General features: G+C 45.4%; 7 protein-coding genes across 17 annotated transcripts in view; 3 read left to right on the top strand and 4 right to left on the bottom strand.

Annotated features, from left to right (window-relative positions):
- Window positions 1-949: 949 nt before the first annotated feature.
- LOC147223438 (ras-related protein Rab-38) lies at window positions 950-7,013 on the bottom strand. The gene is made up of 4 exons (XM_086165695.1): window positions 6,669-7,013; window positions 3,195-3,325; window positions 1,714-1,863; window positions 950-1,325 (listed from the first exon to the last, which is right to left on the bottom strand). The coding sequence occupies exons 1-4, from the start codon at window positions 6,874-6,876 to the stop codon at window positions 1,101-1,103; spliced, it is 714 nt and encodes a 237-aa protein (XP_086021821.1). The 5' UTR covers window positions 6,877-7,013; the 3' UTR covers window positions 950-1,100.
- Window positions 7,014-9,526: 2,513 nt separating this feature from the next.
- On the top strand, window positions 9,527-18,531 carry rab39bb (RAB39B, member RAS oncogene family b). Its single transcript, XM_086165861.1, has 4 exons — window positions 9,527-9,919; window positions 12,895-13,155; window positions 17,322-17,502; window positions 17,573-18,531. Exons 2-4 carry the CDS (start codon window positions 12,941-12,943, stop codon window positions 17,816-17,818), a joined length of 642 nt encoding a protein of 213 aa, XP_086021987.1. The 5' UTR covers window positions 9,527-9,919; window positions 12,895-12,940; the 3' UTR covers window positions 17,819-18,531.
- An 854-nt stretch (window positions 18,532-19,385) lies between these two features.
- vbp1 (von Hippel-Lindau binding protein 1) lies at window positions 19,386-22,575 on the bottom strand. Its single transcript, XM_086165862.1, has 6 exons — window positions 22,447-22,575; window positions 20,776-20,900; window positions 20,613-20,679; window positions 20,439-20,537; window positions 20,229-20,367; window positions 19,386-19,956 (listed from the first exon to the last, which is right to left on the bottom strand). Exons 1-6 carry the CDS (start codon window positions 22,528-22,530, stop codon window positions 19,880-19,882), a joined length of 591 nt encoding a protein of 196 aa, XP_086021988.1. The 5' UTR covers window positions 22,531-22,575; the 3' UTR covers window positions 19,386-19,879.
- A 2,025-nt stretch (window positions 22,576-24,600) lies between these two features.
- On the bottom strand, window positions 24,601-28,717 carry LOC147223435 (E3 ubiquitin-protein ligase TRIM39-like). Of its 3 annotated transcripts, XM_086165694.1 has the most exons (8): window positions 28,657-28,717; window positions 27,304-27,952; window positions 27,143-27,238; window positions 26,837-27,070; window positions 26,618-26,765; window positions 26,515-26,541; window positions 26,263-26,438; window positions 24,601-25,052 (listed from the first exon to the last, which is right to left on the bottom strand). In XM_086165694.1, the coding sequence occupies exons 2-8, from the start codon at window positions 27,874-27,876 to the stop codon at window positions 24,681-24,683; spliced, it is 1,626 nt and encodes a 541-aa protein (XP_086021820.1). In that variant the 5' UTR covers window positions 27,877-27,952; window positions 28,657-28,717; the 3' UTR covers window positions 24,601-24,680. The 3 variants fall into 3 exon arrangements, with proteins under 3 accessions (XP_086021820.1, XP_086021818.1, XP_086021819.1); XM_086165692.1 differs by having other exon boundaries at window positions 26,837-27,238; XM_086165693.1 differs by having other exon boundaries at window positions 26,837-27,238; window positions 28,663-28,697.
- Window positions 28,718-28,749: 32 nt separating this feature from the next.
- Window positions 28,750-37,011, top strand: LOC147223434 (E3 ubiquitin-protein ligase TRIM21-like). Its single transcript, XM_086165690.1, has 11 exons — window positions 28,750-28,788; window positions 30,913-30,945; window positions 32,421-32,692; window positions 32,762-33,122; window positions 33,199-33,294; window positions 33,404-33,637; window positions 34,796-34,943; window positions 35,091-35,117; window positions 36,091-36,155; window positions 36,235-36,357; window positions 36,431-37,011. Exons 3-11 carry the CDS (start codon window positions 32,460-32,462, stop codon window positions 36,812-36,814), a joined length of 1,671 nt encoding a protein of 556 aa, XP_086021816.1. The 5' UTR covers window positions 28,750-28,788; window positions 30,913-30,945; window positions 32,421-32,459; the 3' UTR covers window positions 36,815-37,011.
- Window positions 37,012-38,912: 1,901 nt separating this feature from the next.
- LOC147223433 (cerebellin-1) lies at window positions 38,913-42,981 on the top strand. Of its 2 annotated transcripts, none has more exons than XM_086165943.1 (4): window positions 38,913-39,045; window positions 39,952-40,565; window positions 41,282-41,401; window positions 41,558-42,981. In XM_086165943.1, exons 2-4 carry the CDS (start codon window positions 40,272-40,274, stop codon window positions 41,753-41,755), a joined length of 612 nt encoding a protein of 203 aa, XP_086022069.1. In that variant the 5' UTR covers window positions 38,913-39,045; window positions 39,952-40,271; the 3' UTR covers window positions 41,756-42,981. The 2 variants fall into 2 exon arrangements, with proteins under 2 accessions (XP_086022069.1, XP_086022070.1); XM_086165944.1 differs by having other exon boundaries at window positions 38,944-39,045; window positions 39,971-40,565; window positions 41,558-42,518.
- A 6,083-nt stretch (window positions 42,982-49,064) lies between these two features.
- Window positions 49,065-55,668, bottom strand: part of ripk3 (receptor-interacting serine-threonine kinase 3) — a 17,719-nt gene continuing 11,115 nt past the window's right edge. For 7 of the 8 annotated variants that reach the window (XM_086165686.1, XM_086165684.1, XM_086165685.1 and 4 more), the window contains 8 exons: window positions 55,641-55,668; window positions 54,472-54,633; window positions 54,271-54,353; window positions 54,097-54,160; window positions 53,801-53,841; window positions 50,989-51,040; window positions 50,744-50,910; window positions 49,065-49,582 (listed from right to left, as the gene is read on the bottom strand). The exon at window positions 55,641-55,668 is cut by the window's right edge and continues 22 nt beyond it. In XM_086165686.1, the coding sequence (XP_086021812.1) occupies window positions 49,355-49,582; window positions 50,744-50,910; window positions 50,989-51,040; window positions 53,801-53,841; window positions 54,097-54,160; window positions 54,271-54,353; window positions 54,472-54,633; window positions 55,641-55,668 (825 nt within the window). In that variant the 3' untranslated portion in view covers window positions 49,065-49,354. The remainder of the gene's footprint in view (window positions 49,583-50,743; window positions 50,911-50,988; window positions 51,041-53,800; window positions 53,842-54,096; window positions 54,161-54,270; window positions 54,354-54,471; window positions 54,634-55,640) is intronic. The other variant, XM_086165689.1, reaches the window with a different exon arrangement.

The following is a 55,668-nucleotide window of genomic DNA, read 5'->3' as shown; positions in this document are numbered from 1 at the left end:
GCAATTTGCAGGAGGTTCGTCGAGGATTATTATATCTGTAAATACCATCAAAATGATCACGTCTCTATTAAACAGAAATTTACTTTTTGTCTTGGAACGAACGGCAGGAAGTCAGAGATAATTATGGGAAACACAACAGAGGAACCTGGACATTTCCAAGACAACAGGCCTCCAATAAACATGTAAAAGATGGAGGGGATGCAACGCACGTAGCCTCCTGTTAGCCAGAGGGCGCTGGTCGTCATGGCAACCAGGTCATTTATTTCTTTAAATATTAAGGCCGTCTTGTAACATCTGAAAAAAAAAAGTGTTTATATTCTTGTCGCTCTTTGTGCACACGCAAGTAAAAGCACACCGAGGGAAAACAGCATTTTTGTTGTTTTTTTTCTCATAAATACAAGAAGTACATAGACATTCAGTATTTTCCTTAAAATCAAACTTCAACCCAACATCTTTTTTTTCGGGATTCCCAATGTTTTGTTGCACCCAGAAATGTAATTTCTCTTCAGTTGTGAACTGATTTAAAAAAAAAAAAAAAATTGCAACATATATTTTGTTTATACATAACAAAAAGTCAAAAAAAAAAACAATAAACAATAAAACATTTGCCGAATCAATTCTTTACTGTAGGGAAAAGTATTTCTTGCCGACCCCTGGCGTAAGATGCAAAACAATATAGTACTAGGTGGAGTATTAAGGTAGATCGTGGTACTTTTAGATACTTTCGTTGTATTTCAAACGCCACGGCGACGGATATCTTTATCTTTTTTTCCCTCGAGTAAAGTCATGTGACCCCATCCCGCACCCCTCTGGGTGAGAATGGTTTGATCCGGGACGCCCGACGGCTTCAATCAGCACATTTTTACTCAACAAACATTAAGCTACTACAACTTTATTATGATATTATTATCATATTAAATACCCTCTTGCATGAAATTAGCGTATAAACAAAAAAAAATTTTTTTTGTTGTTTTTTTTTTTTTTTTTTAGTTTTTTTTCAAACGGATTCACATTTTCAAACACATCCCTTGCCGTGACGCCACCGGATGGATTATTCATCTCAGCGACCTCCTCCTCGTCCTCCTCAGTCTCTCGGCTCCTCAGTCGTCGGCGGCTCTGGGCTTCAGACCTGGACACCCCGAGCAGCCGTCCATCCGCAGCCTCTTCTCCCTCACGTTGTAGTCGAAGCGGGGAAGCACCAGGACGCCGCCGTCGGCTTCGCTACGGGCGCCGCCGTCGCCGCCGCCAACCGCCTCGGTCTCCTCCTCCAGGGAAATGATGCTCCTCACCAAGCAGGAGATGGCGGCGTCAATGTTGGTGTTGTCCTGGAGGGGGAAGACGGCGAGAAGTCTATGCCGATGCACTTAGAAGACGAAGAAAACTGAGACGGCCTATGATCGGACCGGAAGAGACGGTCAGAGTAGCGTCTGACTCTGTGGCTTTTTAGCTAAAGATCGGCAGATGATGAATTTCTGGTGTTTTCCTCTTATTTTCTTATTTCCTCTTATTTTTTGGACAACTCACAGTCTTTTCTAAGCTTGGGGGGGTCTCTGTTCACAATTTCATCTTATTCCATGGTTATTACACATTTATTACATGTTATTACACATTACAAATTCGTCACGGTCTCTTGAATTGTTCCTTCGTGAAATTCTGCCGGTGAAATACGAGACGGTAGCGGTCAGAGCGGAGAACGCCTGGAACTCCGCCTACCTTGGCCGAAGTCTCGAACCAGCTGACGAAGCCGTAGTCCCTGGAGAAGGTTTCCAACTTGGGCAGCTTTGGGCACAAACCGTGGCGCCGCTGGTCACACTTGTTAGCCAGTAGGACGGCGGGGACGGGCCTGCCGTTGCTCAGGGCGACCTGGACGCGACGAGAAGCAGCGGGATGAGGAGGCGCAAGGCGTATCGCTCACCTTCTGCCTTCTTCTAAACCAGGGGTGTCAAACATACGGCCCGCGGGCCGGAACCGGCCCGCCAGGGAGTTCAACCAGACCCGCAGGATAATTTGAAAGTGAAAAAATGCATAAAAGACAAGGATTTAATTTTTTTGATTAAATGCAATTTGAGAATTTTCCGCACTAGTTTGGTCAGCGTAGACGACAGTCCGCATCACTGAGACGGACCAATCAGCAGACGTTATCAACGCACCACCTGCTGCTTGTTATGACGTTGTTTCTACCCTGTTCTCCACCTCCTGCTACACCCTCATTAGCCAAAATGTCGTTATCAAAACAGAGAAAAGTAGTTAAAGAGTGTCGAATTTTCAAAGAAAATTTGACGACGTCTTATTTATTTACGGAGACGCACGGGAAACCTTTGTGCTTGGCGTGTTTGCAACAATTTTCGGTATTGAAGGAATATAATATACGGCGCCGCAACGAGACTCATCACCGCGAAAAATATGACAGCTTGCAAAGAAACTGAGAAGAGATAAGATCGACGAATTGCTGGCGGGTCTGAGGAAACAGCGTCCACTTTCACCTATAGCCGAGAAATCAGCGAAGCAGCGGTAAAAGCCAGCTAGCTAATTGCTAGCGAAAATGTGCAATTTAAAGTTAGTCACCAGCTTCACTACAAACTAGTATGATGGAATTCAATTTTCATGCAACTCCGTACATTTTCAGTATGTGTAGTATGTGTATGCATGTTTTATGGATGAAGTTTACACATTTACAGGACAGGTAAATACTCCAATCCTTACACATTTAATAGCACTCTTTTTAGTTTGTAAGATGTAGGCAGGGATTCAATTTAGATTTCATATGCACATGTGTAAATAGTTTAAAAATCCCTTTCTTTATAAGTCTCATTTAATCTTAAAGTGCATTACTATATTTTTCAATACCAATTACTTGTTTAAGTTTTGTGCCTTTGCAAGATCAGTGGGATCGCATGATCACATGATTGCAATGCAAACATGTGAATGATAAAAGTAAATTACACTTTTGTCTAAGGAAATATGAGGTGTTTCATGAAATGTTTTGTAAAAGGATTGTTCATTAAATTCCAAAATTTTCCTTATGTCCTTATACTTCTTTACACCAAAACAGAGGAAAGACATGATATTTTGGTTATTTATTGCTGAGTATGCTATTATTTTAATGGTCCGGCCCACTTGACATCTACCTAGGCTGTATGTGGCCCGCGATGAGAAATGAGTTTGACACCCCTTTAGAATCTAAAGGGACTCACCTTGGAGTCCAGGTCTCCCTTCCACTTGAGGACAGCCTGAAAGGTGGAGAGTCTAGTCATGTCGAAGACGACCAGAGCTCCGACAGCCTCCCTGTAGTACACCCGGGTCATGTTGCCATATCGCTCCTGACCTTCAGGGAGGGAAGGGAGGGACAGAAATTCCCGACTCAGTGAAGCATACCGTACATTTTGCCAAATGGGACATTCATTCGCCGCATCGCAATCCATCCCTCCAGCGCTTCAAGAGGAATCCCGAGGTGACCCCAGGCCACCTGAGAAGGATGGTTACTCCAGCATGTCCTTGGTCTTCCCCTGGGGACCTCCTCCCAGATGGGAAGCCTCTGAGAGCCGTCCTGACCAGATGTCACCTCGTCTTTCTGGCCGAGCTTCTGACCCTACCACTTGTAGTACAACATTTCGTTCGAGGAGTCTTCTCCTTAGCTTCTTCACCATGACAGACAAATCGGAGTGTGCCTGTAGACCCCCGACCCCACGGTACCCTCACTCGTGAACAAGAACCTAAGGTACTCGGACTTCGCATTGGGTAGGATCTCATCTCCGACCCAGAGAGGACTCATCTCTGACCCTTCACCTCTGACCAGCTGAGGACCACGGCCTGAGAACCTCCTTCCAATGAAGCCACCAGAACCGTATCATCTGCAAAGAGAAAGCCGAGCCGGTAATCTGACGTCCGACGTCCTGCCGTCGCAGGAAAACATGTAGGCAGCTAGCTTGTTTCACAAATCTGAACACTTCCCGATCGCGCTAGCTAGCATTCGTTAGTGTTAGCACCAGCTCTGCAACAACACGCAGCCAAAAAAAGTAATCGGTTATTTTTGCGGCCATGTGAAGAAATCACATGAGATGTTTCTACGCCTTCCATATCTTAACACCGTGAAATGGATTCTTCACGATTTCTACATTTTTAACATTTCGACCAAATTAAGGAAATGGGGCGGTTCATCTTGATCCAACCGGATCGTTCCAGAACGAGGCTCCTAAACAAGGGGGGCGGGTTCTGCTCTGCGGGGTACAAGAACTCCTAAAGCGAAGTACTCAATGTGCATGTGATTACCAATAAAAGGGCTCCGGACTTTCTAGCGCGGTCGCTAGAGGCCGTATCCGGACGCTCAAACCAAAAAACGATCATCACATTTTGGGTTCCTCTCAGGTGAAGTGACCGCTGGACCGTCAGCTGAGCCACATGCCTGTGACGCAACCTGGAAATCTCCTTAATCAGATGTTCTGATCCACACGGAAGGACAGGGAGGGGAAGGAGGGGGGTCACTGGGAGTTAATTACACCTGATGGGCAGTTTATAACAGTGTAATAACACACTCCTTGCTTTATTCATCCAGAAAACCCAGACCTTTTCCGGAATGTTTGCTAATAAACCGGAATTAAAGAGGCTGCACGAGACGCCGGCTAGGAAATGCACCAGAATTGCAAATATTTGAGCACGGAACACATAACAGTGTATGTGTGTGTGTGTGCACGACAGAGCGCATGTGCTTGTGTGTAAATGAATATATAAATAAGTCCCTATCTGGGTAGCTAACGTCCTCCACATGATCCCAATATAGCGGTGAATCAGCAAGTAACAATCAGCCATCTGACCCAACACACACATGCACTCGTGGCCAGTGCACAACGTACTCATTTCAAAAAACCAAGCATACAAGTCTGTCTCAAGAGAGACTCAAGCCGGCACAACCCTGGCCAGCGGCCCGGCGCCGGCAGCGGCCAGCCGTTGTTCCTCCAGACTCCAGAAGGCCGTGTTCTGGATCCCAGAATCCAGGAAAAGCTTCAGCGGCGCGAGAAAGTACCTTGAGGAGGTCGGTTCTTCTTACCCAGAACGGCCTTGTGGGTTCTTTTTACCCAGAATGGCTTCTCGGATGCATTGTCACCGTGACGAGGCACTTCCCCATCAACCGCATGACACCGGCCTACTTCTCCTTTGAGACCCAAAATGTCTGGCTCTGGACCCGGGGCGAGCCACTGAAGGCGACTGGGGACGGATGCAAAACTCCCGCCGCTGCTAAAGCATACATGTCTCCAAATAACAGTCCAATTTTCTTTTCACGGCGCCAAATCACAACCCAGTCATCTGTCACGTCCCACATAGAGCCAACACTCTTTAAGATGATCTACAAGAAACCAAACGTTCCCTCCTTGTTAGCAAGAACTTAGCGTCCACAGCGAGGTAGAAAGCAAGAGTAGGAGGGGTTGGAGGGTCGGGTTCAAATGATATCATCATAATAAGAGCAATAGTGCAAACAATTACATGCTAATAGCTAAAGTTGTAGCTTTAATATTCGTAAAAGGAATAATGAAGGTGACGGACGGCTGTCTGGCTAAATACTTATGCTAGCGACGTGCTAAATGTGAGAACCCAGGGCCCGGCACTATTACCATTGCTAGCATGCTAGCACATTCTGCTAACGGGAGTTGTCGGGCAAATGTCTCGTAAAATTAATGTGATATTTTCACGGTAAAATCTCATTAGGACTGGATGCCATGCAAGTTAGCGTTATAAAATTAGCATGGGGGAGTAAAGTTGGAGGTCTATTATTTAACCCTAGTACAACTTAACCAGAGTTGGCAAAAAGTAAATATAATAACCGAGATTAAAAAATCCTATTCAGCGTTGATTGGAGACAAATGGGTTAAAAACCAGATATGCGGCCAGGCTAATGCTATTTTTTATTGTGAGTGCACGTGTGTGTGTGTGTGTGTGTGTGTGTGTGTGTGTGTGTGTGTGTGTGTGTGTGTGTGTGTGTGTGAGGACACGAACGCCAGGAGGCGACCGCTCCGGTGTGAGGTCATCACCGCCCACTGGTACGACACATCCCGGCAGCTGCAGACAATCGTGGCCGCCGTCGCACAAACACCCCAACGGGTTAACGCCACTGCATGCCTGCGCGTGTGTGTGTGTGTGCGTGTGAGTGTGTGTGTGTGTGCACGAACTTCGTGGATTAAAACAAATGCACCCAGTTACATGGACGGCCTTGCAGGGCAGGGTAGAACCAGCCTTGTGTGTGAATAGAAAGACGGAGTGGGGAAACCACATGTTACCTCTTAGTAGCTTAGGGAGAAGACAAAAAGGGACGGTTTCCATGGCAACACCGAGTTGGGAGAAAATAAATAAAGAGGAGACTTTGTGTTGTGAGTGGATTATAAACTGATTATAAACTCCTCCCTCTGATATTAATCAATATCCTCATCTGCACTTTGATTAATATCAAGTCTGGTCAGATACACAAGTGTGTGTGTGTGCGTATATGAGTGTGTGTGTGTGTGTGTGTGTGCAACCAGATCCTCAAGTTCAAAGTGAACATGTGAGAAAGCACTTTTTAAAAAAGTTGTAGATCAAGAAATACACGAAAGGGATTATGCAAACTGGGAGCACACACACACACACACGCACACACACGCACACACACGCACGCTCGCAGGGGGGGGACGTGTACGCACCGGCTATGTCCCACAGCTGCAGTCTCACCACCGTCTTGTGGTCCCAGTTGAGGATCTTCAGGGCAAAGTCCACCCCGATGGTGGCGCGGTAGTGCTGCGAGAAGACCTGGTGGACGTAGCGCTTGATGATGGAGGTCTTCCCGACGCCCAGGTCTCCGATGACCAGCACCTTCAGCAGCCGCTCCTGCTGCTGCTGCTGCTGCTGCATGGCGCTCCTGGACCTCCTCCTCCACCCTGGACCTCCTCCTCCACCCTGGACCTCCTCCTCTACCCCCGCGGAGAGACGCCGAGGCGACGTCTCCAATTACCGGCTGCGCACTTTTGCAGACGACGTTGTCGTTTACCTTGAAGTGTTCCGGAAAAAAAAACAAAACAAACAGATAAACAAACAAAGTATCGCGATGCTAAAAAGACACGCTGCTTTTCTTTCTATCTTTCTATTTTTCTTTTTTTCTTTCTATCTTTCTATCTTTTTTCTTTCTTTCTTTCTGTGATCGGAAAGTTTGGAGACACGTCGCGGGAGAAGCGGCGTCTGCGCAGTAAGAGTCCGGACAGCCCGCGGTGTGTGTGTGTGCGTGTGTGTGTGTGTGTCTGCTCTTCTGCTATTTGGTCAGCTGCAATATCCGCACACACACACACACACATAAACACACACTGTCAGAGATGTGTGCCAAAGTCGCGCGGTTCACCACGCCCCCAGTAGTGTGTGTGTGTGTGTGTGTGTGTGTGTGTGTGTGTGTGTGTGTGTGTGTGTGTGAAAAGGCGGCGTCACCACTCGTGACGTGGCGACAGCTTAACCGGCTTGTTAACTGTAAATTATAACAGTACTAAATACACACACACACACACACACATACACACACACACCACATATTGCATACATGTATATATATGTGTGTGTGTGTGCGTGTATACATACACACTTATACATATATATATATACGTGTAAAGAATGACGCTGTTCAAGAAATTATTATCAAATTGTAATAAAAAATGTTAATAAACTCGTTCCTTTCTCTGTGGAGAGACACATCTTCATGTTTCCAAATGTTTGGGATCTGCATGCTCTAAGGTTTCTGGGTGGTAAAAACTAAAATATACAGGAATATATTATAAATAGGAAAACATATTTAAGAATGAGGCACTGAGTCAGGTTGTATCTGGTTTTAACTTGGAAAGTTCATGAACTGGTTGTTTGGTGATATTTTTTTTGTTGTTATTTGTAGTAGTAGTTGTTGTTGGGGTATAATTACGAGAAAAATTTTTTTAAGGTACATAAAAAGAATTCAGGTTTCAACATTTTTAGCAATTTTTTAAATTAATTTGATATTTCTAGCTGCAGCCCGCAAAACGTCATGAGCGTAGTTGCTAATATTGTCCAGCAGATGGCGACAAATCTCCGGAAATATCACTTGTGCGTGCGTGTGTGTGTGTGTGTGTGTGTGTGTGTGTGTGTGTGTGTGTGTGTGTGTGTCTACATGATCTTCTATTTTATCCGTGGATTTTCTTTCCATTCTGGTTGTTATTCCTGTCACGGGTGGGGGGTCAGGGGTCAGGGGTCAGGGGTCAGGGGTCAGGTCTTGCTGTCAATCAATCTCATAAATTCTTCTTCAACATGACACACACTGTAAAAATCATATCAGATTTGAGTAATTTCACCTCTGTATGGCTCCTTACAGCACAACTCTGAGGTAGCACTGGGTGAAAGGGCCCAAGGAACCAAACCACAACGATTCTATTTTATATAGATATTATATAAATAATATATATATGTGTGTGTGTGTGTGTGTGTGTTTATATATATATATATATCTATATATAAATTCTAGCAGTATATATATATATATATATATATATATTGTTCCTTCCGCATTCTCCATACATGCAATAATTCCATTGTGTTCTGTGCAATAAGAATAAGAATAAGAATAAGAATAAGAATAAGAATAAGAATAAGAATAAGAATAAGAATACGAATAAGAGCAACTTTATGTATCGCAAAGGAAATTGTTGTGCCAGATTTACAAGTAAAACATAACAATATTAAATAATAGAAATGTATACTACATGTAACCATATATACTTGTATATGTGACATATATCATTACATACCTTAAAGTTCTTCATTTCTTTTGATCTTTACCGTTTCATTTGACTTTTATTCTTATTTTTTTTAGTTTTTATTATTCTTAATTCGCTATTCTTTATTTTCTTACATAATTCTGTTTCAATTCTTTTTGACTTAATGAGCAAGAGCTGCTTTTAATAAAAAGCCATCTATCCATTGGGGATCAATAAAGAATTCTGATGCTGAAGTGATTGGATTGAAGCCCAAGGTTAAATGTGACTTTTGTGGATTTGTGTTGCTTGCGATCCTCACGTCGGCAAGATGAGTGCAGAATAAATGAATGAATGGATGGATTGGTGTTTTAATGTGAGATTCGTGAAGCAAACGAGGCGAAAACGCTTAAAACGGGTCGATAAACGACGCGTAAACAACGTCTCAACAAAAAACTACATTTCCCAGCGTGGCGCTCGCTTCCGGGTCTGCGCTTTGGGGCGTCTGCGCACGTACGGCGCCGTGAGTTTGGAGCGTCGCTCTTCCCGATGCTCGCCAAAACAGCGCCAACAAGAGAGCCGAGATAAAAAAAAAATAAAAATAAAAAACAATGCCCTGGCGCTCCTGTGTCATGTCACAGTAGGTCCTCCGTCCTCCGCTCGGCGTTTCCGTGTCGAAAATGCGGGGTTTCGTCGCGCCTGTTTGTCTCGGGGATTTGCGGTTGCGCGTCTTTGCGGTCCTTTACGGTAATGGTACTGATGCGGGATGAGTCAGGTTGCGTGATGCTGCTGCCGCCGCTGCCATTTCGCCAGCAGTGGAAACACACACACACACACCAGTTTACACAAATGTCACCGCGGGATCCCCCTCTCTGACGGCGAGCATCCGAAACACACAAGATCAGCGGGTTTTTTTTTTGGTTTTGTTGTTGTTGTTTTTTTTTTACGCTCTTCCTGTTTTGTTTTGTTTTGGTTTTGTTTTTGCAGCGGCTCATGATGCGTTCAGGGCCCTGACGTGCGGGAGGCCCGCCGCGGTGGAGGAGGAGGAGGGAGGGGGTGGTGGTGGAGGCGGGGGGGGTCACGGTTATTTTCGCAGGGAGCCCGGTGCCATGGAGCCCGCAGCCCGGCCCTGAGCGCCGCACACGGACGAGGGGGACTGAAAGAGACGGGGTTTGACGTCGCCGCCGCTCCCAGTAGGTCATCCGGGGACGAATCGAGAAACCGGGATGCACGGCGGCAGCAAACGCGAGGATAATATACGTGTGTGTGTGTGTGTTGACCGACCGAGCTACGCGGCCGACCCCCCCCCCGGGGTGGAGGAGGAAGGCCGGGCTGCGAGCACATCCCGGCCGGAGGCCTGAGCGCTGAGACCGGGGTGGCAAATATCGCGATAACTCCGGTGTTTTCTCGCGTGAACTGTTTTTTTTTTTCAAATGTTGAGAATCGATTATTGGAATGGTCGAGTGTGTGTGTGTGTGTGTGTGTGTGTGTGTCTGTGTGTGTATGTTCAGCACATAAAGTACAGCTTGTATGCAGTTTATATTGGGTTAGCTTATCTTTAAGGATCATATGTATTATGTCCAATGCGTGTGTGTGTGTGTGTGTGTGTGTGTGTGTGTGTGTGGTTGGGTGTATTGGATATATAAGACAACTTAAATTTGCACTAGCTTGCAAGACTGAAGGAGCCTTGTGCAATTTGTATGTGTGTGTGTGTGTGTAAACTTCCTGAAGCCACTATGCTTAATGTGAGAGACATTGCATTGACAGGGCTTTGCTATGTGCGAACACAAGTGATAGTAAAGTGTTTGTGTGTGTGTGTGTGTGTGTGTGTGGTTGGGTGTATGATTTGGACATATAAGACAACTTAAATTTGCACTTGCCTGCAAGACTGAAGGAGTCACATGCAATTAGTGTGTGTGTGTGTGTGTGTGTGTGTGTGTGTGTGTGTATAGAATTCCAGCAACATCTCTGCAAAATGTGAGAGTCACTGATTTAGCTTTGCTGTGTGAGAGCACAAGTGAAAGTAAAGCCATTGTGTGTGAATGTGTGTGTGTGTGTGTGTGTGTGTGTGTATTAAATTCTAGCAGCATCTCTGTTCAGTGTTAGAGACACTGAGTGGGCTTTGCTGTGTGCAGACACAAGTGAACGTATAACAGTTGTGTGTGTGTGTGTGTGTGCGTGTGTTTGTTTGAACACAGGAGTTAACTTAGATGAAATTTGCATTGTCTCTCAGGGCTAAAGGTGGTCATATGCTTTTTGACAAATGTGTGGACGTGTGTTTGTGTTTGTGTGTGTGTGTGTGTGTGTGTGCAAACACAAGTGAACAGTAAAAACTGTCGCGTGTGTGTGTGTGTGTGTGTATGGACACAAGAGTCAACTGATATTTTAGCCTTTTGGGGCTAACAGGGGTCTTAGGCATTTGGCAAATGTGTTTGTGTGTGTGTGCGTGTGTGTGCGTGTGAGTGTGTGCAGGTGCATGCGCGCCTGCACTCACACACATTTCACTTCACAGAGTTTAAACCGGACTTTTCATTTAAGCCGCTAATTTTGCAGCATATTAGCCGTCTCATTGGGATCCTGTACAGGAGGTCATGCAGTGGGTGACCTCTCACCCCCCCGACTCGCCGCCCGCCGCTAATCCAGAAAGGAGCCGCGTTAAAACCCAAACTCTGGCTTTGTCGGGCAGAACGGCCGCCTGAGAGGATTGTCGCCTCCCGTCCCGTGGTCGTCGCGGAGCGTGTAGCAGAAGAAAAAAAAAGTGACAGCATGCCATTGTGACTCCTCCTGTTGTCTATAGTAAATAAAAGTAATAATAAATGGTTATTAATAATTATATTAAATTATATTATATTATATTAGAAATATTTGGGGCTAATAAATAATGATTTAATATTATAGATTCAAAAGTATCATTATGTCATGAAACCTGCTCCCATTGTCTAAGATAAATAAAAATAACAAATAATTGTTGTAATAATATTATATTCAATTATATTATATTATAAATATTTATAAATAATAATTACTTATTGTAAATTCTAAATTATTTCTATTATTATTATATTATTATTGATAATTGCTAATGATTATAATAGTATTTTACTATATCATAGTATATTGTATAGAAAAATTATAAATAATTGATAATAATTTATTATTATAGATTCAAAAGTATTATTATATTTTAAAACCTTTTCCCATCGTCTATAGTAAATGATTATAATAATTATATGAAATTATATTATATCATAAGAATTCATAAATAATAATTAATTATTATAAATTTTAAATTGTTATTACTGTAAATGTATTACAAAAACTTCTGCTGTTGTCTATAATAAATAATCATAAAAATAAATTATTATTATTATTATATCATGTGCATTTTAAAATATTATATAATAAATATTTAGAAATAATAAATAATAATACATTATTATAAATTCTAAATAATTATTATTATAAAACCTGCACCCGTTGTCTCAGTGCTACTTTACGACAGGCCTCCTGGACAGTGAAAATATCATCATTTTTTTTTATTTCATTTTCAAAAATTGTGAATTGTGACTTCCTGTTCAATTTCCGAATTGTCTGTACTTTGCACGCACCACTGCACTTGCACCTACTCTTTGTGAGTGCACATTTTTACCTGCACTGCCAACACCGTCTATATTTAATATTTAAAATATTGTTCACACTGTCCATTCGCTGTCAATACAGATGCACTGCGGACGGCAATTGCACAGGGAAACACGTTTCCAACCTGTTAATATATGGATTCCAAGACGTTCTGTCGTGTATTTTTTATGTACCGTGACTGATATCGTTTAATTCCGGATCCAAAAAAATAAATAAAAGGTTCTGGGCTTTGAGACGAGGTGATAAAGAGTCGACGGAGGAGCGAGAGAGAGGCTCGTAAGGCCGGCGTCACCTGACGGGTTTTAGCCGATCGGCTAATGTGGGCGGATTTCGGGCGAAAGTCTTTCCCTCCCGCCCCCCCGTCGTCTGAATCGGTAGATTATCAACAGCGGAATAAAAGCTTAATTTAATTCGAAACGCCTGATCGCAGAAATGTAAAGATATCCTCCCTCTCTCTCCTGTTTTCCTTCCCTCCCTCCCTCTCTCTCTCTCTTTCGCTCACGGCTACAAAATGCTCACACCTCCACAGACAACAAGACAGACCGGTAGAGCGACAGACAGGCAAACCCGCCGCCATGGACGCGATATGGCTCTACCAGTTCCGGCTGATCGTCATCGGCGACTCCACGGTGGGGAAGTCCTGCCTGATCCGTCGCTTCACCGAGGGCCGCTTCGCCCAGGTGTCCGACCCCACCGTCGGCGTGGACTTCTTCTCCCGGCTGGTGGAGATCGAGCCGGGGAAGCGGATCAAGCTGCAGATCTGGGACACGGCCGGACAGGAACGCTTCAGGTGAGCGCTTCGGGGATGAGCGGATGCAAAGGGACAAGGGAAACGCTCATCCTGATTCGTTGATTTCGGAATAAGCGACGGCGACGCTAAAAAGTCATTGGCTTCCTCACCCGTGCACTCCGTTGTCTATGTTATCCTCGTCGGTCTCGGCCCATTCTCATATTTTGGTTTATTTTACTCATTGCTAACTCCATTGCTATTTGTGGATGTCCTTTGCTATCTTCTTATTGTCTTTCTATTTATATTTACATTCATAGTTATTGACACTATAAAAAGAATTTCTCCTATGGGGATCAATAAACTTCATCTTATCTTATTTTATTCACGTGGCTCAAATGAATGAAGTTCCCAGCTCATTACTGCCCCCTAGTGGTCACAGTAGGTACTGTAAGTATTAATGATAATTTTGATTGATTGATTGATTCATTAATTCAGTATCAATTCTTATCTTACACTCATGGTCGCGGGGATGCCGGAGCCTGTCTTGGCTGACACTTTGGCGAATCGGGGGTTCGAATAGGCCACAATTATTCACCCTCTCATTCATGTTATATAGAAACATGCAAACATTCACCCTCTCATAGGCTTTTTCCCCGCGCCGTCCATAATAAAATAACTATTATTATTATAAAATCACTTATAATTGATCAATCAATCAGATAATTTTTGCAAAAAAGAATTTTTTTGTTGCGTTTTGCATGAGTGAAAGAGCGTGGATAATATTAGGGAACGTCTCCTCCCCGGCTTGTAGAAAGCGGAGGAGGTCCCGACGTGTTCTGTCGTTATTCGGCCCTCCAGGGGCCGCGAGAAGGTGCTGTTATTCAAACGAGTATTTTTTTTGTTGTTGCGATGATTCAAGCCGAAAGGCAAACAAACCCCGAAGCTCCGCCCGGCGGACACACTTCCCCCGCAAACACAACCCGGCGAGTCGCGGCGTCCACGTTCTACCGGAATTTCTCTTCAACGGTTTTGCTGTTTTATGCCTCGCGAGCGCCAAAAGCACGAAAACCTCCTCTGGATCTCTTGGAATAGTCCATTAGCATTAGCAAATTAGCTTAAAAAATTCTTCCAGACAGTGATCCATATCTGGATGCAAACAGGTTAGAAGTGCAAATAAAGAAAGTGCAAACGTCGCCATGGTGACGATGTGTAATAACTAAACGTTTTGTTTTCGGGGTTGAAATCCAGAGAGAGCTTTTCTAACCGGGTTCCTCTAGCCGAACGCCGCCCGTCTCATCTCGCCTTCTCCTCACGACAACATTGATCTCATCTCCGTCGCTCCGGTTTCATCTCCTCGGCCCTACTTTCCATAAATATACGTGTGTGTGCGTGCGTGTGTGTGTGTGTGTGTGTGTGTGTGTGTGTGTAAAATTAACTGAGTCACTTATTTCTCCACCTACTCCTCCCTCTCGCCGTCTCTCCGCCGACTAATCCTCCCCCTCTTCCTCTCCGGGGGGTGCAGCTCCCGTCTTCCTCCAGCCTGTAATTTTCCGTTTTGATCCACCAACGCCGATGATTGTGTGTGTGTGTGTGTGTGTGTGTGTGTGTGCGCACGTGCAAAAGCAGAGCGTGTCTTGCCCCAGTTAAACTGCAGCGCATTAAATAAGACTCAGACTGTGATATTCTACGCGATACCATGTGTTTTTGCAGCATAAATGTTTTTATATCTAATAATAATATAATATATATATATATATATATATATAAATAATATAATAATTCAAATCTTTGAACTTTTTAAGACCTTAAAACACTTTATAGCCTTGACTTTGACACTTATTGTATTTCTTATTCTCCCTCCTTCCTAATATTATTTATTACTGTTATGTTTTACTTGAAACTCTGGCACAATTTCATTCGGGATAAATAAAGTTGTTCTTATTCTTATTATTATTCTTAATAATATTAATAATGATTCATAAATATGTATAATATCAATCTATAATATTTATAATACCTTTTATTATATTTATAATAAAAAATAATATAATATATTCAATTCTATGCATTTTCTAGGGTGGTGACCAATCAGAATGCGTTCTGTATCCTGGCTTATGATTGGCTCAGAGACCGTAGCTTGGCTTCTGGCTTCTGATTGGCTGGGTGACTGGAGAATCGCATTGTGGGTTTCACATCCACATGTGGTCGCTACTCATTTTAGACTGATGAAGATTATAAAGGTTTATAGAAAAGTATATAAAAAGTAAATAAGAGTGTGGGGAAGGTCATTACACTTAAAAAATATATAAATTATAAATATGGTCGCTACTTTGCAGACTTTTTTCAATAAAGGAGGGAAAAGCGGATATGTGTACCTGTGGTAGAACCTCCAATTTGGCCCAATGACGTCTCCTGCAAATCAAAATTATTATTATTATTATTATTATTATTACCATATTTTTCACACTATAAAGGCACACTTTTAAAACCTTATAATCTGGTGCGCCTTATGTATGAATTCTTATCACGCTCACTGACCTCCAGCCAATTCCATGTGATACACTGAGCTTAAAAAAACCTGTCAAAATGTTTAAGCGACAAACGGGATGTTATATTAAAATTTGAATATGGGTTGCAACATGAGACAAAATTAGTTATGTAGAGCTGGAATACAACGTTGTTCCAACCTCACACAATCAGAAAACGCTCCACTTTTTGTTATGGCGTTATGTACTGTGCTTTAACAAAATATTACTGAGGACCCTCAAAAGTGGCAACTGTAAAAAGACTTGCTTAAAAAGCAGAATTTAAAATCAAGGCTATCAGTCAGGCAGTAGATGATGGGAAAAGAAAGAATCCAACATGAATGAAGTGGAGATGAACTGCACCACGTAAAGACGACCAAACAGAGTCAGCAGGGAGAGGGAATATATTGCTAGACGGATGCTGGAATTGGACCAAGGAGATGATTTATGGATGTTGAGGAAGAGGATATGAAGGTAGTTGGTGTGAGAGACGAGGATCCAGAGAATTGGGTTAGATTAGGGCTGACAAACGTACGGCTCGCGGGCCGGTATCGGCTCACCGGGAGTCCCAGCACGGCCCATGAGGGTAGCAGCATCAAAATTGCAAACATCAAGAATAAAATTTTAAAAAATTTAAAAAATTCAAAAAAAAATGATTAAAAAAAGAGAATTATAAATAGAAATTACTGTACACCAGGGGTGTCAAACTAATTTTGGTCCGGGGGGGCAACATCCGGCCTTTTTTGATGTCAAGGAAACAGTGAAATCATTAGCTAGAAGTAACACAAAGTCCAAATTTTTCCTTTTCTTTTATGTAAAGGAGGTAAACAGTTAAATTATAAAAATCTTTATATGTAATGAGTTGCTCCTTTAAAAAAATACATGATGAATTAATATTAAAAATGAATGTTAAAAAAGAATTGATGAAATTACAGCATACGAATATTGTTGTGTTAAAAGAGAAAATCACTGTGGGAAAATTTGCCACTAGAGTTTATCAGAAAATTGATTTGTAGCATGTTTATCATGAGGTATAATGTTTACAAGACTATTCTGGTTATTAAATCAATCTTTTTAATTTTGTAGATGTTTTTTTTTTTGCTATCCTTTTTGTGCATTTTATAGAAATAAGAAAAAATTGTTTTCACAATGTCACCAGATGTTTTTACATCCAAAAAATAACTTTGTTTTTAAATTTTGAAGCAAAAAATACATTGCAAAGTTACTTTTTCATTTTCTTCCTTGCCCGTTTTTTTTTTTTTTTAAACCCACTGTATAAAACCCCCAGATACATGCGAGAAAAAACGCACTTGTTTACTTTTACACTAAAACAAAGAAAAAAAATTGGATTTAGTGGAACTTCTGGGTAATTACGCTACGATATTAGTCCGGATGGAACTGGTCGTGACCACGAGGCGGCGGCGGCGGCGAGTCCGATGCTGAAAGCTGAGGCTGGAAACCTCTCTGGGTGACGCGGGAGAGGAAATCACATTTGTAGAAATAAAATACCGCAAACACTGAGGAACCCTAAATGTTAATGACCATGTTATTACACGTCATTTGTGGTTTGACTTCCTTTTTTTTTGGAAGCACATCATTTATTTGAGTTCCACGAATGACTTCGCAATCGCGTATCCTCCCGTCTAAAGAGCTTGTAATAAACTTGTAATAAACATGTAATAAGCGTGTAATTACCTCCAGGTCCATCACCCGGGCTTACTACCGCAACTCAGTGGGCGGGCTGCTCCTCTTCGACATCACCAACCGCCGCTCCTTCCAGAACGTCCACAACTGGCTGGAGGAGGCCCGCAGCCACGTGCAGCCGCACAGCATCGTCTTCCTGCTGGTCGGACACAAGTGCGACCTGGAGGCGCAGCGGCAGGTCGGCGCCGGCGGGAGTTTTCCTCAGCATTCCGGGAAACGGCGAAAACCCAACCGTCTTGTCTCCACAGGTGACCCGGCAGGAGGCGGAGAAGCTGGCGGGCGCGTACGGGATGCGCTACGTGGAAACGTCGGCGCGCGACGCCATCAACGTGGAGCACGCCTTCACCGAGCTGACGCGGGACATCTTCGCCCTGGTGCGCAGCGGCGACATCACCATCCAGGAGGGCTGGGAGGGCGTGAAGAGCGGCTTCGTCCCCAACGTGGTCCACTCCTCGGAGGAGGTGACCAAGAGCGACCGCCGCTGCCTCTGCTGATGGGCCCGGACGCCGGACGGGAGCGGGCGCCGTTCTTGTTTTCCGTTCTCCCGTCGGACCGGACGTGCAAACGGGCGATTTAACGACGAACTCCCCTGGAGGCGACGGTCGGAGACCCGAGTTTTCGCCACGTCTTACGAAGGCCTTAGAGCGGGGGATCCGTGGCGGCGCCGCATGAACTCCGACTCCCCGGACGTTTTTAAACCCCTCCAGCCTGTCCTCCGATATGCAATCACACGGAAAAAAAAAAAATTCGATGTCCAAGGCGTTTCCCCGTCCCCTCCGGAGCTCGATGGAGGAGTCGCGGAGGTCCGACTCCGGCGAGCCCCGGTGACATTGACTCCGTTTAACTTGTACAGATAATAAGCCCCGCCCCATCCACCAGGACTCGGGACTCCGAGGCGCGAAACCGCCTTTTCCCACGATGCACGCGTCCGAAAACAGAAGTGTAACTCGGTATAATCCAGCAGAGACGGTCCAGTTGGCACGCATTAACCCGGTCGGCACGCTTTCGTTTTAGAGTCCGAAACACTCCCGCACTCGTTTCTGCCACGTTGAAACTCGGATTTCGGAGTCGGACCTTGAAATGTGAAGTCGCTGTACATACGCGAGGCGTTTTTTTTTTTTTTTTTTTTTCCAGGAATCAAGACAGGAGAAATCCACGGGTCCCCTCGAAGCCACGTACTCCACCACAATAAACCACTGGACCAAAAGGTGTGAATGTGTGTGTTTGTATCGCGGCGAGGGGGCGGAGCCTCTGCACAGCCTGATTTCGGTCGTCCGATGCTAGCCTACCGAGCTAGCCGCGTGCTAACATCGATATCTCTGGAAACCGCTTCTAGAAATAAGCGATCATTCACCCTAAAATTCCCACGTCATCCGAATATCTGGATAATTTAGGGGCTCAAATGAGGCGGCGGCTTTAAAAACAGGTGGCTGACGATCCAAGTGATATCGATTCCTGAACGGTTTGAGAAAACAAACCGGCTTTCGGACGTGAACGAGGACGAATCGACACCACCGGTTCCTTTCCTACCTGCTCACCTAAAGCTGACATTTTAACAGAATTCAAGGTATGGCTACTCTTCCGTACCAATGTTCTCTAGTAGCAAGAGGGGTGTGTTCAACCCGGGACACACACACACACACACACCTCTTTCTGTTTGAAGGGTCGATAAGGAGCGTAACCGGTCAGCTGAGTCCAGTCAAACTACAATTCAATCAGTGTGCGAAAGGAGCTTCTGTCCTTTTCTTCCCGATCTGGTGCTGATCAGCAGCGGCGGCGGTTCCTTCGCCTGCGAGAAAAGCGTCTCGACCTCCTCTGGGCCGCGCAGAACCTTCATCAACCGGAGGTCAAAAATTGAATTCTGTTTGAAAGAGCCCGGATTCAACAAAACCTCTGCCTCCGACGTGCAGTTCCCCTCCCGGCCACCGGGTGGCAGCGGCGAGCGCCGAGAACCGAAAGCCCGCGGCGGCCGAAGAGTCGACCCCGTCGCTAATTCCCGCTTTTTCCCCGCATTCTGGAGAAGAAGGACCCACAGGGGGGAGCAGACGGTGATGCCCTCGCTTTGCCCAAAGTTCTTTTACTTCATTCATTGCTTAATGGGTACAGTGAGAGACAAATAAATACAGCGACAGGAGGGGGAGAAAGATGAGGGGCGAGATGGAAAATATAGACGGCTAACAGTCTGGCGGCGAGGAGAAAACGGCGTCGATTCAGTGCTGCTCTTCGTCCCAGGACGGCGAGTCCCGTCGGGTCAGGAAACGGAAACGGGTGGGTCCGGGGTCGGAGGACAGGAAAGTGACGGGAAGCGACTCGTGACAAAGAAATACAAAAACCCGCCCCGTTGCCTTGGTTTTCTTTTACTAGAAAAAATAGTAATAAAGTAACAAATCAAACAGTGGTGCTGGCGAGGCGGCTGGACCTGCGGGAGGACGTCGACGGGAAACGAACGCTCGGTGCTTGGAGGGGCGAAAGGGGGTCGGAGGTCGGGAGAGGGCGGCGATGGAAGCGAGGCCGGTGGAGGGGGGGGGGGGCGTGGGCGCCATGGCGACCAAACATTAAGACTTGTCCGCCGCTTTCAGGAGGTTCTCTCTGCTCCTCCGCTTCACGTCCCAGTTGTAGACGCGCGCCATATCTGAGGTGGGCGGCGGGTCAGGGAATAACACACCAACTAGATGGTCACACACACACACACACACAGAGGTGGCTTCTCCATCATCACGTCACGACGCCTACCCCGCGAGATTTACTTCTTCTCCGCTGGCGTTTATTTTGCAAGACGGAAACACGGTTGCCATGCCGACGCAGTTAAAGAAAGGGTTTTTTTTTTTGGTTTGGATTTCGGGGACCCGTGTAGCCGCGGCGCGTGACGTCCAAACCTGAGCCGCAGAGTCGGGGGAAGGATACTGACTTCGGTGGTGGTGAACTGGTCTCGGAGGAAGTCCAGGTCCTCCTCGAGCGTCTCCAGGTTGCGGGATGCCGTGGACAGGTTCTTCTCCAGGAGAGCCTGGGCCTCGTCGATGTCGTACTCCAGCATGACGTTGGCCTTCGGAGACGGGAAAAAACCATCAGGCGGGTGTTCGGCGGCGCTCGGGACGGCGCCCGTTTGCGACTCACCCCCAACCACAGGCAGACTTTCTCGGTGGGAGGCACCGACGCCTTGCAGTAAACGTTGTCGGCCAGCAGGAAGTGCGTTTCCATCGGCTCCGTGGTCGCCTGTTAGCGACGACAAGCGACAGCGGACGTGAGAGCGCGACTTACTTACTCACTTACGGCGAGCTCAAAACCCACCTTCTTCTTTTGCATGTGCCGTAGGATCTCTAGCGTCTGTTTGATTTGCGGGATCTGGGTTTTCAACCTGCGGGAGGCAAATGACAAAGGATCCGTTTGAAAACGCACGACGGAAGAAGAAGAAGAAGAAGACGCGCGGCGGCAGATCGGGAAGCAACGCTACCGGAGTTTCTTCTGCGACAGGTTGAGCTCCATGTATTTATATTTCTGGTACTGCTCGTCCAGCTTCCTCAGCGCCGCGTCCGCCGTCTCGTTCCCCGGCTGCTTCATGAAGGAGTCCACGTCCTCCTGCAACACACGGACGTTTCGCCGCCGTCGGCTCTTCATTCCGATCATTCGGGACGACTTTATATAAGCGGCGATAAGACCGATCCTGACGGAAAACGCACAGGTTTCTTCAGAATTTGTTCTCTTTTGATTTACCGTAAATTCCGGCATGTAAGCCGCTATTTTTTGCTTTTTGTTGAAAGTAGCTCTTGCTACAGAGTGGGGAAGAATCAAAACAGAACTCTATATAAAAATAAAGAGTAAATATAGCGAGTAAATAAAACAGTTAAGAGCAAAAGAAATAAATAAAAACAAATACAGGTAAAACTATGTATATACTGCTCATAAAAATAAAGGGAACACTTAACGTTTGTGTGTTTTCCCACTTTCATTTTGAGTGTGACTCCAAATCCGTGGGTTCATACATTTGATTTCCATCAATCGTTTTTGTACGATTTTATCGTCTGCACATTCAGCTATGTAAAGTATTTAATAAGATTTCATCCATTCAGATCTAGGATGTGTAATTTTAGTGTTCCCTTTATTTTTTTTGAGCAGTGGATGATTAACATTAATGGATTTTTACAGGATAATTGCAGCAATGCCGTCGCAGTGGATAAATTAATGTTTCGGCAAATCCAGTCGCATTTAGGATGTTTTGTTTTTGCACACCACGCAAACCCCATCATGAAAAAGAAACACAGAATTGTATTTAATGCAGCATTCAAGTTGCAAGTGACCAGTCTAGGTTCCTGACATTAGTTCGACATCAATTCTGAAAAAAGAAGCATTTGTGTTACATACTGGTCGTTGTAGATGTTACCGCAAGTTATTTAATTAAAACTTTTCAACAAACTCTTTACTGTAACATCTTGCTGCGCTACTATCTCATGTTTCAGGGGACGCCTGAAGCTTATTTATGTACAATTTCTTTTTTATTTTGAAAATTAGTAGTAGGTGCGGCCTACATAAATGTGTACTTGATAGTCTGGAATTTAGGGTATCAGGATTGTTTTAATATTATCGTAATAAATGAAATCGATTGTTTACAAACTACTCTACAATTGTTTTTTTACTTTTTAAAACAAGTACATAGGCACGTACATGACATTTAACGCAAAATGTCCCTGATTTTTGCCATGAAAATTTATGTAAAAATAAAAATAAGATGATTGAAAAGCTCTAGTGTTTATAGTGTTTAGATACACAGTGTGAGGCTGACAGTGAAGTACTTCGTAAATACTAACCAAAGCATCAGCTAACGACAGATGTCCCAGTCTGTCAAGACACCGAATCATTTAAAAAAAGCAAGGCAAAAACGAGGAAGACTCTATTTTTAACCAACAAATGCTTTAAAAGTGTGAAGCCGGGCAGAAAAGTCCATAGATGGAAGAGGGCGGCTAGCATATAGCACACGCCTAGCTGGCTAGCTAGGCATGGCAAGCTAGGCTAGCTAAGCTAGCTCTCATCGAGCATGACGCGCCCGAACGGTCGCGGCGACCGACGCACCGGACGTTTCGATGGCGACGCCCCGGTACCGGGACGCGACTCGTCGGGTTCTACGTACCACGAACACCGCCTCCGGGATCCCGAGGTGCTTTTTCTTTGTCGCCTGTGCGGCAGCGCCGCTGTCTATGGTCGCCGCCATCATGGGGAGAGGCTACTCCTTTCTTCTTTACGTGCTCGTCAGTTGAGGCGTCTCAAGAGGAAGATGTGACCGCTAGCGCCCCCTAGCGGGCACCAGGTGTAACTGCAACTCCTTTTGCATTAGCAGGTGGAAGCAACAGGAAAATATTTCTATTTATTTTAAATAAAATAAATACAAATGAATAAATATTTCCACCACATATGCACAAAAAATCTATTTTTTTTCTGACTTTTTATTTTATTTTTCTTGTTTTTACTGAATGACTCTTTCAAAATACAGGAAAAGTTCAGGATTTCATTTCACTCCCCGCACTCGACAATTTGTAATCCTGACCAAAAATATAATGACGCACCGAAAAATACAACCGCGATTACCCCCACTGTCACTCCAGGGAACCTCAATTCTTGACAGAAAATGCAGCAACTCCTTTATTAGAAAATGTTTTACAGAAAACTTATTCCCCGGACGTCAAAAGAAAAATAATATTTTAAATAAATTTGATAAGGAGTCGATTGCCACGCTGCGAACTATGATTCTGACTATCCATACTCCCCAAGGCAAAAGAGACCCACTTCAAAATTATGAATGACATCTACCTATCTAAAGAATTATTGAGGTTATGCTTTAACATTGAAGATAATATTTGTACATTTTGTGAAGACAGCATTGAAACCACAGTCCATATGCATTGCTCATGCGAAAAAGTACAGGGTTTCTGGCTAAAACTCAAAAATTGGTTAAAGACAAATTTCCATCATCAAATTTGGTATATAAATAACATTTGGTTTACTTTTTAAGCAACAAATGAATCCGTGTCAATGTTATTTTAGGCCTGACCAAGTTCTTCATACACAAAAACAGAATGCAAAAATGTCTGCCTAATTTTACGGTCTTTATAAACGATTTTGAATGATATAAAAAAATCCTTAAAATTAATGGAAAAATCCAAAAACTAAAAAAATATACAGTTTTATGACTGATATTCCTTTTGAACCACCAAGTTAAATACATATTATATTCCCCTTGCCATTTATTTATTTTATTTATTTGTTTTTTATTTATTTTCTTTTTCTTGTATTATTAAACATTTCTCACAAACCAGTAATCCTGAAGAAGTGTTGCAGAGCTGATGTAACAAAGAACAATGATGTCACGTGGGGCCAAAAAGCAAAATGTGGGTTTTTGAACGAGTGTTTATGTGATAGAGCGACACTGACGCTGCAGAAAAAGCCACCCAGAGTCAAGATCAAGATGATGAAGAGACGCTTTTTTACTTTATTTGTTTATAACTAATCGATAGAAACTCGGCTTACGAACTTAATTTGTTCTTTGACTGAAATATTCACGAATCAAATCAATGTCAATCCCATTGATCCGTTCGCCAGCCCTCAAAAACAAACTGCACTCTTTTGAGACTTTTTTATGGGTTTATTTGTGGCCAAAAAACAAATGAATCAAAGATAAACTTAATTATTGCTGTGCCTCTGGTGTTCTTTCTCTTCTTGCTAGCACTTCTACTCCACGTTTCCTTCACTAAATCAACAAATCTTGCATGTGAGACCCTCGCTAATGCTAACGCTAATGCTAGCACCAAAAAGTGGTATAACAGGAGAACACAACAATGGCAGGATGTAAACAACGCAGAGTAGTGCCGCTATGCTACGACGCTACAAAACACACGAGTTTGTTTGTTTGTGTGTTCGCGCACCGAGGCTTGATTCAAAATTTGAGCCGAGGATTTGGTCTTTTAGCAAAGCACGAACACGCAAGGCTTAGTGTACAATGGATTGATTTCAAAACACACAAGAAAAAGTCACGTTCACTTTCAGTGGGAACAGAGTTGTTGATCTCTCTTTCCCGCCGGTGCATCAAAGTCCGGTGTTAGTTTTGTTGTGCTGATTCTCAGGGTGGATCGAAAGTGTTAGTCGGTGAAATTGACAGGTTTTGTTGGCCGGATTTAAACACCCGACGGGCCGTTTGTGGCCCGCGGGCCGTAGTTTGCCCGTCCCTGTTTTATTCTTGCCTAATTCTTCCATTTAACCCAAATACACAATCACTCTTCTCTTGCAATGATTTGAATAACGCGCAAAACACCGCCCACTTTATTGCTTAACATCAGGGAACGCACATCCGCAAGGAGGTCGTACAAAAATTCATGTTTCCCCGTTGACGGCCGTGATGACCAACGGCGCCGCGTTTTTCCCCTCGTCCAGAACGCCCGGGCTGAAGAACGGAAAAAGCTGCTCTTCGAAGGAGCACCCGGTGAAGGTGTAGAGGTGACAGCGGGCCTCGACGTCGAAGAACGACACCGTCGCCTCCTCGAGGTCAACGAAGACGCCGACGGTCCGCGGCTTCTCCTCGAGACGCAGCAGGACGGACGGAGAGTCCAGGGCGCGGTATTCGTCCCCGCCCCTCAAGCGAACCGTCCAAAAACCGTTTTCCGGTTTGGAGGTGATCATCCCCTTCCGGGTGACGGACTCCCTGACCACGCCCACGTCCCAAAAGGTCTTGTCTCCCACGGCGACCTGATTGACACGGCGGGGAAAACAAAGTTGCAGATGCTAATTAGCATCACGCTGATACAGTAAATCCTTCTGCAGTTTCATGCAAAGTACTTGGATAGGACGTCATAATATAGTAATACCTGGACTGATGGGTTTAATTTGTTTTGTCACTCCGTTCTCACTGTGTTTATATATTTTTATCCTTTTTGTTCTGTCATCTATTATTTTTATCTTTGTTGTTTTCATTCTGTCCATATCCTTGTTACTGTCTTCATCCTTTTAATTGCCTATTTCTATTCATATTTATTGACATTGTTATTGTTCTTATAAAGTATTATCTTATCTTATCTTATCTCATCTCATCTCATCTTATCTTAAATTATCTTATCTAATTCCTCTTGTGAACGAGCTCGTAACTCAAATTAAATTAAATTATCCTATAAGATAAGATAAGATACTTTTTCACAACAATAACAATGTCAAGATAAGATAAGATAAGATAAGATATACTTTATTGATCCCCATAGTGCGAATTCTTTTGTCACAGCAGCGCAACAATGACAATATCAATATCAATGTGAATATAAATATAATAAAAGAGACTATTAAAAGATAGCAAAAGACGTCTACAAAAAAACAGACAGCAAAATGAACAAGGATAAAAATACAAAAATAAACAACAGAATTAAAAAAAAAAAAAAAAAAACTTATAAGATAAGAATCTTTTAAGATCTTATCTTATCTAATTCGTCTTGTGAGCAAGATCGTAAGTCAAATTTAAATTTTTTCCCCAGTTAAAATGATTTAAAAGCCGTTGCGGTCTGTTTTGAAGGAAAATCATACTTCATAAATAACAGATATTGTATTAAAAATAATAATAAAAATAAAAGAAATGTGTATTGACCTTGAAGATCGGACGAAGACGGCGGCGGCTAAACTTCCTTTAGCAACGGATCGAACACACTCTTCTTTTTGCTCTCCGTCTCCGTCCACAACACACACACACACACACACACACCGCGCTCACACACGGCGACCGCCTTTTGTTGTCTTTTTTACAAGCTTCATTTGTAAATTATTCACATATTTATATTCACACTTGCTGTTTTTAGCACTCGTGCCATGACAAAAAATTTGAATCAACTTTAATCCCGTATCTCGGAAACGTGCTGAGTTGACGCGTTCGTAAGTCGGGGATCTTCTTCGCACTTTTTGCCGTTTTTGACGTTACCTGGAAGTAGAACCTCCCGGACAGGAAGCCCCTCCGGCCCGTCACGCAGATGACGGGGTCGAAGCGCTGCGGGAGGTCGGGCACGAGGCGCGACGGCTCGCCGCGGCCCGCCCTCTTCCCGTCGGCCGATAGGACGATATTGGGGTGGGCGGAGTCGGGGTCAAGGGTCACATCGACTGGGAGGAAGAGGAGGCTCGGTCAGACCGGAGAACCCGAGCAGGAAGTAAGCGAGGGTGTATTCGACCGACGCACCTGCGTGCTTCTGCATCCTCTTCATCTCTGCAGACGAGACGTTTCGGCTCATTTTGATTTTTTTTTTTTGAGGCGTCCGTATTTTTTGAGGGGCGGGGCTTACCGTCCGTCCGCAGCCGCTCCAGCTCCGCCCCCACGACCTCGCTCAACCCGGACAGCGCCCTCCTCGCCGCCCCCACGCCGAGATCTGAGTGGAAAGTGATCTCCGCCCACTCTTTGCTGGCCGGAGGTGACAAAACAGAAGGCGACTTCTGCGGGAGAAAGACGGAGTAGATGGATGAAGTGCGTTCGCTCCCCACCTGGATCTGATGGCGGCGTCCACCTGTAGGAGGTGCAGGTGGTCGTCCGTCTTCCTCAGCTCCTCCAGCTCGCCGCTCCTCCGCCGCAGCTCGGAGATCTCCCGCTGCAGCTCGCCGACGAGCCTCTCGGCCCTGCGTTCGGCGGCGTCCCGCCTCTCCTTTAGCTCGGCGCCGACCAGCTCCTGTCGCTCCTTCGCCGAGTCCATCAGGGACGCGAAGAGGCGGTCGATCTCCGTCTGCTCCTTCTCGGCGCTCAGCTGGGGGGGGGAAGAGGACGACGAAATGAAGGGATCGTCGGCGTAGGAGCCGGATTTCTCTCGGCGACTTACGACGCAGAGCCGGACGCCGGATCGGATCTCCTCCGCTTTGGCCTGGCGCTGCAAGATCTTCCGCTGGAAGTCCTCCACCCACTCCGTCATGTGGACCTGCAGGAGAACGGACATAAAAGCTAGCGCTCGCCTCCCGCCGTTCCGACTCCGAATTTCAGTACCTTCCTCTCTTCACTCTCTTCTTCTATCTTGACCGTCCGGTGGTCTTTGTGTTCCGTCTCCGTGCAGAAGGTGCAGATGCACGTCCGATCGTCCTTGCAGAACATCTCCAGCGGCCTGCCGTGCTTCGGGCACAGCCGACCCTGCAGCTCCGCCGCCGGCTCGATCAGCTTGTGCATCCGCAAGGCGGCGACCGCGCCGTGCGGCTCCAGGTGAGCGCCGCAGTACGACGTCACGCACGCCAGACAGGACTTGACGGCTTTTACCCGCAGGGAGGCGGCGGCGCAGACGTCGCACGCCACCTCGCCGTGCTCGGCGGGAACGGGGGCGGCGTTCAGCGCCTTGAACGCCTCCGCCAGATCCCTGAAGGCGGCGTTGACGCTCATCTCGGGTTGCGCGGCGAAGGGTTTCTCGCAGGCGGGGCAGCGGCACGCCTCGGCGTCGCCCCACGCCGCACGGATGCACGCCCGGCAGAAGTTGTGTCCGCAGGGGGTGGTGACCGGGTCGGTGAACACCTGCCGGCAGATGGAGCAGTGGAATTGCGCCGCCGGGAGCACCAGGCCGGGCGACGCCATCGTACCAACGAGGAAAGGGAAGTCGGCGCCGCCGTTGCAGAGGATCCTCCGCGGGGGGAAGTGCTGAGGTTGACAACTAGCAAACAGGACGGGTCATGTGACCTATCAGTGTGAAACAGCTAGAACGCCACAGGAGGTCTTTCCTCCTTGAAGCGATCAGACTTTTTAATTCCTCTCCATTCGGCCGCCGGCAACCATAAAAACCTATCTTTAACCTAAAAAAAAAAACAAAAACTGTGCAATATTTCATTTCACTGCAATATTCAGAACTGTGCAATATTTCATTTCATAACAGCTACACTACAATTTTTCCTTTTATCATACTATTGTGCACTCCTTACCTCACTTGTTACTAAGACACTTTATAGTTTCACTGAAACACTTTATAGTTTCACTGAAACACTTTATAGTTTCACTGAGACACTTTATAGTTTATAGTTTATTTTTATTTCTAATTCTGCCTTTTTCTTTTTTATTATTTATTACTGTTATATGTTCTGTAACTCTGGCACAACAATTTCCTTCGGGATTAATAAAGTTGTTCTTATCTTATCTTATCTTATCTTATCTTATATTCACCATTCACACACACACACACACACACACCCTCTCCCGGTACCAAGCTGGACGCACCAAAGCACAAGTTAAACGCAAAAGAGGTGAAATCGGTATTTGTAAAATAAACAGAACAGAAAGTGCAGTAGTTCTCTCTGGAGTGACATCATAAAGTAGCAATAATACATGTATTCAAGTACTAGTACTCGGAGTAAATGTACTTACACTTACTTGGTTTCTTGTACTCCCACGGCGAGGGGCGTCCTTCCACGGCGACGGCGGCGCAGGAGTCCGGAGGGGGCGGAGCCACAGAGCGGAAAAGTGTAAAGTCAACTGAGGTTCATCAGCCTTTGTTTGGTGGGTGTGGCGTTCAGGTCCAACAGTTCATATTTTCCACCCGTGACACACCTGAGGCGGCACGGATGTGTGTGTGTGTGTGTGTGTGTGTGTGTGTGGGAATGTTGCATTGCTGCTTTGAGTCACCCTGGCAGGGTTAAAGTATTTTCAGGCTCCTGGTATTTCAATACTGTGAGTCACACACAGATACAGGACTTCACATCAAAACAACAGGTGTACAGAGAGCAGGTGAACGGTATGCTCAGACTGGGTCGGGGTAACCAGGTGGAAGGCGCGAGCGTACACCGACGGGGGAAGCCTGGTCGGGTCACGGGCAGCCAGGAAAGAGGCGCTGGCGTATACCTGGGAGGGAAGAAACCTGGGCAGGAACAGGCAGAGGAACTCTGGGCAAGAACACGAAGCCCAGTCAGGGTCGGACGGCCAGGCGGAAGGCGCAAGCGTACACCAACAAGAGAAAGCCTGGTCGTATCACGGGCAGTTAGGCGGAAAGTGCAAGCATACGCTGAAGAGAGAGAGGCCCGGCTGGGGACAGGAGGTTAGGCAGAGGGTACTAGCATACACCAATGGGAGAAAGGCCTGGTCAGGGACATGGGCAGTCGGGCGGCAGCGCTGGTGTATGTCCGACAAAGGAAGAAACCTGGGCAGGAACAGGCAGAGGAACTCTGGGTAAGAACAGGAAGCTTGGTCAGGGACGGGCAGCTAGGCAGAAGGCGCTAGCATACACAGACAAGGGAGAGGCCTGGTCAGGGATGGACAGCTAGGCGGGAGGCGATCGCATACACCGACGGGAGAGAGCCCCGGTTGGGGCCGGGCGTCTAGAAGGAGGGTGCTAGCATACACCAACAAGAGAAAGCCTGGTCGTGTCATGGGCAGTTAGGCGGAAGGTGCAAGCATACACTGAAGAGGGAGAGGCCCGACTGGGGACAGGAGGTTAGGCAGAGGGTACTAGCATACACCATTGGGAGAAAGGCCTGGTCAGGGAATGGGCAGTTGGGCGGTAGCGCTGGTGTATGTCCGACAAAGGAAGAAACCTGGGAAGGAACAGGCAGAGGAACGCTGGTTAGGAACAGGAAGCTTGGTCAGGGACGGGCAGCTAGGCAGAAGGCGCTAGCATACACAGACAAGGGAGAGAGCCCCGTTTGGGGAGGGGCATCTAGAACGAGGGTGCTAGCATACACCAACGAGAGAAAACCTGGTCGGGTCACAAGCGAGAGGTGCTAGCATACATCGAAAAGAGAGAGGCCTGGTTGGGGAAGGCGCTAGCATACACTGACGAGGTCGGGCCATGGGCAGCTAGGTGGAAGGTCGCGGTATACCCCAACCAGGGAAGGAACCCTTCGAAGGAACAGGCAGAGGAACGTTGGGCGAGGGACGCCTTAGAGACATGAAAACATTCTCCTTGTCGGACGGTGTTTGGAACTCCCTGCCTGTCATGTGACAGATCCTTGCAGGGAGGATTTACAAGCCCATAAAGCACAAGCAGGATGGGAAACTTACATACATGTTGATTTCTTCAAGCTTTACCTCCAATGTCATGCGTGTCCAGGGACAGGCGTGGAACTGACATTACTGACTCAGGGTTGATGCCATTCACCTTTGGACTGAATATCTTTTTCTAAAATCCCACAGAGACACAATCATTCAGCTTTTCAACCTGCCAGGAGGAAATCCCTGCAGTGTCATCTGTCCTCCACTAGAGAACAGTAAAGTGTCATCTTGTTACAGCATCTCAATGTGTGATTGATGATGCGGATATTTCCAAGAAAACAAATGTATATTTTGATTTGTTTGACATGTATGTAATCAAGAGACATGCTACAAGTTAGCATGTTTTTGGGTGATGGGGGACCCCCCTGACAATTCACCTGTCAATCAAAGGGCGAAATTTTGGGGTCTTTGACGAACCTGGTGACCAAAAGAAAATGTCGCTTTGTGTCCCTTCATTGGTTGATGGGGTTGGAGCTCAATCTCCAGCTTATTTTACCCCCAAGGTTTTGTTTGTATCGTCCTGGCGGGACAAACAGCCAATAAGACAGCGGACGAGAAGTACCGGTTTCTTGCAGCATGTCTGGAATCTGTGCCGCCGAGAGCTTTCTGTTTACAGGAAATCTATCCACTCAACAGGTCTGTGCACGACTACCATCACAACCACCAAAGGTAAGACATCATACATGTTCGCTGACGGTTCTACCCGGGATATTTGGCAATAGAAGTAGCCGTTGGGTCTAGAAATATGAAGGTATTTGGAGTAAAAGTAAAATAACTTTTTTGAGAGTAATGGCTGGACTTGGGAGTCAGGAAGCTTCAACTCCAAAGTGATAGAAAATAATGGTGGCTAACGTGGAGTTAGCTAAACACCCGAGAGGCGGTTGACAAGCTGACCTAGATTTTTGATGTTGTGAAATGTACATTAATGGTATGCTGGACGCGGGGATCAGTGCCAGAGCATGTTAGATAGGTGGCAATAAAAACCCTTGCGCCCGTAACATGGAGCTGCAGAAAATAGGAAGTACACAAGGATTAATTCTTCTTCTTTTCCTTCGGGCTGCTCCCTTCAAGGTTCACCACAGCCAATCACCTTCCTCCTTCTAACCCTCTCCTCTGCAGCCTCTAACTTCAGATCCTCCTTGACTCCATCCGTCAATATCCTTTCCGGTCTTCCTCTAGACCTCCTGCCTGGTAGCTCCAACCTCAGCATCCTTCCACCCAGATCTTCTCTTGACGTCCAAACCATCTCAGTTGGACTTTATCTCCAGAACATCTAACATGTGCTGTTCCTCTTATCAGTTAACCCTTGTTCCTCTCAAAGACTCATGAATTCTGTTTACTCCCTGGTTACTCCTCAAGGTTGGGCGAGCGTTGACACCAACAGTGGTTTGACTCGTACATATTTAGCTAAAAAGTTCAAAATGTTGGGGTAAACTGACTGCTCAGAGATCGGAAGCTGTGGTTTCCTGTTGCCTGTTGCTCAGAATTTTCCCGAAATTGTTTTGTAAATTTTTTTGACATATAAAGCAAAGTATCATCTGCATATAATAGCATATAATCCTCGGTAAACGTACAAGGTTAGAGGGTTAAATTTCTCCTAACTCAAGGTTGGGTTTCGACTGGGACACATGCTAGTACCAAATTTTCCAGACTATGAATATAAGCCGCACTGGCTAAAAATAAACAAATCAATATAGGCATACATGTATGGGCCACACTTGTCTATAAGCCGCAGGTGTCCACGTTGCACTTTTAATTTTACTTTTACTTTTAATTATACACTGAAATGTCCGAGCGGACGTGCCCAACGAAGACAATTTGTTGGCGAACAAACTTTATCTTTATCAGAACAATTATAACAATCAAGCACAACATCCCCAAATACATACTGGAACTGCTTTTTTTTTTTCAAACAGCGTCTGTAACACGCCTTCTTTGATGTCGGAATTGAACGGCCTCAGAATTTCATTGGTCTGATGTGACAGGGTGAATTTTTTTGGCGACATGAAGCTCCTTAGACCCAAAAAAATCCATAAATCAGTCACGTTGTTGTTTAAGCCAGTGTTGAAAGCATGGGGCATACAGTTCGGAAATTACCATGGACACTACTTAGAGTACGTTGCTGTTTTTTTTTTTTTACCCAGCCTTCTTAAAAAAAAAAGCAAGAAAAACAAACAAGAGCAATGGCGTCCACCTTAACCGAGGAGCAGTTCCAGTGCAGCATCTGCCTGGACACCTTCAAGAACCCCGTCTCCATTCCCTGCGGCCACAATTTCTGCCTGGACTGCATCAAACGCTTCTGGGCTTTCAAGAAGAAGAAGAAGTCCGAGTGCCCGCTGTGCAAGGAGTCGTTCGCAGACACCCCGGATTTGAGAGTCAACGTCGGCCTGAAAGACATCACAGAGCAGTTCAAACGGTCGGTGATCTTCTTATCGGGGTTCGGTACTTTTTAAAAAACATTAACTTTTCCGCATCAAATCCGAAGGTCTCTGAAAGAAAAGCCGGACTCCCAGGAAGCGCCGAAAAGACCAACCGACAGGCAAAGATCTCGGTCTTCTGATGTTCCCTGTGACGTCTGCCGCGAGATCAAGTCTCCGGCGGTGAAGTCTTGTCCCGTATGTCGGGCGTCCTACTGCGAAACCCACTTGGCGCCCCATTTGAAGGACCAGGTGATGACAAAGCACGCGCTGATGGACCCGACCGCCTTCGCCACCAGTCACCTCTGCAAGAGGCACCACAAGGTCCTGGAGATGCTCTGCAAGACAGACCAAACGCCGATTTGTGTGAAATGCACCGAAAGGGATCATAAGCATCACGAGGTCGTCACCTTGGAGAAAGAGAGCAAGGTGACGGAGGTATGTTTTCAAATCGTCTTCTGACCTTCGCGGAGACTTGTAACGTTGTTCGCCTCGATCTCCGCAGGCGCAGTTGGAGAAAAAGGAAGCGGCGCTCCAACGGATGGTCGCGTACAGAACGATGAAGAAAGAAGAGATCAGTAAATCGTTTGCGCTGAGCAAAGTATTGACCTTAGATTGTAAAAATTGAGTGGTTTGTTCCCTAAAAAACACTAAAAAGGCCGCTATCTCTCCACACATGCTAATCCGAGCACTCCGGTTCATATTTGCAGGTGAGCAAAGAGTTAGCTTTAGTCAGGAATGCCGAAATCACAAAAGTCCTGGTCGACACCATCGAGACAAACCAGGCAATGCTGGTCGGGGAGATCGAGCAGAAGCAGGAGAAGGCCGGGAGGAAGGTGGAGGAGCTCCTGGCTGAGCTGGAGATAGAAACATATGCATTGCAGAGGAGGTGCAGGGAGCTGGATCGCCTGAAGCACAGCAATAACCCCTTCCATGTACATCAGGTGAGCAAGCCTCACTCCACTTTGACTCCCGCTCTCACTTGTACACTCTGTTCTAAGAAAGGACAATTGCAAATACACCTTTAGCTGAAGTTAGCAAACCCGTTAGCTTGGGATTTATTGTATCCTATGCACTGCCACCTGGTGGCGCAGTTAGCTCGTGCTCATGAGTGAGCGGTGTCTCGTTCTACTTTGATTCGGCTCAAGGTTGTACACTCTGTTGCAGAGTGCGACATTTGCAAATACACCTCTAGCTGAAGTTAGCAAACCCATTAGCTTAGGATTTGTTGTAGGCCATGTGCCGCCTCCTGGTGGCACAGTTAGCCTGTGTTCACTAGCGAGTGGTGACCCACTGTACTTTGATTTTGCTCACAGTTGTACACCCTGTTCCAAAATGCAACATTTGCAAATACACCTTTAGCTTGGGAGTTGTAGGCCATGTGCCGCCTCCTGGTGGCAGTTAGCCTGTGCTCATGAGTGAGCGGTGTCTCACTCTACTTTGATTCTGCTCACGGTTGTACACTCTGTTCTAAAATGCAACATTTGCAAATACACCTCTAGCTGAAGTTAGCAAACCCATTAGCTTGGGAGTTGTAAGCCATGTGCCGCCTCCTGGTGGTGGTGTTAGCCCGTGTTCACTAGCCTGTGGTGACCCACTCTACTTCGATTCTGCTCACGGTTGTATTCACTCCGTTCCAAATGGGGACATTTGCAAATACACCTTTAGCTGAAGTTAGCAAACCCATTCGCTTGGGAGTTGTTGTCGGCCATGTGCCGCCTCCTGGTGGCAGTTAGCCTGTGCTCATGAGTGAGCGGTGTCTCGCTCTACTTTGATTCTGCTCACAGTTGTACACTCTGTTCCAAAATGCAACATTTGCAAATACACCTTTACCTGAAGTTAGCAAACCCATTAGCTTGGGAGTTGTAGGCCGTGTGCCGCCTCCTGGTGGTAGTGTTAGCCCGTGTTCACTAGCCTGTGGTGACCCACTCTACTTCGATTCTGCTCACGGTTGTATTCACTCCGTTCCAAATGGGACATTTGCAAATGCGCCCCCAGTTAAAGTTAGCAAACCCATTAGCTTGGGATTTGTTGTAGGCCGTGCGCCGCCACCCGGCGGTGCAGTTAGCCCGTGCTCATGAGCGAGCGGTTTCTCCTTTCAGAGCTTGGCCTCCATGAGCTCTCCATGCCCCGCCAGGGAATGGTCTGAGGTCTGGGTCCACTCTGAGAATCACATCGGTGCCGTGAGGAGACGCCTGTCCGAGCTAATCAACATCTGCCGGGAACACGAGAGGAAGCTGTCCGCCGAGGGTGAGTGGCCTCCTTCTGAGGACGAGTGCTTTATATTCCCTCCCCGAAAAATCATTTGCCTTTAATTTAACGTTGATAAAGATGGAATTTGCTTCTGGTACGACCGAAGTTCTGAGATTAACGATTTCAAAAACCTTCCCTTTGCAGAAATGAGAAAGATCAGCCAGTATGCAGGTACGTGAGCGCGGACGCCAACAAAGGGGCATCTGGAAAAAACTTTTTTTGGAAAGGTGATACATGTCATAAATAAAGTACGCTGGGGAGCAGCGCCGTCAAAAATACTCGGATGATTCCAGTATGAAGCAAAACGATACCGACTGCTACGTTTGAACGCCGAGCATCGTTTCCCAACACTTGTCCTAGTTAGCAGGGCGGTTAGCAGTGGTTAGCGCTGTCAACGCGCCCTCAACCAGAGTTCTCCATGTTCAGGTGTGCTTAACCCTGACCAAGTTGCCATCCACCCCTGTGAACATTTTGTTGTTTGTTTGTTTGTTTAGAAGTTTATTAGGACAGTGTACAAATACATTAAGCACCGAGGCAGAGATGTTTGTACCAGATTGTAGCTCATAGCTAATTTCCATCTATAGTCCTGCACAATACAAATATAAAACTTTATAAAATAGACAATATATATAAAATATACAGATAGGCAATAAAATAACTATACAATATATAAACAGGCAATAAAATATGTCTTTTGCAAGTTGAAAGTGCTATTGTTGTGATATTGTGATGGCAAAATACCCGTCTGGCATTGTTAGCGTTAGCATGTTTGGTGCTCCAGAGTCCAATTTTTAGCGGCCCGTGTAAAGGTGTGTAAATCAGTCATGTTCTCATGATTGTGTGGAAGCCCATTCCATTCTTTTATGGCTTTACAGGAAAAGGCAGATTGTGAAAAGGCAGACTTTCTTTTAGGAACATTGCAGTCTCCTCTAGACACCGACCTTAGCACTGGACTTGTGAGTTGGGAGCGAGGCTTGATGTTGGTCTTAAGAGGAGTTGGGGCGGCGTTATGTAAGATTTTGTGGACCAGACGGATATCAGAGTACCTGATCAAGTTGTCAAAGCTTAATAATCTATATTTCCCCAAGATATGACAATGATGATAATGCCTTGGTTGGTGTTCTTGGTCCTCTTTGGTCTCCAGTGGATGTGACTCTGGATCCTGTCACCGCTGCAGGCTGGCTGGTTCTGTCCCCAGACCGGAAAAAGGTACTTTGGACACTTTTGACAAATGAAAGGTGAAACGTATTTTGAAACATGTTTCGACGTTGATCGCGATGACCGACAGGTGAGCCTCGGCACCCAACCGAAGAAGCCGCCAACCCCTGACGACCCCCGGCGGTTCGACTCCTGCGTGTCTGTTCTGGGGAAACAGAGCTTCACTTCCGGGAGGCGCTACTGGGTGGTGCAGGTGAGGAAACACAACCGGGCTCCGACGAAAACCCACCCGGTTCGAGTTCTCCGTCTCGTTTTCTTTCCCACAGGTCGGGGATAAATCGGACTGGGATCTCGGCGTGGCCAGGGAGTCCATCAACAGGAAGGGCGCCATCTCCGTACGCCCCGACGGTGGCTACTGGGCCATCTGCCGTAGGAAGGGTGGCCACCTCAGCGCCTGCGCCGGCCCCTCGGTCCCCCTCCACCTGCAGGAAACCCCCCAAAAAGTCGGCGTGTTCTTGGACTACGAGGACGGGCTGGTGGCCTTCTACGACGCAGAAGCAAAGACCCACATCTACACGTACGCCGACTGCGCCTTCACCGAGCCCGTCCACCCTTACCTGAACCCCGGTCTCCATGACAACGGCAGGAACACCGCCCCCTTGATCATTTGCCCCGTCGTGAAAGACGCCGCTGTGGTTCTGGAGTTTTAGATTTTATGATAAACAAACACGAGGTGTGTCTTTTGAGTCGGGAAACCCGGCTTTACCGGAAGTCCACGGACGCATCGCGGTTCACCGCCAGTGCTCTTTTACTGCCTTTCTATTAAAAATACAGATGATGTCATGCATACTTCACAGAATATACATCTTAAATATACCAAAATAATAATAAAATGATAAAAATATGACTTTTACTGCATGATTTCTTCATTATCTACACTGGTAGCCAGATATAATCTGAGCTAACTCTGGGGAAAGAGCGCAGGATTTACTCTTAACAGAGTCTTCTTCTTATGTTGGTTGCTTTTGGACGGTTGTCGGACGACACGGAGAACCTGCTGTCGTGGAATTTTTTTGGAGGCTTCTTAAAGAAATCTGGTGAATAACAAAGAATGCTCAGAATTTGGATGTTTATTTTAAGGCCCATAAAGGTACAAGTCATGCAGAGCACAGGGTAGTCTGCAGGAGAGCGCAAAGAACATACAGCAGGGCTGGGTTTTCATGCATAGAGGAGGCACCATCTTGAAGGATAAAGTCAGGAGATGTGTCTGGTTCCACGGCTGAGAGAGGAGGTGGAAGACAGAGAGCAGATCAAGCAAGGACACATCCTTCGAGGCTGAGTACCGGTTGTTATTTGGACTTATCGGTCTAAATGGAGACGTGGTTCGGATAATAAGCACAGAACAGTGAAGTTAGAGTTGCACTGCATCGAGAACGCAGTCGTCTAACCAGACCGACAGCGCGGCTTGGCTACTGCCGTCGAAGTGAAAGTACGTGAGGTGGCGTTGAAGGGTACAACTTCGGTTTAACCGGCTGGACCAGCAGGGAGTTTCCTCGGACGTGCATCTGAGGTACCATCTCATGGCTTTCCGTGGATCAGGGGTATTTCCTCCATCCCAGGTGCCCAACCCTCCAAGTCCTTTGCTGCTCACCCTCTTGGCAACGTGATATAGCAGACTCACAAGTGGACGTAGCCGGGCACCAGAGTGCCGTGGAGAGGGCGAAACGTACATAAACCGGACGGACGACTCGGGGCGTAGGCGCTCGGGATGTCGACCCGCAAACGTAAGACGTTTTTGTACCTCTTGGCGTGAAAACAGGGATAAGATTCAGGGATGGACATCAGAAATAGCTGATGTGTAGCAAGTTTTGGTGTATGTTAGCTCCTCGCATTGCATGGTCACAGCTACAAAATGAGATTTATCCATTTTTTATAAGCCGGCCGTCAGCCGTCATTGTGCAATCTACATTGAGGCGCAACTGCATCTCCTCTCAGTATTTGAACTGTAAATGTGAAATTCCAGCGGTTTTGAATGAAAAAAAATGAAAGTTGAAGTGGAATGAAAAATATCTTTAGAGTTCAAATTTACATATGTTTCTTTCCAAGATTGGCAGGTGAGGCACTGCCTCTTCTGCCTCCCCTGACTGAACATCACTGCTTGTGACTCACATGTACCTCACATGTAAAATCGTCGTTTGATATCTATGAGGTGATGGAATTTCGCAATTCAGCATTGGATGACTAAAAAAGCGTCTGCAGCAAAAAGTCACCTCCTGATCCTGGGCTATTATGGGTATGATCATCTGGTTAGCATAAATAGAGCACTCCTAGCCAACAGGTGGCTTCGCCGACTCATGCCATTGGTGCCCTGCCATCGGTCGGTGGTGGACCAGGGACTTAGTAAACTTGGCAATGCAATCCAACTCCAATCGGAGAAAGGACTTAAGAAGGCGAGGCCTGGTGAACTGTGCGCTCTGCCTGCCGGCGCCAAACCGGGTATCTGCAACAAGACGGTGGTCCGCCATTGTCACGCCAGGAACCTGGAAGCGGCGACGCTTGCGCTCGAGTTGCGCGGCGCCTTTCCGGGATCCGCAGGCTCCGACAGAAATTTGCCAAAGAAAGAAACGGGTAGATTTAGAGTTTTAGAGTCGTAGCCTCTCGGTTTCGGCCGTCTGCTTTCTGGTCGGAGGTGAAACGCCCGGGAGGGGGTGAGGGGGCGGGGAACAGGCGCCGTGGTAACAGACGGGCCTGCGATGCTCGTGATGATATTAAACGTCTGCTGGATCGCAGGGGTCCCCTGGAACAGGCGGCGGAGAGGGAGCGAGATGGGCGAGGAGAGGGAGGAGGGCAGGGATATAGCTGAACGCAGAGAGAGATCCGAGGTCTTTGGATGTTCGGGCTCCATCGGAGCGGATCGGACGCCGAGCGTCGGGGTTCGGAGGTAGGTTTCCCTTCTATAGCTCTTGTAAACACGGTTATTCGGGTTTGCGGAGGGTTATTTTCTTCCTCTTACAAACGGCGACTTGTTGTATCCTAGAAGACGTATCGTAATGCGAGGGAGCGCCGGGCAAAAGCGAAATTCGCGGTACGGACGGAATTGGATCTAAACGCGAAGTACCGCGGTGCTTTTGGACACAATCGGGTATTTGCAGTCGTGGTGCAAAGGAACGCAAGGGTAGAAGTGCAGATTAAGCACAGAGGAGGGGAGGGGTGTGAGTGTTTACCCACAGATGGCCTCACAACAGTGGGATAGTGATAGTCCACCGCCCCCCCCCTTAACTCCCACCCCCGTGTCCACCTGGCGCACCTCCTCCGGGCCAAAGCATTACCTCATCGCCGTCACCGTCATCGGTTCCTCCTTTTTTTGGAGAGCGTTTCTCCAAAGTCGGCTCGGAGGAGGGAAGGTGACTCCGAGCGAGGTTTCGTTTGAAAGTGACATCCCTTGAGATACCGATGTAATTCCAGAAGTGATCTCAACACCCTGAAACTCATAGAATAAGGATATTGATATAAAAAGCCCTGAAAAAGAAGGATGTTAATAATGTAGGAGACATCAAAAGGAAAAAATCATGGAAACGTATTCCAGTTGCGGGAGCTCGCTTGCCGATTTTTGAATTTTGATTTTCCCGCTCTTCTATTCGTGTCGTGAATTTTTTTCTGTTTCTAGGATAAAATTTGCTCGAATTGCTCTTTAAAAAATTCATATGTAAAGTGATTCGTATCTTCGAGCGGAAAAGCAGTGGCAGTTCGCCGATCAGATTCCATGGGTCATACCAACAACCAGACACATACATTTACAATATTAATCGATCTCCTGATCGATTCAATTTAGTGTATCGATTTACAGGCCTGATCTCTGTCGGCAGCCTGTCGGCGGACGGTTGCTGGTGAAGCTTCACCTCCGCCTTGACCACCCAGATCAGGACCTCCTTCCTGCTGGCATGGGAAGCGTCCATCTTGGCAGGCTTCATCTCCACCAGAGGACTCTTTGAATCATGTCCTTCTAGAAGCAAGAGTTGCTCTTTTTCCTGGAATATGCCCTCCCGGCTGAGGTAAGGTCGGAGCGAGGAAGACATCTCGGACAGTTCGGGAAAGGGGGAGGGTCCAGGTTAGATCTTTCTCCGAGATTTCGCCAAAATCTGAAAGCGGTCCACCGGTATTGGAAGTATGCCTTCTCCGTCTCTGGCCTCCGTGCCCGAGGTCGTTTCTTTCCTGGGGCTGCTGCTCCTCGTCCAATGGGGGCCGCCGCGAGTCCGCTGCCAAAACGACACGGAGCCCATCGTCCTGGAGGGGAAGTGCCTGGTGGTGTGCGACTCCAACCCCTCCGCGGAGCCATCGGGCAACGCCCTCGGTATGTCCGTGAGGTCGGGGACGGGACGAGTGGCGTTTTCGGCCATCCGTAACACCAACCACGAGCCATCGGAGATGAGCAACCGCACCATGACCATCTACTTCGATCAGGTGGGGGCCAAGTGGACCGATGTTTCTCTTGTTAATCCATAACAGTCAGGTTTTCTTCTCTGACTCCTCGGCTGGTTCTCAGAAAGAGCCCTTGGTTGACAGAAGTCATCCCATTTTTAAACCGACAAAGGAGTTCGACGAACATGGGGTTCCGATCTTCTGGAAGCAAATGGATTTGCCCAATATGGAACATCCCAAATTAACAAGTTTCTGTCAACTTGTCCTGATTATATGCATACAATTGTTCCCAAGAACAATAATAATAATAATAATAATAATAACCTTTATTTATACTTGTAAGACCACTGAGGTCTCCCTCATTTTCAGGGTCGACAAGTTTACAAGCAAAGCAGAGCACAGCACAACAATAAAATGAGATCAAAATAAAAAACAGGAGATAAACTAAAAACAGGTGAAAATGAGATTAAATTAAAGACAGTACGGAAGCAGTAGATAAAACTCGAAACAAGTAAGAAATGAGATCAAATTAAAAAGTACAAGGGGGTGGACAGAACTAAAAACAAGTACAATTGGCAGTACAAATTAAAAAACAGTAGATAAACTAAAAACAGGTGCAAATGTGATTAAATTAAAGACAGTACGGTCTGGCAAGGCGGCTAGCAGGCTACCCTTGGAACCCAAGACCCTTTTGGGGGCCTCTTAGTTTCTGGGGTCAGCACTTGCCCGCCGCCTCATCCCTCCTTTCCCCTTTCCAGATCTTGGTAAACGTTGGTGGCCATTTTGACCCTGCACGGAGTATCTTTGTGGCGCCGCGAAAAGGGGTCTACAGTTTCAGCTTTCACGTGGTCAAAGTCTACAACAGGCAGACCATACAGGTAAGGGACGCTTTCTGAGGCGCAACTTTTGCCAGTAGAGCTAAATCAATATCTGAGCGTCAAGTTAATTATCTGAAGCCGTGGTGAAGGTGGGGTCGGACGCAGACAGCAGACGGTGTTGTCGGAGTACTCGTAAAACCCGTATCCTCCCCTCAGGTGAGCTTGGTTCTCAACGGCTGGCCGGTGATCTCGGCGTTTGCAGGCGACCAGGACGTAACCAGGGAGGCCGCTACCAACGCCGGTTTGGTGATGATGGAGCGCGGGGACAAGGCTTACCTCAAGCTGGAGAGGGGGAACCTGATGGGCGGCTGGAAGTTCTCCACGTTCTCCGGGTTCCTTGTGTTCCCCCTGTAGAGCCGGCTCAGGCCTACATTTTCTCGTCGGGTGAGGCGGCAAAGGACGGCTGCAGAACGGGTCCACTTTGCACCAGATTATCTTCAATGTACGTCCCGTGTCGTCTGTGCTCGTTTGTCATTTTCCTTTCATGCATGTTACCGTCGCCGATGTTCGTGGCAATAAAAGGGAATCGCTTGTGTCTTCCGTGGTCACCGGTCCTCGACAAAGTCTCACACGTTTCATATGCTAACCGCCTTCTCTATGGTTTCAGACGCTAAAATCCAAACGTCGTAAGGAACTGATTCCATCCAAGTGACCAAAATGATCAGCTCTTCCAGGAGTACACATGCTAATGCTAAGTGATTTTAGCTGTAGCCGTCACAATCACATGGCGCATTGATTTAGCCACCTTAGTGTTGTGTAGCAGAAGCAATTTCTATTTATCTATAAAATTGTTATCTGTACACCTCTGCAAAATATCGTATCCTTATGAACATTACAGAAAAGAAAAAAATGAAATACAGATTGACTTGCAAAAAAGAATAACTTTATTAATGTTGCTTTTTTTTTTTGTCCGTTGAAGTGCATCAATTTATCTGAAATTGAAAAAATGTTGAATTCCTAATTTAAATTATGAATATTTTTAGACCGATTGAACCATTTGTTACTGAAAAATAAAATGAAATAAAATTGATAAATAATATTAAAAAAAAAATTGATCAGCAACAGCAAGTCAGTAGCATAACATATAAAACAAAAATGAATAAAACCATTTATGCTGATTTTTTTTAATTTTTTTATCAGAATGGAAAGGTCAGGATTAATGGCTACAGGGTTTGAAGCACGATACTGTCTTTCCTGTAGCCAAGAGCTACAAACCCTTTCGTTTGTCTCACCATCTCCATCTCTTAACGCCTTTCTCATCTTTCCGTGTGAAATATTTTTCCATGGTGTCTCTTGAGGGTTTGTGGATTTGCAATTACACTTTATTCTAATACAGCAAAAATAAGCATGTTCCACCAGGGTCACATTATTTGAGTTGCCTCCTGCACCAATGAAAACTTTACCAAGCCAGGTCCAACTAGCAAAACAAAAGTTGGGATTACTATCATGAAGTTTTGAAGCAACTGAAAATCCTTCTCCCATATATCTAGTAAGCTAGTCTTAGTAGCCACCGGCTCGCTAGTTTTGATTCCAACACGCGGACATACATGTAATAAACATGAAATGGGTAAAAGGCCAAAGCGTACATCAATTCTCCTGGTTGTAGCCTGTGGATCTGTCAACTCACGCCTTTGGGATTTCGGATTTTGAACCCATCATTTGGCAACTTGGATCCGACCAATCGAGATGAACAAACGGTTCGGCGAATTTGCGAAGCTACATTTAGCTACTGTCGTCGGAGCGTCAGACGTCCCCTCAATGACTTCCCGGTTACTCCGACAAGGACTTGCCTGAATGCCCTTCGTTAATGATTCCACATCTGTAGCCTCCCAACCGCCGGCACGCCGTACACGCTCTCGATTAATCACCGGCTGTCGACAGATGGTTGTTCTGAAATAGCGTCCGTTCCCGCTGTGGATCCCACCGGGCAAATCCTGGGCAAGAACAGGTAAAAAAACATTTGACCCCCGAAAAAACTTTTTCCGCGCGCCAAGGATTTTTACCCCCCGAAAACAGCGCAAAGGCACGCGAAGGGTTCCGTCGGGCGCCCTTGCGCGGTCGCGCCGTCCACGGCGAAACGCCGCGTCGTCTCCGCGGAGGATCCGGTGGCAGATGGAGCATCAGCGGTCGGGAGAAAGGACCGCTGCCAAGAACCCGCTGGGCTGGCGCCGGCCCGTCACAGCCGATTACAGTCAACGCTCGGCCGCACAGCGGAGGCCTGTGTTAGCGCTTTGCTACGCTCGTGTCCGGAGTACCAAACTACGCAAAGGACTTGGCTGTCGGAGTGTGTCGCGGAGCTATAAAAGATCGAGCTTCGCCGATGGCCGGAAAATTAAAGCCTGCACGGTGAAGGTCCCCCGAGATGGTCCCAGGTTTTCGATTTCGATGGGTGGCCTTTTTCCTGTGGAGTCGCCGTGTTCTCCATGTGTCTGCATGAGCTTCTCCCAACAGTCCAAAAACATGCAAGAGCTTCATTGGACATCCAATCCAGTGTGTACAATTATTAGGCAAGTGATAATGTATCCATAATTTCCAACTCTAAGCTGTAAAAACCTGAATGTTCATTGGATTTAATGCATATGATGTGATAGGTGTGCATCATTATCAGGCAGTTTCAAAGAGATTTAACTGACTCTGAAAAGTCAAAAATTGTAAAAAGTGTTTCCGACGGATGCAGCTCTGCGATAATGATTTGTCTTTTATTCGTCCCTCATTCTCCGCAATCAAGCGGTCACGGATGAACCATGAGCAGTAGGCTACCGTCCACCAGCCCTCTCGCTCAACAACACTTCGACACAAGACAGTCGCTCTACCTGTTGCGCAACGCCGCTCCCAAATGGTTGGTTCTGTGATCACAGAGCTATCAAACGTTAGCTAAATAGTTAGCAAGACAAGTATCGAGAAGAAAAGATGCAAATTAACCGCCAAAGATTTGAGAAGAGTCAAACAAGAAGCTACCGGGAACCTACTATCCTCCAGAGTGTCAAGGAGTTGTTCGGTTCTCAGAAAACATGGCAGAGGAAAGAAAGGCTGAAACCCGACCAAATCTGAGCAAGACACGAAAGCTGAAACGTCAAGAATGGGCCAAGAAATATCCAAGACAGGTTTTTCAAAGGTTTTGTGGACTGATGAGATGAGAAGGACTCTTGACGAATCAATGTATGAGTCCGTGGTCGGATCGGTAGCGGACGCAGCAAGGTGGAGTTGGGGTACTGGTATGGGCAGGTATTATTAAACATGAGCTAGTTGGACCTTTTTGGATTGAAAATGGACTCAAAATCAACTCTAAGACCTACTGCCAATTTTCAGAAGACTCTTTCTTCAAGGAGCAGTAAAGGAAAAAGTCGGCATCTTTAAAGAAAACTTTGATTTTCATGCAAAACAACAACTCCAGCACATGGATCAAAGTAGTCCACTACTTGGCAGGCCATAAAAGGCCTTAAAGATGAAAAACTAATAACATGGCCCCGTTCTTAACCTGACTTAAACCCTATTGAGAACTTTTGAGCCTCTCGGTTCACCTCTCTGGGACATCTGACCGGATCAAGAAACCAACTGATCCCTTAAATCGAAGGCTTTTTATACAATAAAATATAAAGTGTCAAAGTTAAGGCTATCAAGGGTGGCTATATTGGTCACTGAGGGTTTTTTTTTTAAATTTCAGAAATGTTCATTTGTAAATTTTGTGTTTGTTTATTATTCTTACTTTACAAGGTGAAAATAAACAAGTGAGATGGGAAAATCTTTGATTTTCATTTAGTTGGATAATAATTCTGCACACTAATAGTTGCCTAATGATGGTGCACATGTAGATATTCTCTTAAGAAAGCCAAAACTTCACTTTTACTACTTAAATGTTCAGGTTTGAGGGTTTGTTAACATTTTGGCTCGACCAAGAGCACTGTAGTTGTACAATAACAAAATGAATCCTCAAAAATACAACTTGCCTAATAATTTCCGCATACAGTGGCCCTGTGGTGGCCATGTCAAAAGAAGTTACGATGGCGGTGTCCTGGAGGCCTCTTTAGAAAGTTATTGGTCCGAGTGGTTTTTGGATGTTTATTTTGAGGCCCCATAGGGTACAAGTCATGCAGAGCACAGGGTCGTCTGCAGGAGAGCACTAAGAACATCCAGGAGGGCTGGGTTTTTCTGTCTAGAGAGGAGGCATCATCTTGAAGGACGCAGTCTGGAGTTTACCGTCAAAGTGAAAGTACATGACGTCGCATTGAAGTCGCAAGGTGCAAGAGGAGTTGCCTTTCTTGGAGGACACACTCCATCAGTAGGGAGATGCGACTGTTTGGTCTTTCGTAGGAGACTGAGAAGGACAAACAGTTGATCAAGCAAGAACGCCTTCGAAGCCGAGCACATGCGATTGTTTGGACTTGTTGGACTCCCTCCCCGTGGAGACATAAGATAAACTTTACTGATACCCAAAGGGGGGAAAAAATACAAATACACATGCAGAACTAAATGGTGGCTAGTCAGCGCTGTGTGCCGTCCAGACTGTTGTCGGACTGCAGGGGCGCTCAATATATCGATCGCGATCTACCGGTAGATCACATGATGCTCAAAAAAATAGATCCATCCCGTCACTTGATTGATATACAGGGCGGTCGGCACGAAGTTCAGCAAAAAGTTAACTCCAATTTTTAGCCTTCGTTTTTTTCATTCGGAGTCTTTTCAACTCCGACACCGAAAAAGACGACTTTGACGGTTTTAGTGCGCAGGAGGAAGCTAGCGATCGGCTAGCCGGTGCGGCTTATATTGAGGTGCGCCCAATAAGTTCAGAAATTAGGGTACAGATTTATTTTGTATTGTGCAATAGTAGCTTATGAGGTTATACAAGTTACATCAACATATAAAGAATGTTTTGCATTTTTGTTGTGGGTAAGTAGCTCTCAGGCTGAAGAAGTGCGAGCACCCCTGTTGTGCAGCCTGATGGCCGTGAGCATCTGAAGCTCTGTTCTGCACCGCGGTAAGATGAACCATCGGCTGAACGGGTTGCTCGTCCTGCAAGGGCTGAGAAGGATCGTTCGTCCTTCACCCTCCCCAACGTCGTCGAGCGAGCTTTCCTCACTATCTTATTGACCATGTTGACTGAAGAAGAGTGCGCTGGCTAGCATAGCCTGGTAGAAGGTCTTGAGGACCTCAGTCTCCTTAGGAAAAACATCCTGCTCTGACCCTTCATGTGGAATGCGTCAACAAAACGAGTAAATATGAAAACTAAAACACAAAATATTTCCACAACAGCGGTCAACAGCTAACGGCGCGGGACGGGAAGTAGGTGTCACCGTATTGGTCCAACAGGCGCAGATGTCACATAGGGGTGATGACAGGACTGGATGTTTTCAATTGGAGTGTGTGTGTGTGTGTGTGTTGTCAAAGGAGGCGGTGCTATGACATATAACAGCAGACCGTGATGTCACAAAGGGGCGCGACTTCCATCACGCTCTTTGATGGCGGCATAAAAGGCTTGAGCGCCGCACGTTTTCACCACATCCCAGAAAATGTTCTACCAGGAGGCGCAGCTCAGAGAGGTTTACGGTGAGATCTTCCTCCACCCTTGATGATCACGTGACGATAACAAATAAGGATGAGTTACCGATAGCTAACTGCGGATGTTTAAAAATAAAAAAATCAATGTTACTTTTATTTCATTTCTTCGGAAGAAACCTTCTTGAGAGACGCCACTAAGGCCAGGGATTGGCTGCAGAACAACACGCAGCTGATCGAGGGGGACTTTGCGCCGCCGCTGATGCTGGAGTACTCGGTGGAAGCGCAGAGAGACATCATCCAGGACATCGTCGCCCACAGGCTCAGCGGCGCCGAGCCGGACGAGAGCCACCTGGATACCTTCTTGTTCGCCTTCAAACGGAAGAAAGACATGGAGACGTTCATGAGGGAGCTGAAGGACGTCCAGCAGCTGAGAGTTTGCGCCATAGGTGAGGAACCGCGCTGCCCTCGCGCAAAGACGAGGAACGACGACTAGATTAGCATCTGCGCGTTTGCTCGTTCCAGCCGCCGAGGATAACTCCTCACCGCCGACCTCCCCCGGGACGCCTGTGGGGACCGTGGACATGGAGCTGCTGGAGGACCAAATGCTTCTGCAGGAGTTGTGAAGGGGTGGATTGAAGGTACGGCAGCAGAACATCACTCTGAGCTTGCCTTTTCTTACATTTCTTACATGTAGGTACTTTCCAAGATCAAGGAGAGGCCTCCAGGGTTGGCTCTTTGAGATGGTAATCGAAGAATCAACCCTTGTTTTTTGTTTTCAGATGCCATTGGAGGTCACGCAAGGAAGAGGCAAGAGGAGCCAGCGACCCATGGTGCATCACCGATGTTTGATAGTCCAGAAGATCTTACTTTTTCTTTCCAGGGATCGAGGAACCTGCCGATCATCTATTGACAAAGATGAGAAATGACACAGAAATAAAATCTGAGTAGAGTCCACAGGCAGATGAAAAGCTGCACTGAACTTTGTATCACAGTTGGTCAATAAATTAAAAAGATGTCAACTTCCAGAAGGCTTTGTATTGCAGATCAGGGCACCTCGAGGCGATGCGTTCGCATCAACGTTCTCCACTCGCTCTTACCTTGTACTTTGGGGTTTGTTTTTCACAGAAAAGAGTGCAGTTTCACGTTGAGTGCGGTTGTTCTTCGCAGGGATCTCGCCGTGAACTCTAAGCACGCTCATCCTCCCGGTTGACGAGTAACAGCTGAGCCTGACGACCTCTCAAATCCAGGTGCCGTGCGGGGGGCGGAGAATCAAGAGTCACATGACTCCTGTGGGCGGATTGTAGCTCTGCCATATTTGCTGCCAAAACCATGACCATATTGATTGGGAAATACTAGTCCTGCATGAGGAGGTCTGGATGGGGCAGAGATGTATGCTGGAGGGGTGCAGGACATGTATGACAGCTGTGAGACAATGGCGAGGAGTGACCGAGGAGTTCAAAGTGGAGGGTGGGAGTGCGCCGGGGATCAACAAGGGACCTCTTCTAGTTTGGGTCGGTGACAGAAAGGTATCTCCATGGACCGTGATGTTGACAGATGACACTGTGATCCGTAGTAGGAGCAGGTAGCAGGGGGAAGGACAGCTCAAGAGGTGGAGTTAAGCTCTGGAGAGGGGAGGACTGAGGGTTAGTCACAGCTAGACACAGAATGAGCGGAAAGGTGTAGACTAGCCATGTTTAGAGGTCGGAGGCAGAGGTGAAGGCAGCAGAGATGAAGATGTGGAGGTTCTCTTTGGGAGTGATTGAGAGTATCAGGAATGAGTTCATCAGAAGAACAGCACGTGTTAGATGTTCTGCAGATAAAGTTGGACTGAGATGGTTTGGACTTGGACGGAGGAGGGATGGTGAGGATCTGGGTAGAAGGACACTGAGGATGGAGCTGCCGGGCAGGAAGTCTGGAGGAAGACCAGAGAGGTTGATGGATTGTGTGGAAGAGGACAGGAAGTTAGTTGGTGTGATAGAAGAGGGCTAGACGGAGGCAGCTGATTGGCTGTGGCGACCCATGAAATGGGTCCAAAGGCCAAAGAAAGAGGAAGAAAAAGAGCATGTAACAAGTTACTTCCTGCCATTCTCAGGTCGGGGCTGAATCGGACAATCCCGCAAACGTAGCTCAACGGGACTGCGGGGCAGAGAAACGCCTGGTAGACAAATTTGGGAGTCAAAGTTTGTATTTATTTCAGTCCTTCCTGTGAGATTCCAACCCGGCTCCTTTGCCGAGAACTTCTGGATTCCACCATAACTGTGTGGAGTCTCCGTCCACTTGCACGGTCCTTTTTGTCCAAACGTGGCCTTGCGGCGGCCGTGAGCTCATCCAGGGAACGTTGACCAGGGTTCACTATAAAATACGTCGCAAGTATTTCCTCCGACGACAAGTACAACAAGGATTAAATATACTTTTTACAGAAAATGTGGCAATTTGAATCAAAATCCATGTCGGAGCTCAGCGGCGCTCTCCCATGCGCCCCCCCCTGCTCGAGGGCGGCGGTGTATGGTTGAAGGCGGGCGGCGCCGTCGGGTGTCGCCGCCTGTTCTGGATGTTCATTTTGTTGTGGAGGCCCAGCTGGAAGTAGGATACGTTGCTGAGGGTGATGTTTATCGGCTGCTGCGGCAACAGCGGACCGGCGAAGTTGCTGGGGCTGGATTGCTGACGCTGGGGAGGCAATTTTTCCTAAAACAAAGCAAGATAAGAAATACGACTTTTCACCGATTAACATCTATGCCGAAGCTCTACTGTCATTGTTCACCGAATCGATCCGCCACCACCTCGAAGGTGTCAGATGCATAACAACATCGTCCCGCTAACGTTAGCATAACCTATGTAACCTATAATACATCGAATCCAATGGGATCCAAATGGTTCCAATGGGAACCATTTGTGGGTTTGGGTTGTGAATTTATCATGGCTTCGGAGCAGGAAACTTTTCGGGCACAAGAGGGCACACAATTTTCTCCGAAAAGATTGGTCTTTGCAAACGTGAAGGATATAGAAAAAGAAAAAACGCGCACATCCCATTTATGGACGGGTGCCGGATCAAAAAAGTCGACTCAATAGAGGTTTGAAAAAAATCAGCGCACCGAAAATGCTCCAACAAATAAAATCAAATAAATTTAATACGATACAATTACATTAAATTAAAATGAAAGAATAAATTAAAGATTTAATTAATTTTTTTTTTTTTTTTTTTTTTTAAGAATAAGGTATTTTAAAACTCCCTTGATAATAGCTTCTTATGATAATAACTGTTCTCCCCTGTGTTGGAGGGGAGACTTTTCCCACATTTTTTGGGACTGCCCTAAACTGATGAAATTCTGGGAAGAGGTAAAAAAACAAATAAGAGAGATTTTAAAATTAAACACACCAATATTTGGAGAGTTGAAGATATTATCTCTATTTGACTGAGTTAGATGTTTTTTTTTTGTTTGTTTTTGTGTTTTTTTTTTTTGTTTTTTTTTTTAATTTTATTTTTCGCTTGCTCGTGAGGAAATAAGTGACCTATAAAGAATATTGTATAATGTGTATCTTGTATGAGGTTTTGTAAGAATGTGTGTGACTCTGTTAAGGAACCTGTTCTCATGAACGTTCAAAAAAAAATAAAAAATTTTTTTTTACAAATAATACAGAAAACTTGTACAATATGTGGAATAAATTATTATTATTAAAATTATTATTATTATCATTATTATTTTTGGAGCACTTTTGGAGTGCATTATTTTCTCAAACCTCTTTGCAAACGTGAAACCCGGTTATATAAATTTGGATTTCTGTATTTTCCTGCATCTGGGAAATATTTTTCCAGTTAAAAGTAACATCATCGGGGACAAATCCTACCTGGTACGAAACAAACTGGGCGCCTCCGTTGGGCAAATGAGGGGTACAAGTCGCTCCGGCCTGAGCTGGGCGGAGGTGGGACTGCTGGAACGGGTGGACGGAGGAGGTCTCCGCTTTGCGGCGAGGTGACCTCTCTCTCCTGGCGGGAACGTTTCCGGGCCGCGGCTCTGAGACGAGAAGCCGTCGGCGTGAACACGTGAAACCCCAACCCTTCCCGAGCAGCTCCGCGCTTTTTCTTGTTTTACCTCTAAACGGCAAGGATGTCCTGTGGTTCTGCGTCACGCTGACGGCCTCTTCCTGCAACAGAGGGAAGCAGCGGACGCTTCATTTAATAGAATAAACAAAAATAAACAATGTAATTAATAGATTTAAATTTCTGTGCTATATGTAACATAAATGTTTTTTTTTTATTTTTGGAGCACTTTTGATGTGCAGAATTTTTTCTTTAAAAATTTTTGTGATTTGATTTTTGAAATTTATCTTTTGTCACAGCGGCGTAACAGTTTTAGTGTCAATAAATATGAATAGAATTAAGAATAGTGAGGCAATTAGATGATTTAAATAGACAGCGGAGAGAACGACAATAACAACATCAAGAATATGAATCGAAAACAGAATGAAAAGAAAATACAAAAAAAAACAAAAAAAAATTGGAATGGTGAAAATAAACAAAATGACAATATAATTAATAGATTTAAATTTCTGTGCTATATGTAACATAACTGTTTTTTTTATTTTCAGAGCACTTTTGATGTGCAGATTTTTCTCTTTTTTTTTAATAATTCAGTGCTCACAATTTAGGTTTTGTCACAGCTGAACAGTTATAGTGACAATAAATATGAATAAAAATAAAAATAGTGAGAAAATTAAAAGATGATTTAAATAGACAGCGGAGAGAACAACAATAACGATGTCAAAGATATAAATTAAAAACAGAATGAAAAGAAAATACAAAAAAAAAAAAATGGGTAGGGTGAAAATAAACTAAATGACAATAATTGATAGATTTAAATTTCTGTGCTATATGTAACATAAATGTTTTTTTTTTTATTTTTGGAGCACTTTTGATGTGCAGATTTTTTTCTCTAAAAATTTTTGTGATTTGATTTTTGAAATTTATCTTTTGTCACAGCGGCGTAACAGTTATAGTGTCAATAAATATGAATAGAATTAAGAAAAGTGAGGCAATTAGATGATTTAAATAGACAGCGGAGAGAACGACAATAACAACATCAAGAATATGAATCGAAAACAGAATGAAAAGAAAATACAAAAAAAAACAAAAAAAAATTGGAATGGTGAAAATAAACAAAATGACAATATAATTAATAGATTTAAATTTCTGTGCTATATGTAACATAACTGTTTTTTTATTTTTGGAGCACTTTTGATGTGCAGATTTTTCTCTTTTTTTTTTTTATAATTCAGTTCTCACAATTTAGGTTTTGTCACAGCTGAACAGTTATAGTGTCAATAAATATGAATATAAATAAAAATAGTGAGGCGATTAGATGATTTAAATAGACAGCGGAGAGAACGACAATAACAACGTCAAAGATATGAATTGAAAACAGAATGAAAAGAAAATACAAAAAAAAAAATGGATAGGGTGAAAATAAACAAAATGACAATATAATTAATAGATTTAAATTTCTGTGCGATATGTAACAACTGTTTTTTTATTTTTGGAGCACTTTTGATGTGCAGATTTTTTCTGTAAAAATTTTTGTGATTTGATTCTTGCAATTTATCATTTGTCCCAGCAGTGTAACAGTTATAGTGTCACAAAATATGAATAGAAATAGAAATCGTGAGACAATTAGAAAATGATTTAAATAGACAGCGGAGAGAACGACAATAACAACGTCAAGGATGGACAACAGAATGAAAAGAAAATACAAAAAAACAGCATGAGAGAAAACAGACAATCAAAATGACAACAAGGATAGGAACATGAACAAAGTGAAAATAATTAATAGATTTAAATTTCTGTATTATATGTTACATAAAATTTTGGTTTTGGAGCACTTTTGATGTGCAGATTTTTCTCAAAAAAAAAATTATGATTCGGTTCTCACAATTTATATTTTGTCATAGCTGAACAGTTATAGTGTCAATAAATATGAATAGAAATATAAATAGTGAGAAAATTAGAAGATGATTAAAATAGACAGTAGAGAGAACAACAATAACAACGTCAAGGATATGAATTAAAACAGAATGAAAAGAAAATACAAAAAAAGAAAACAGCAAGGGTGAAAATAGACAACCAAAACAACAACAACAAGGATAGGAACATAAACAAAGTGAAAATAATTTATAGATTTAAATGTCTGCATTATATGTAACATAAATGTTTTTTTATTTTTGAAGCACTTTTGATGTGCAGATTCTTTTCTTTATATTTGTAATCCAGTTCTTGCAATTTATTTTATTTTCTATTTTATTTTTTTTTGCAGTATTAAACATTTTTTAATGTGAAATAGACATGTTCTAGCCTATGAAAAAAAAAAACAGTAGAAAAATTGTCAAATTAAACTTAAATTAATTTTATGAAATAAATTAAATTAAGCGTCTACCCAAAAGTGTGCAAGCGTCGCAGGAGGATGCCGACTATTTCTTTCCATAAATGATTTCTATTTACTTTACATATAATCTGATTTTTAATTTACTCACTTACTGTACATTTTGCATTGTATTTCAAAGTTTATTGCGCATTACAATTCTCCAAAAGTGTTTATTGTCCTGTATAAGAGCGCAGGAAGCGGAATACAGTGGCGGGAGGTTCGTAAAGGGACACGTGATATCTGAAAATACCATCAAAATCATCACGTCTCTACTTTCGCGGGGTCTTGGAACGTAACTCCCGCGGAAATTAAGAATCCACTGTATATCTAAACGCCGAGTCTCTCGGGCCGTCTCTTACAAAACGAGGAAAAACATTAAGAAATAACTTGATGATGCAAATGAAACAACTTTGCACAATACCTCGGGGCTTTCACAGTTCTCAAAAAAGGGATTCCCCCGTGCCGCCGCTAGTGTCGCGATTGTGCTCACCTGAATCGGCACCGGTCCCGTCACCACGTGGTCCAAATGGTCTGAAATCAAATGACCCGTATTATTCGGAGAAGGACACGTATTATCACTTTTTAACGCTCTTCTGGCCAACACTTTGTCACCTCGCTGAGAGACAATGCCAAGTTAGCTTAGCTTCATGGAACCCCCACACAGATTTAGTCAATATCATCTATAGATGTATCAAGAAGTCAACTGTAAAGTCTTTCGGCTAAGCTAAGTGCTCATGTTTAGCTTAATTCAAAGGAGTGATCGAATTTAAAACTGTAAAAACAGACCAATGTGGGGAGAGGTAATGGACCACCCGTTCCGCCCCTCATGTGTATGTTCCTCATTTTGGTCCTGGAAAAGAGGAAGGAAATAAAAAGAGTCAGGTCAGCCAATTAGCGCCGCGATTGGAGAAGTTGCCTTTCCCTCGTTTCACACAAAAAAATAATAAAACTCTTTGTTACCAGTTTTTTCAGCACTTGACAAACAGCATCTTTAACCACATATTTATGCATCTTATACAAGTCTTCTGTCTCCGTGGTACATTCTGAAAAAAATAAAATAATTCAAATAAAGTCAGACAACACAGTCACAGAGGTGTGAACCGAGTAGTTGTTCGCGAAAGGCAACGCATCTCGGTTCATGAGGCGAGGGAATCTTCTCACCATAAGAGCAGGGCCTGTCTAGGGGTTTTGGCGCCCAACATTTCTCCATGAGCTCTCTGTAGCGCGCCAGCCCAGTCTGTCCATCATCCTGGTTCTGGAGATCAGCCAGCGAGGGTCTGTCCCCCTGTGGGATGCGAAGCCGCACCAGGCTTGACCTCGCACCTGCGAACGATGTCAGAGTGGCAAAGAGGTATGTTGGAGTGGTGCAAGACATGTATGACAGCTGTCAGGCAGCGGCATGGTGCCATTGAATGCTTTTGCTGATTTCAGCGAGGTATGTTGGTGTGGTGCAAGACATGTATGACAGCTGTAAGGCAGCGGCATGGTGCCATTGAATGCTTTTGATGATGTCGGAGTGGCAGAAAGGTATGTTGGTGTGGTGCAAGACATGTATAACAGCTGTAAGGCAGCGGCATGGTGATGTTGAATGCTTTTGCTGATGTCGGAGTGGCAACGAGGTATGTTGGAGTGGTGCAAGACATGTATGGCAGCTATTAAGCAGTGTCGAGGTGTGACCGAGGAGATGGTGGAGGGTGGGAGTGCATCAGGGATTAGCTCTGAGCCCCTTCTTGTTTACCAACAGTGATAGATAGGCTGCCACATGAGACTGGGGCAATGATGTTTGCAGATGACACTGTGATATGTAGTGAGAGCAAGGATTGGGTGAAGTTATGCCTTGGGAAGGAGCGAAGGAATGAAGCTTAGCAACAGCAAGACATGTGAGTGAACGAGAAGGGACTAAAAGGACCGAGGTTTAGGGCCGATACTAGCTCCGACAAACCAGCACTAACCTATAATGACTGGGTATTCCTTGGGTAATTTTTACCCAACGTCGACCTATAAGGATGTGGACTGCGCATATATTGTTACACTGGTGTACCACAGGGCAAGACCAGGGCTGTCAATCACGAGACATACAACCATCCACTCTCCTCACACGTCTAACCTTTGGCACCTCGGAGGAAACCCAGAAAAGTTGAACATGGGGAGAATACGGAGACTCCACGCAGAAAGACCCGCTGAAAGGAAGATTGTCACTGGCCCCTGCCGATGTTGAGTTGTGTTCAATGTCAGCCGTGAAAATCGAGGATGAAAAGAAAGACAGAGGAGGAAGAAATAAAGGTTGGGAAACCCCTTTGGGTTTCGAAAACTTACTTAGGGCTACTTACCTCTATAGGGTTGCTCCCCAGTGATGAT

This window comes from Fistularia commersonii, chromosome 19 (assembly GCF_037954325.1).
Source record: "Fistularia commersonii isolate RoL2024-O1a breed Wild chromosome 19, RoL_Fcom_v1.0, whole genome shotgun sequence".
Classification (NCBI taxonomy): domain Eukaryota; kingdom Metazoa; phylum Chordata; class Actinopteri; order Syngnathiformes; family Fistulariidae; genus Fistularia; species Fistularia commersonii.
This window is presented reverse-complemented; position numbering and strand designations above follow the sequence as displayed.

Coding starts and splice junctions, on each gene's coding strand:
- LOC147223438 (XM_086165695.1), bottom strand. CDS start 6,876: ATGCAGCAGCAGCAGCAGCAGCAGGAGCGGCTGCTGAAGGTGCTGGTC. Junction 3,326..6,668: donor GCAGCTGTGGGACATAGCCG/GTGCGTACACGT, acceptor CCCTCCCTGAAG/GTCAGGAGCGATATGGCAAC. Junction 1,326..1,713: donor GGTTCGAGACTTCGGCCAAG/GTAGGCGGAGTT, acceptor TTCCCCCTCCAG/GACAACACCAACATTGACGC.
- rab39bb (XM_086165861.1), top strand. CDS start 12,941: ATGGACGCGATATGGCTCTACCAGTTCCGGCTGATCGTCATCGGCGAC. Junction 13,156..17,321: donor GCCGGACAGGAACGCTTCAG/GTGAGCGCTTCG, acceptor AATTACCTCCAG/GTCCATCACCCGGGCTTACT. Junction 17,503..17,572: donor ACCTGGAGGCGCAGCGGCAG/GTCGGCGCCGGC, acceptor TTGTCTCCACAG/GTGACCCGGCAGGAGGCGGA.
- vbp1 (XM_086165862.1), bottom strand. CDS start 22,530: ATGATGGCGGCGACCATAGACAGCGGCGCTGCCGCACAGGCGACAAAG. Junction 20,538..20,612: donor GGCACATGCAAAAGAAGAAG/GTGGGTTTTGAG, acceptor CGTCGCTAACAG/GCGACCACGGAGCCGATGGA. Junction 20,368..20,438: donor AAGTCTGCCTGTGGTTGGGG/GTGAGTCGCAAA, acceptor CCGTCTCCGAAG/GCCAACGTCATGCTGGAGTA.
- LOC147223435 (XM_086165692.1), bottom strand. CDS start 27,876: ATGGCGTCGCCCGGCCTGGTGCTCCCGGCGGCGCAATTCCACTGCTCC. Junction 27,239..27,303: donor AAGAGAGTGAAGAGAGGAAG/GTACTGAAATTC, acceptor GTTCTCCTGCAG/GTCCACATGACGGAGTGGGT. Junction 26,542..26,617: donor GGAGCGGCTGCGGACGGACG/GTAAGCCCCGCC, acceptor TCTCGTCTGCAG/AGATGAAGAGGATGCAGAAG.
- LOC147223434 (XM_086165690.1), top strand. CDS start 32,460: ATGGCGTCCACCTTAACCGAGGAGCAGTTCCAGTGCAGCATCTGCCTG. Junction 35,118..36,090: donor AAAGATCAGCCAGTATGCAG/GTACGTGAGCGC, acceptor TTTGGTCTCCAG/TGGATGTGACTCTGGATCCT. Junction 36,156..36,234: donor TGTCCCCAGACCGGAAAAAG/GTACTTTGGACA, acceptor GATGACCGACAG/GTGAGCCTCGGCACCCAACC.
- LOC147223433 (XM_086165943.1), top strand. CDS start 40,272: ATGCCTTCTCCGTCTCTGGCCTCCGTGCCCGAGGTCGTTTCTTTCCTG. Junction 40,566..41,281: donor TGACCATCTACTTCGATCAG/GTGGGGGCCAAG, acceptor TCCCCTTTCCAG/ATCTTGGTAAACGTTGGTGG. Junction 41,402..41,557: donor ACAACAGGCAGACCATACAG/GTAAGGGACGCT, acceptor TCCTCCCCTCAG/GTGAGCTTGGTTCTCAACGG.